Source organism: Paramisgurnus dabryanus, chromosome 9 (assembly GCF_030506205.2).
Source record: "Paramisgurnus dabryanus chromosome 9, PD_genome_1.1, whole genome shotgun sequence".
Classification (NCBI taxonomy): domain Eukaryota; kingdom Metazoa; phylum Chordata; class Actinopteri; order Cypriniformes; family Cobitidae; genus Paramisgurnus; species Paramisgurnus dabryanus.
Window position 1 is genome coordinate 18,327,742 of NC_133345.1, and position 72,089 is coordinate 18,399,830.

Sequence of the window (72,089 nt, forward strand, 5' to 3'; positions counted from 1 at the left end):
TGAATCCAATAAAAGAGGTTTTTTTCAGCATGGCGTGGAAGGTATATGACCTGTGGCCCTATTACCGTGTGCCCTTCATTCAGGCCATGGAGGAGGCTTGTGATCATATAGAAGCAGCTTCTGTGCAGGGGTGGATTCGTCACATGAGGCGATTCTTCCAAAGGTGCCTTCCCAATAAAGACATAGCCTGTGATGTGGATGAAATCTTATGGCCTGATGCAGCCAGACTGAGAGATGATGAGTAGTTACAGTATACTTGTTGCTTTTACAGTAGTTTTTCTTCATAGTCAAAGTGTATGTACTTCATGCATTATTTTTTATTTCTCTATAGATGTTATTTGTTTCAATGATTACTGTTGATTGATTACTGATTATGGTAAGAAATACTGTAAGTATTGAAATAATTACTTGAAATAATCAGTCTGCAGCATCAGTGTTGTGCAGTGCTTGGTAAGTTTATAGTAGGCATATTTGGTACTTTCTCCCCATATCTCGAACAAATCATGAAGATTGTTTTCGGTTTGTCACATTTTTTTTTTAAATCTTAATGATCCCTTGCATAACAATGTCTGGACAAAAATCTAGCACATGCTATTTCCTAAAATAATTTTTTTACAAATGTGTTGTTTATTTATCACAGCAGTGTGAAACTGGCTGCAATAGTGTCTGATCATTGAGGACTGTGTTGGTTAAATGAAAACTAATAGCATTTTCACAAATATGTGTATATGTTTTGACTGAAGTGTGTATGTTTTGACTGAAATGTGTCATTTTGCAAACAATCTAGGATTTATGCAAATTGAGTGTGGTGTTTGGATAACTGTGATTATATTTTGAAAAAAAGAACCTGGTTTTCAAAATTGTGTGTAAACAATTGAAAAAAACTGTAATATAAGTGCATGACATCTGATCACATTGTAAAGGTTTGATATAAATGCACAACAGATCACATTGTAAATGTTTAATATCACTGCATGATATCTGATCACATATGAAGGTTTAATGTAACTTTACAACAGGTAACATCAGGTCACATTGTAAAGGTTTATAAAAATAACTATGGCTAAGCTACTTTTCAGCAAGACCACCCTGCAATAAATTAAGACACAGCCTTATCAGATTCATCAGGAGCTGATCCCAAGTGTTTATCTGGAAGCTGTTGGTGTATGTACTGGTAAAGTGCTTGACGACTGTGTAATGTATGCAATATCAACCCTGTGTAAAGCTAACAAAGATGGTTGTTTCTCAGCAGAGTTATGTACACTTGTGCCAGCATAAGCCCTGTCCGAGAAACCGCACCATTGTTTTCCCATATCAGATGTAGGTTGCTTCAGGTTGTGTTGTGATTTTAAGGTGTGGTTGTGGTCAGAGACAGATGGATCCTCCCATTGTGTTTCTGCATCACAGTTTAGGAACACGTTGATTGTATATCATCCTCACAGTTGTCCACTGCATCACTAAACATCAATGATGCATCTGTGAAAATAATAACCATAAACATTCAATGTTAGTATTTAAAATAAACTTGCATCATGAGAATTAATATATAATGGTACCCATAGTTAAACAGAACAGTGTGTGAGAGAGATATGCATTAAAAAGAGACGTTATACACAACTTTTAACTTCAGTGTTAAATAATATGTTGTTTAATATGTCATTATCAATATCTGAATGAGAAATTAACTGACCTCCTAGCATCTGAAATCTCGGTAACTTGTAGGAATCACGTGAGCTACTGTAAGAATGTAATGTACTATAATATCTTGTACTATCGTAAATATAAAAATATAGGTGGGCAATTAAAATTATTCAAAACTAACGTTACTGATCTTAAGTTTATTCGTAGAACGTTTTTTCTTTATCATGGAGAGAATAATGCAATCATCCACCACTGTTATCCTATATAGACATACAGGATTTTTATGTTGCTGAGCTCACCAGTGTGTTGTTGTTTTTTTTGTCAGGATGTACCAAATTGTTGATCTGGTCACTCTTAATGTTCCTGGTATCTCTCTAAAGGATTTGTTGTGTTTTTGAAACTTAAATATGGTCTTTATCACTTGCATGAATATGTCCCTGAACCGAATGATTTGGGTTCACAGCCATAGCTTCCAAATGCAAATACCACATTTAAAATTACAACCCCAAAACAGAAAAAGTTGGGACACTGTAGAAATTGTGAGTAAAAAAGGAATGGAATAATTTACAAATCTCATAAACTTATATTTTATTCACAGTAGAATATAGATAACATATCAAATGTTGAAAGTAAGATATTTTGAAATGTCATGCCAAATATTGGCTCATTTTGGATTTCATGAGAGCTACACATTCCAAAAAAAGTTGGGACAGGTAGCAATAAGAGGCCAGAAAAGTTAAATGTGCATATAAAGGAACAGCTGGAGGAGGACCAATGTTTAGGAATGGGAATGTTGTCCTATTCTTGTCTAATACAGACTTCTAGTTGCTCAACTGTCTTAGGTCTTCTTTTTCGCATCTTTCGCTTTATGATGCACCAAATATTTTCTTTGGGTGAAAGATCTGGACTGCAGGCTGGCCATTTCAGTACTCAGATCCTTCTTCTATGCAGTCTTGATGTTGTAATTGATGCACTATGTGGTCTGGCATTGTCATGTTGGAAAATGCAAGGTCTTCCCTGAAAGAGACGACGTCTGAATGGGATCATATGTATCTAGAACTTGGATAAACCTTTCAGCATTGATGGTGCCTTTCCAGATGTGTAAGCTGACCATGCCACACGCACTCATGCAACCCCAAACCATCAGAGATGCAGGCTTCTGAAATGAGCGCTAATAACAACTTGGGTTGTCATTGTCCTCTTTAGTCCGGATGAAATGGCATCCCAGTTTTTCAAAAAGAACTTCAAATTTTGATTCGTTGGACCACAGAACAGTTTTCCACTTTGCCAAAGTCCATTTTAAATGAGCCTTGCCCAGGGAAAACGCCTGTGCTTCTGGATCATGTTTAGATATGGCTTCTTTTTTGACCTACAGAGTTTTAGCTGGCAACAGCGAATGACACGGTGGATTGTGTTCACTGACAATGTGTTCTGGAAGTATTCCAGAGCCCATGTTGTGATTTCCATTACAGTAGCATTCCTGTATGTGATGCAGTGCCATCTAAGAGCCCGAAGATCACGGGCATCCGGTATGGTTTTCCAGCCTTGACCCTTACGCACAGAGATTGTTCCAGATTCTCTGAATCTTTGAATGGTATTATGCACTAGAGATGATGATAACTTCAATCTCATTGCAATTTTTCTCTGAGAAACTCAGAAAACTATTTTTCGCCGCAGCATTGGGGGAATTGGTGATTCTCTGCCAATCTTGACCTCTGAGAGACACTGCCAATCTGAGAGGCTTTTTTATACCCAATCATGTTGCCAATTGACCTAATAAGTTGCAAATTGGTCTTTCAACTGTTCCTTATTTGTACATTTAAATTTTCTGGCCTCTTATTGCTACCTGTCCCAACTTTTTTTGGAATGTGTAGCTCTCATGAAATCCAAAATGAACCAATATTTGGCATGACATTTCAAAATATCTCACTTTCAACATTTGATACGTTATCTATATTCTACTGTGAATAAAATATAAGTTTATGAGATTTGTAAATTATTCCATTCCTTTTTTACTCACAATTTCTACAGTGTCCCAACTTTTTCTGTTTTGGGGTTGTACCTCCAGACCTTTAACATCTGTCATTTATGAGGAAATAATTTAACAAATAGACAATACCTGTCCATAAAACAGTGTTTAAGACAACTGTCCCATTACTTTTGAGCCCTTTAAAAAGGGGGAGCTACATATTAAACGTCTGTAATTTCTAAATCCTTCAGCCAATTTGGATGTGAATACCCTCAAAATAAAGCTGAGAGTGTCCACTGTAAGCCACTATTCATAATATGACTGTAACTGGAATACATTTTGGTAAACAGCTAAAATAACACAAAATGTGCCTCTGTCCCAATATTTATGGACCTGACTGTAAGTCTAAAATTGAGTGATCTGGTTAAATTCCTTGAGGCATACTCAGGGGTGTCATGCACATTTTTTTTTAAAGGCGCTCTAAGCTAATCTGTGTGATGTCCCTTCTTGTTGACGTTCAAACAAAATGGAGCGTAGCCAGGGGCGAAAATTTCATTTAAATGTTGGGAGGGACATTAAAGATAACATTTTTCAAGAACAATTTTTGAAGGGGACACCAATAATACAGGCAAAATTGTACTTGCAAGGAAATGTGTACAGATAGAAAACATTTCTCTTTCTCTATGAACGGACGCAAATTTAATTTTAATACACATGAATGCAGAGGTGGAAAGATAATAAAATATTCTACTTAAGTAAAACTAAAGTTAATTATATTTTACTTAAGTAAAAGTAAAGTTACTGGTCTAAAAATCTACTCAAGTAAAAGTCATTTTAATTTTACTCAGAGTAAAAGTTACTTTTTTAGAGAGGTTTCTAGTATAGTTCAAAAAGGACAAGGGAATATAAATCTCAAACTAGTTGTTTTTTATTGTATTTTATTTATCTTTACAATTAAAGTGCAATAACAAAAAGTTAGTAAAACAAAAAGCTTTTTTATAACTAAGAAACATTTATGGATTTGTTTAATGATTTTTACTGGTGAGTTATGCACTTGAAGCAAAAATAATATGAGGTCAGCAGCTGTAAATAAAATCACTATAGTAAGGTTGTAATTGATGTATTGCTGGTAACAAACATTATTTTATTAAACAATATACTTAGTTTAAATGAGCATATAATGAAATGAGTGCCATATACTTTTATCCTTTACACGTTTATTGTATTCTAGCTTCCCAGACCTGTGTACCTGATGTCTTTCAATCTCTCTCTATCTCTCGCTCTCTCCCTCTCTGCAATGTCTAATGACATGCGCATTCCCGAGGACGTTCTTAAATTGTTTGACTTGACGCGAAGCTGATAGACCTCGAAGGATAATGCACATGTATTAAAAACGCGTCGTGCGAATTAGCAGTAAAAACCCGGCTCAATTAAACAATCGCTTCGCGTCAATGGCCAGGGTTTTTTTCATAAGAATTTAATTGAGGGTCTGCATTAGCCCTCGCCTGTCTCATCCCTCTCCATGGCTCTTTTTGCGCGTTCCCCCGCCCATCAATCAATCATCCGTGGCGCTTCTTTATCACCTTGCTATTTTATTTTTTTACTCAGTAACGGATATGATTTAAAATGTAGCGAAGTAGCCTACAATACTTTAAACAAAACATACTTAACCTCTCGACGCGCACTAGCCTACTATGTACAAACAACAATAATAATAACACTACTATACATCATTTAAAAGGTCTAAGGGTTTAGCGTCAGTGTATGGTGTCCGTTTTGAGATTAAATTGCTCTAGCATCATAAATATAGTATTTTATTACAGAAGTCCAGATAACAACATGCATAATATAAACTGACTCCTTACCTTTGTGCTGGTATAAGGAACGCGAATCGAATCCAGTCTGTTTCAGATGTGTGAATAACCCATAAAAACTCTCCAACAAAGTACATCCAATGACCAGTTTTGTCCACAAATGCGTATAATCCGTGAAATATGGATATATTTTCCATTGTTTACATCAGATTTCAGATGCACGTCTTGTAATAGATTATAATATACAATCTGAGGACTATTTACATCGTAACACTTGTATATGAGAGCACAATCGCGTTCAAAACCAGCGCTCAAACTTGATTGTACAAGTAGGCGGGAGTATAATACATAATATCCAAACAGCGCTGTCTAATATCGTGACGTCATCTGACTCGCGCGTTCCTCCAATGACTTCATGGAAAATATTGATAGACAGAACGTGTAGCCAATTAGAACACGAATTCAACGATCTTTGTGTGAAGCTTTATTTCCTGGTGTGGATACGGCATTTTATACGCTTATATAAGGATAAACAATAAAAAGAACGAACGTGTATGCATGTAAACAAAAGACTTTTATTTTGTGGCTGACTGGCACTTAGAAAAGGCACTAGTCTTACAAAAACTCTTGCAAGAACCTCATTTTTGGGTCTATTGACTTCAAACGTGAAATATAACTTCTTTAGACTTGTGGCTTTGGCCTCATTGCATTTATAGGTTCCACACATATATTTATCATTAAGATTTTTAGTGTTAAAAAAGATGTTATGCAAAAAAAAATTTATTACAATGTACTTCAGCCTCTCTAACTTTTTTTTTTAATCTTAAAATAATTTTGAAACATGGAAAACGAAGCTCAAAGTGTCTTCTATCTAATGATACCACAGTTATGCTTATACTATAAATGGTTTAGTAAAAACAGCCCTTTTAGTGAAAGTAGGTATTTTCATGGTTTCGGGCCAGAATGGGGGTGCTTTTCAAGAGTTGATCGGCTCATGTTGGTCTTTGTTTTGTTTATTCCTTTTGTTTCGCCTCCAGGACTCGGCTGAGATCTGTGTGAAGCCCTCGGATCGTGTCTCCTCTCTCCTGCTCTTTCGTTTCTCGGTTGGTCTCCTCTCAGCGGATTATATCCTCGTGAATGTTTACCCTTACCCGCAGTCAGCGTGTCTCGTCTTCAGACTAGAGCTGACTTCTTCGTGCTCTCTCGGTACTGTGCCATCCTGTGTACTTTGTGTCTCTCTCTTCCTTGCTCACCGGTGTGTTTTGCTTTTAGCGCTTTTTGGATTACTGCAAGACCGAGTGACGATTGTGTTAAAGAACACCCCAAGTGGATTACCGCAAACCGAGTGTCGATTGTGTTAAAGAACACCCCAAGTGGATTACCGCAAACCGAGTGACGATTGTGTTAAAGAACACCCCGAGACCCATTGTGGATTACTGCAACCGAGTGACGATTGTGTTAAAGAACACCCCGAGACCCATCGTGGATTACTGATACCTGAGTGACTATTGTGTTATTCTTTACCTGAGATCTGTGTGGAGTTTGCTCTGTTTCTTGCTACCTGCTCTCTTCTAATAAATTTTATTTGCATCAGATTCCCCAGTCTCGTTCCTCACAGTTACATTCCTGTTGAACATTCCTACAAGGCTCATTATGTGGCTCATTATTCAACTCTTTTGTCTCTCAGCGGTCAATCACTGATTATTCAGGAGCTTTCCCGCCTCCACGCATACAGCCTTTCCCAAGCAAAAGTGTCTTAGAAATTGTAAATCAATATCTTGCTTTATGTGATTGAGTAGGCCATATGATTTTCACATCATTTTGAAGAAAAAACTCTAGATCCAGTTTGGAAAGTCTTGGGAAAACATGTTTAGAATGAGTTTTGTGGAGTTATATCCGTGACTTAACATTTTTGATTTTTCAAAAACCACGCATAAACATTTTTCTCTCAAAAATACAAATATGTACATACATGTTGATTATATGATATTGTAGCCCAGTTTGTGATGAACACAGTGTTATGAGACTTTTGCCATTAATATGTTTTTAAGCAACTGAAAAAAGCACAAATGTCAGTGCATGTCAAAACTTCCCCAGGGCCCTAAAAACCCCTTAGACCCCAGAGGGTTAAGATGCTTCAGAACAGTTTCCCTAACGCATTGCCTACACAGATGTCATGGTAATTATTTGGGTCAAATCAACAGCCTTTTTTAAATATGAGATTGACAAGTCCCTCAGACCAGATCTCAGGGAAGATATCGAACCATAAAACCAGATTAAATAATTTGGCCAGAGCTTTGTTCATGCTGAAATTGCAGAGTTTAAGCATTTCATTGCAAATGCCATCTTGGCAACATGCTTTCTTTAATTTAAGACTTTTTATATGCTCTGTTATTTCAGATATTGTTATAAATTTATCTAATGGATTTTGGTCATTTTTTATAGTTTTCTCCAAGTCTACCAGTGTTTTCTTTATTTTACACTGAGGCTGGTTTAGGTCACCATGTTCAATTTTCTGATAAAGATTTTCAAAGTAAAATTTCCTAATTGTACCACTCTGTAATGATATTTCTGATTTGGGTTTTTCAAGTTTTTTATATAGCTTCCAGAAAGTATTTTGATAATCTTTTGAAAACCACAATAATCTCTTGTAATTTTTCAGACAGTCAGAATAAGTATGCCGTAATGTCTGGTTGGATGGGTCTTTGTGCTTTTTGTTAGAAAGTCTCCTTAGTTCTTTTCTGAGACTTGCACATTCATCATTAAACCAAACTTCCTTTCTCATTGTCTGTTGATTTGTATTGCATTTCTGTTGTCGTTTTATGTTAGATAAAGTTGCCAATGTTTTAAACATGTAATTTAAGTGTTTTGATGCTAAATTTATCCCATTAACATATAGGGCTCTATTTTAACGATCTGAAACGCAAGTGCGAAGCGCAACGCGCAAGTGAGTTTGTGGGCGAATCTTGGGCGCTGTTGCTATTTTCCCGGCGTGAGAAATAACTCTTGCGCCGGGCGCAAATCAATAAGGGGTTGGTCTGAAGTAGGTTCATTATTCATAGGTGTGGTTTGGGCGTAACGTCAAATAAACCAATCAGAACGCTAGCCAACATTCCCTTTAAACGCAAGTGCGCAAGTTCCATGGCGGGTTGCTATTATTATGACGGATTTACCAGGCGCACGCCAGGAGCGGTTCACAGCCGAGGAGACCGACGTCCTTGTACGGGGGAATCCCACGCTTGCCAGCATAAATCGGGCACGCCGTGTAACGGGAGGTGGATCTGCCTCAGGACTTGACGCCAGCAGAGGACATCGCTGCGTCCACCCTCACCGCTGAAAGGGTTTGGGGGCTTTGAAATCGGACCCAAGAAACGCAAGCAAGGTCCAACCCCAAAGTACTCTTACAAATCAAGTTCATATACATTAAGGTTTCTTATGAAAACATTTTAACTATTATTTACATAAAATAAACGTAATACAGCCACACAACAAAGTTATGAAAATATTTTAATCGTTATTTGCATGAGAATAAATAAAAACTATCACCACAATGCTCACCACTATGATTCCCCTTATCTCGTGTATTAATATTTTTAAGTGTAACAATTTATGATTTGCAAAAATAACTGTTGCATCTGTGTAGATTAGATAAGCAAAGTGTGTGCGCGTTGTGCACGCTATACATTATGGTCAAGCATGCGCCCTTAAAATAGCATAATGAACCACGCGCAACGCGCCACTGACTTTAGACTAGTTTTTTTTGGTTAGTAGCGCAATTGTTTTTTGAAACTGCAAAATAGCATAAGAGATGGTTTGCGCCGCAACACGCCTCCTTTTTGCGCTGAACCGCCCAGGGAGCGCAAGTTCATTCCCTAGTTTGCTGACGTGCATCTGTGGAGGGAAAACCCCCGCTGTGCGCCGGCGCAAAATACGAATGATACATGCGTCACTGACAAAGTCAATTGCCCTGGGTGCAAGATAGGGCCCCTAAATTGAAATTAGTTGATATAAAGTCATCCAGCAATTTTAAGATTGTTCATGTTTTCTTTGAATTGTTCAGAGCTAGAGTGGTTCCATTTTAGTTTAGGTTTCAAAGGAAAGAGTTTTTTAGTTTCTAGTGGATACGTGTTGGCCCTTTCACATAGTGCTCTCAAGTAGAGCATTGTTTGGCCACAGTGGTGATCCGTTAGGACCAGCAGGGCCTTCTCTGTTGCCCCTATAAAAAAATATATATATTTTTTAAAAAGTGTTAAATGTTTTTCTGATTTGTTACAATCATTAGTGACAGAAACATCAAGCAATCAAATTTTGACGTTTATTGACAGCACGTCCTCCGGGTCTAGTGTCGTGCTCAGCGCTACCCCTAACGTCTGTTGTCAATTTCCAACGGAAGCGGGAAATTCAGTTATTATTAAAGAAAATGGCATCGGCTGTTGTAGATACACACAATCTTGTTGCCCGCAGCACAAGAAGTTATTTTGTTTTCCGTGTTTACTTTTTAATACGAGTAAAGGGACATAGAATGATTCTGGCTTTGACAGTCTGAACAGCTTCACGAAGGCAGCTCTTAAACACCAAGGCTCCGAGCGCCATTATAATGTCAATCATGCATTTAAAAACTTTTGGTGAAAGTCGTGTGAATTTGGAACTTAATGAGTAGAGAAAACGGGAGATCAGCGTCCACAATGAGAGGGTCAGAAAGAACCGGGACATTCTGAAGAGTCTTAGTGAGTGACTGTGTTCTCTTTTTGGGACGGCGAGAATTATCAGGGGACACGATAAATCCAGAGATTCGCTGAACAGGGGTAATTTCTTGGATTTGTTAACGCTGATGTTGACTTGCGACATCATCTTGCCATGGCCACAGTTTTTACAGGACCATCAGGAAAAAATCTAAACGATATAATAAATGCAGTGTCAGAAGTGTTAAACGATCACATTAAAGAAGTAATTAAACAAACAAATTTTGTGGCAGTTATGGTGGATGAGACGACTGACTTAAGTAACACAGCGCAGCTCTCATGTCCTCAGGTATGTGACTGAAAAGTGACGGGTGAGTGCTTTACTACTTGTCGAGTATTGTATCATGCAGATTGTGGTTTGTATCTGATAATAAGCATTATTAAGGGCTTATGCACATTGTTATTGAGTGGTTCGTGTTGCACTGATAGTAGCATGTGGATGTGACACTATGCACACAGTGTGCATAGGGAGATAACATGATACATGCAGTGAAATTTAGTCTGAGTTCAACCCACCCTTACCTAGCATACGGTTTTAGACTAATTGTTGATCAGCTGTCATATGTTGCTGAAGACGGTGATTTCTTACAACACTTTACTTAACTTTTCTGCATCACTTTTTACACGCATAGCACACGCTCATCATCACACTTCTTCTCCTTCTACAACTACACATATTGCATTCATTAGACCACGCCTAGTGCCACCTACTGGTTGGGAGCATATGCATAAATGTCAGTATGGCATTTACTCATAGAAATGCTATTACCTCATCATGAACACAACACACTAGAATTCATTCAAAACTTCACTATTCTTCTGTAATCAAACCTTTCAGGTGCATTTAATTACATACAGCTTCACATTCTAACGTTATGATAAAATATCAACCCACAGTGTTAAAAGCTAGTAACAGCTAGTAATAATGGCATGAAATATAAGGCTTTTATAATAACTCAAAATCAACCTGGTATTAAAGCAAACATTGTCAGGTACTGTAAGTGCAACAGGAAAACATTCAACTCAAAACATTCTAGAACACAGTAACCGAAAATTCACATTGTCACTTGGACTCACATTCACCTTGAATCCTTTTTTTTCACAGTACATTTTTTTTCCATATACATATATAAATATATATATATATATATATATATATATATATAGGGCAGCGATCCGCCTACACCCTTTACATGTTTTGTGTCAGACTTATGTCATCACAAAATCCTTTGTCCAGGCTGGTGGTTGACTCTCTCTATGGCGTGCAGGTTTTGATGGAGTCTTTGCTGGACTGATGTTTTCTTCTGACCCATGTTGTGGTGATTCCTTTTGATTTCCCTTGCAACGAGAAAGGCGTGCTGCGTTCCACCTTTTCCCATCGCTTAGGATAAAAGTGTTCGGCCCAGTCTGTTTCTTTACAGTCACAGGGTCCGTGTACTCTCTCTCTCCCTTTCCCACATGAAAAGGCTTGCGAATGCGGACCTTATCACCAATGATGATTTTTGAAGACATTGCGCCTCTCTTCCAATCTGTGTAGCTTTTGCTTTTGGCCTGCTGTTGAACGACTCTGGACCGAATGTGCTCATATTTCTCCCTTTCTTGTGGTGGTAGGACATTGAGCTTTGTGTGCATTGGTCTCCCTCTCAGGAGCTGGAAGGGTGTTTCACCAGTGATTGCATGAGCCATGGCACGATAGCTCTGGAGCATTTCAGTTATTGCTGTCTTCCATGGCCGATGAGCTACCTCTGCCGCTTGAACACAGTCTTTCAACACCCTATTAAAGCGTTCAACACACCCATTTGCTTGCGGGTGGTAGACGCTCGTCCTGATGTGTTTAATTCCCCTCTCTTTCAGGAAATCAGCAAAGGCAGAAAACGTGAATTGGGGTCCATTATCTGTAGTAATGGCACACGGGTTTCCTTCACGTGCAAACATAGTGGCCAGAAATGTCACAACAGTGGCAGTAGTTGCTGTTGAAGTGAAGGCTACTTCAGGCCATTTACTAAAGTAGTCCACAAGGGTGATGGCAAATCTGCAATCATAGGTACCACGTTCAAACGGACCCACAATGTCCATAGCCAAATGCTGAAAAGGGCCCTCTGGAAACTCCACAGGCTGTAAAGGGGCCGGAGAGGCTTTGGCTGTTTTGTCACAGGACTGACAGGTTGGACATGATGCCAGCACATTGTGGACCTGGTCATCCATGCGCGGCCACCAGTACAGTTCTCTCAAGCGCTGCTTTGTTCGGACTACCCCCTGATGACCTTCGTGCGCCAGATGTACCACTCTCTCCCGAAGAGACTTGGGAACCAGTAGGCGTGTTCCACGAAAAACAAGCGGCGACTGAACTGCAAGTTCATGCCGCACCAAGAAGTATGGCTGTACGTCCTTTGGTAGAGCTTTCTTTACTTTAGGCCACCCTGAACGGATCACCTGTTGCAGCTGTGTAAGTTCAGGACAGACCTCACATTGAGCTTTGAAATCTGAAAGTGGCAGTGCAGTAAGAAGAGGGGAAATCTCAGCTATCTCTGTGTATAGGTCTTCCTCAGACTCCACTTCAGTGATGGAGTCGGTAAGGGGAACACGTGAGAGGCAGTCAGCCAACACATTCTGACTGCCAGGCCGATGCTGCACGTCATACTGGAAACACATGAGTCTAACCGACCATCTTGCAATTCTCATGCCAGCTCTGTTCATGCCTTTAGTGTTGAGAAGAGTCGTGAGTGCTTGGTGATCTGTTCTAAGTGTGAATCTGTGTCCCCACAGGTAGGTACGCCATCTTTCGACTGCCCATACGCAGGCTAAGGCCTCTTTTTCCGTAGTTGAATATTTCCTCTCGGCCACTGACAGCGTGCGAGAAGCAAAGGCCACAATGCGTTCATTTTTGTTTGAGTGTAGCTGAGTCAGTACAGCCCCTAACCCATAATCTGAAGCATCCGTCGTGACGTAGGTAGGTAGCTTGGGGTCATAGACAGCTAGAGCCGGGCTTTTCAGAAGCATCGTTTTTAATTTCCCGAAGCACTGGTCTGCTGTGTCATTCCACTGTAGCTCGGCCTGTGTGTCAGTTCTGAGCAGCTGTCGCAGTGGCTCCACTAGCGTAGCATAGTTTGGCAAGAATTTACTGAACCAGGAGGTTAGTCCCAGAAAGGAGCGTAGTGCTGCCATATCTTTCGGTGCTGGGGCTTCAGCAATGGCAGTCAGATGATCTGGGCTTGGGCGTAGCCCTTCTTTGGAGATTGCATGCCCCAAAAAGAGAATACTGGTTTGACCAAACAAACTTTTGTCAAAGTTGATCTGAAGATTTCCATCTGTAAGACGCTGAAGGACTGCTCGCAGGTTGATGTCATGTTTTTCTTTTGAATCTCCGTACACAATTATATCATCCAAGTAATTCTGCACTCCTGGCAGGTCTTTCAGGACTGTCTGCATCATTTTCTGGAAGGCAGAAGGAGCGGAGGCAAGACCAAAAGGGACTCGTGTGAACCTGAAGACGCCATCATGTGTTATAAAAGCGGTTAAGTTGCGGCTTTCAACATGCAGCGGTAGCTGATGGTAAGCAGAACTCAAGTCAATCTGGCTGTAGTGTGTGGCACCGGCTAGTGCTGAGAACAAGTCCTCCATATGAGGAAGAGGGTAGCAGTCCATGATCACGCTCTTATTAGGTTCACGGAGGTCAACACACAACCGTAGACCTCCTGAACGTTTCCGTGCTACTACTAGGGGACTCACCCATTCAGATGCATCCACGTGTTCTACAATGCCTGCTTGGATTAAGCGTTTGAGCTCCGCTGACACGTCCTCACGGATGCTCAATGGTAGTCGTCTCAACTTTTGGCGTACTGGCTGCACAGCACTGTTTGTCTGAACTTTGTGAATGAAACCTTTCACACAGCCGAGCTGATGGGGTGAGACTGAATCAACATTGTACACTGTGGAGTTTTGTTTGGCGTTATCATTTTCATCAACTACTTTGCCTCCAATAATGTTGACATTTAGAGCATTCATCAAATCCAGGCCCATCAAAGGCGATCCCGCTTTAACAATGTAAATGTCTGTACAAACTTTGTTGCATGTACCTGGTATTACAGCAGTTGCCGGCAGACATCCAATTACAGCCAGTTCCCCTTTAGCATATGTGACTAGTCTGACTCTAGGTTCACAGAGTGGGCAGTTTGCAAAATATTGTTTGTACATTGACTCTGGCAAAATAGATACAGCAGCGCCAGTATCTACAATGAGCTCCACAGCGTGCGAATTTCACTCTGGTGCTTCAATGTTCACAGTACATGCAATTTTTTTGTAAGCTGCTACCACACATTTAGCGTCATCAACACAGAGCACAGCTAGTTCTGGAACAACAACTTCACGCACTTCACTAACAGTTGATTTGCATACCTTGGCAAAGTGTCCCTTTTTTCCACAGTTATTGCATGTGACTGAAGCAGCTGGACAGCTTTTCTCATTAGCCAAGTGCGTATTGGATCCGCATCTGAAGCATCTGCGTTGTTGCTGGTTAAAATTTGTATGTGCACGACGGTCTGATGCAGCCATAGGCTATCGCTCTCCTCTTTTCCCTCGAAAATGTGCATTCGTGGCTCTGACCGCTTGCACTGACGCAGTCGGAATCGTTTTGTCCGAAGACAGCAGTGTAGCACTTTTAACTGCCTCCTCTACCTGGCATGCAATTGTCTGAGCTCTCTCCAGTGTGATATTATCCTCCAGCAGTAATTTGTCTTTTACAGCACTGAGATACGCATTCGAAACTAGTTGATCTCGTATCATTTCACTCTCCATTTGTCCAAAATCACAATGCGTGGCTAAAGCTCTCAAAGCAGTCACATACTGAGAAGCGGTTTCATCCGCTCTTTGAACACGTTGTCTGAATGTATGTCTACTGGCTACTACGTTAACCTTCGGTACAAAGTGCTTTTTGAGAGCGGCCATAGCCTCAGCAAATGTCGTACCTTGCTCCGGCAGACTGTAGAAAATACGTTGTCCCTCCGGACCCAGGCTATGAAGTAAAACTGCACGTTTCCTAGCATCTGGCCACGCATTTCCAGTAGCATGTATGGCTAACATGTAGTTGTCGAAAATCTTCCTCCATGTAATAAACGGTATTGGTGGCTCACCCACTTGAGGAAGGAACTGCGGTGGACTCAGCATTGAGAGACTCATCCTCGTCGCCAAATTGTTGTATTCGTAAATCAAATGGAGACGGTGATTTCTTTCAACACTTTACTTAACTTTTCTGCATCACTTTTTACACGCATAGCATACGCTCATCATCACACTTCTTCTCCTTCTACAACTACACATATTGCATTCATTAGACCACTCCTAGTGCCACCTACTGGTGGGGAGCATATGCATAAATGTCAGTATCTGCAAACACAACAAGTATGTATGTGGTTTACATGCTTTCTGTAGGCCCTGACTGAAACCCCACAGCACACCACTGTTTGGCAGTGATCGGAGATCCGGAGTTGAGGTCTGACTGTGAAGGCATTAATAACATTTGGATCAATATCAGTTATTGAATAATCAACCAGGTTCATAATCTGGAGCAATAAGTAAATATGCCTAATGTATCTCCTCTAGTTCTGCCATTAATTATGTATATCCCTAAACCTTTACAGAGCTTTAACATTTGCTTTCCATTCATGTTGACTAAACTATCATAACTGTTTCTTGGTGTGATACTTGATGAGAAGTGAAACATGGTGTCATTGAGTATATGGTCATTATCTAACATTTACAAAATCATTTTCTCTCCCTGTTCTGGCATTTAAATCACCACATATGAGGATTTTCCCTCTGGAGTGAAAGTGTAAGATGTCAGTCTGTAGTTTTGGAAAGCTTTGCTCATCGTAATAGGGAGAGTCATGAGATGAAATATAGACTGCACAAAGGTAAAGATTAGATTGTGATATGACAGATTTTACTTCAAGCCAGATAGAATATGTTTCGATTTTAACAATGTAAATCAAATGTTTCAAATTGTCTTTGTGCCATATAAGTATTTTTGTGCCTGAGTTTCTGCCAAATTTTATTTTAGGATTTTTTGATGAAGGAACAACAATTTCCTTGTATCCTATTGGACAATGTAAGGATTCATTACTACGACACCATGTCTCATGAAATATACAGATGTCCATATCTGTTACACTGCTGAGTAAGTCTTTGTCTGCAGTCTTGTACCCAAATGTTGAAGAGTGCAGACCCTGTATATTCCAACAACTGATTTTAAATGATTTCATGGATAGATTTTCCTAAAGTGTGTTGTGTGTGTGTGTATATTTACATATGTTTAAGTGTGTGTGAGTTAATGCAAGTTATGTCCCCAGTTTGGAGCAGATGATGTTCAGTACATTTCTTATCTGGTTGAGTTCAGCAGCTGCAGGGTTTTGTGGTTGTTGAACTGCCTCTGCATAGCTCTTGTGTTGTGATGGAGGTCCTGTGGCCGATATGGACTCTGTTGTAGGACGGATGGTTTTTGGTGATTGAGACTTTCACTCCTAGCTTGCTGAGATGTACATGGTCATACAGATGATGAGGCCGTAGGTCTTTGTGATGGATGAGATGAACATTAGGAATAAGTGCACAATTTCTGGAAAGCTCCACATTATTTCCATGAATCACGTGGAATGGCACATCAGTGTGTGGTAGTCATGTAGACAGAGTTATTTTTGCTTCTGGGAAAAATTGGGTGACTCTGATCGCAACCTCTCTGATCACAGGAGCTACATGTCCCTTCATGGCCCTTAAGTCATTTGTCCCTGTGTGGATAATGATGTGTTTAAAATTTTCTTTAAGGTTTCTATCAGACAGGATCTGAAAAGCACTTGTGTTTGGGCACCAGATTTTCTTGCCTCTCATTTTAGGGAATAGAAGTTTCTCATTGATGTATTTCCCATTTGAGTCAATCAGGATAAGAGCCTGTTTTTCTCTCGGGTCCTCTGCAGCGGAGCTGTGAATCTGGGATGCTGGATCAGTTGAGCACTGAGACTCTTCCTCCACTGGAAGCTGTTCAGGTTGAGGATTTTCTGTGAGCATCTCTGTACACATCAGGGGTTTAGCAGAAGACTTTTTAGGTGCTGGAACAGAATTAAGTTTTTCTTTTAGATCATTGATGAGTTCATCTTTGGTGCGGAGTGTTGACTTCAAGGCAGATAGCTCCTCCTGCATTTCTATTCTAAATTTATTTTATTTTATTTATACGTTTATTTGTCAGGGACAATGCAGAGCACATTATTACTTACATAATTATCACAGTCAGTAGTAATATGTGTAAATGTGTTGCAAGGTTTCTAGCCAGTAGGCTAATTTGCAACCCTAGTCCCTGGTCAGACCTTTCTAAAATAATCAAAATATTTTGTTTTTAAAAACTACCCAGTCAATTACATAATCATACTATAAATACATAAAACTATATACTATCATAAAAATTTCACAAAATCATGATCATATTAAACAATACTATATACTACCATAAAAATTTCACAAAATCATGATCATATTAAACAATACTATATACTGCCATAGAAATTTCACAAAATCATGATCATATTAAACAATACTATATACTACCATAAAAATTTCACAAAATCATGATCATATTAAACAATACAGCACATCATATAGCACGCCCCCAAATACCCAGCCGTAGTCAATGGCCACATGTTTGATTTTCTTTCAGCCAGTATTTTACCTGTCTGTTAAATGTTTTTTGCTCTGTTTGTGTTTTTATTTCAGTTGGTAAATCATTCCAAAAATGGGTTCCTATCACGGAGAAACATGACTGGCCGAAAGTGGTTTTGCGCCCCTCTGTTATTAAGTTGCCACCAACTGCTCCCCTAGTGGCCACTCTCCTTGTGCTTATTTTTGTCACAAAAGAACAGAGTACGGCTGGAGCTAAATTATTTACACATTTAAAAATCAGTTTAATAAAAGAGAACTTAATAAAACTATCAAAATTTAAAAGCTTGTATTTTTGTATAATCAGACAATGATGCCACGTAATTGGTTTCTGATCCATTATTTTCAATGCCTGTTTATACAGTGATATAATGGGTTTGACTGTTGTGTGGGAGGCTTGGCCCCATACAGTAACACAATAAGATAGGTGAGAGAGAATCATAGCATGAAAGAAAAGCAATGATGCCTTGACAGGTATATGAGATCTTATCTGTCTAAAACAGTTCAAATTTATCTGAATAGTCTTGCAGAGTTTATTGATGTGTTTATTAAATTTAAGTTGTGAATCCAAAATAATACCTAAAAATTTAAATTCATCAACTTCCTCTATTATTGCTTGATCTATTTTGATAGTACATTTAGCTTTCCCTCTTATAGAAAAGCACATAGATACAGTCTTTTTGATGTTTAGTGTCAAATGATTATTTTTAAGCCACTGGGATATACCCTCCATTTCCTTAGTCAATGTCTCTGCTACTGCAAGTGGTGTTTTGGCCGATGCATAAATTACTGTGTCGTCAGCATACATTTGACAGTTTGCTGACTGACAGCATGTTGATAAATCGTTTATATATAAACTAAAGAGCAGAGGCCCCAAAATGGATCCCTGTGGAATACCCATTTTGGAGTATAGTGGTGTTGAGAGTTCTGTGTTTATTTTAACACGTTGCTCTCTATGCTCCAAGTATGATGCAAACCAGCCAGTAGCATGTTCAGAAAAATTAAAAGTGGTAAGTTTATTCAGGAGTATCATGTGGTTCACGGTGTCAAAGGCCTTTTTTAGGTCTATAAACACAGCTCCCACAACATTACCCTTGTCCAGCTTACTCTTAATGTTTTCAATAAGGTAACAGTTAGCCATTTCTGTGGAGTAACCTGCTCTAAAACCAAACTGTTTTGAACTGATAAGTTTATTACTTTCAAGATACTCTATTAGCTGTTCCGTAATAACCTTCTCTAAAATTTTTGATAGGGCAGGCAATATAGAAATTGGCCTATAATTGCTTGCTTGGTCCTTTATACCATCCTTAAAAATTGGTGTAACAATGGCTTGTTTCCAACTTTGTGGGAATTTACCCACTCTGATGGAAAGGTTTATCAGATGGGTTAAAGGTTTAACCAAGACAGAGCTATGAGCTTTAATAAACGCAGTATCCAGCCCAAACACATCCTTTGCCTTAGACATATTTAGTTTAGTAATGATTTTATGTACTTTTTCCTGACTAACCTCTTTAATTTGGAAAAGTTTTGATGACTCAGACTTTGTGGTGATATATGATAGGTTTGCTGGTTCAAAAGTCTCAGCAAGTTCCTCCACTGACTGAATAAAGAAGTTATTGAATTCATTTGCAATAGCTGAATTGTTAGTACTGGTAGCTCCATTTACTTCCAATTCTGATATTGTTTTTTGTTGATTAGGCTTAAGTTTAATAAGACTGTTGAGGTGCTTCCAAAGGGATGCGCTATTTCCTTTAGATTCCTCAATCATTTGCATAAAATAGGCGGTCTTTGCTTTACGCAGTTCTCTAACTACTGCATTTCTCAATCCTTTAAAAACAAGGAAATCGGTGTTTGTTTTGGAAAGCAGTGATTTTTTCAATGCATAATCTCTTTTTTTCATTAGCTGACGGATGTCATTATTCAGCCATGGTAAAGAGACTTTTCGTTGCGTACCTTTGAATGTCTTAGTATATTTCCCAATCAAATTTGTAAGGTTTTTCATCAGGGAGTTACAACAATTGTCTAACTCATTCGATTGTAAAACATTATTCCAGTCTAAATTGTCTAGATCGTTTTTAACGTGTATCAGCTTGTTTTTGGGAATAACCGAATGCCCTGTCTTACTTTCATTCCCAAATTTTAGTAAACGCTGTTTAGTAAGTTTTCGGACAGCCATAGTCATATTATGATCAGAGAGACCCGTAAGTAAATTATACGTTCTAGTAATTCGTTGGGGTCTATTAGTAACTATCAGGTCTATCATAGTTTTACTCATTCGCGTAATCCTTGTTGGACCCTTCATCATCTGCTGAAGACTGTGTTTTGACAACAGCCTCTTCAATTTTTTTCTACGACTTTTGTCTAACCAGTTGATATTAAAATCACCCAAAAAGATAGTTTCGGTGCAAATATTTACGTGTTTGAAAAGCTTATCTAAATGATCATAAAATGAAACATCATGAGATGGTGGGTTATGCAGCACTACTAATTCTGTTAGTTGTCTTCCTAAAGTTGACTTAACTTCAATCAGCTGATCTTTAGTTTGTTTAAGTTCTTTTGTCATTTCTTCTCTGTCTCTCTGCAGATATTCAACCTCATGTCTCAGATTCTTTATGTCGATTGTCAGCTGTTCTATGTTGTTGAGAGACTGTATGTAACAAAAATGTTTCATGGCCTAAAACACGTGAATTCGCTTAGAGCGCCTTTAATTCTTTCCCGTTTAGACCCTTACCTTGACCCAGTTAAGATACATTTCCATCTCTGAACAGCATTATAACATTCAATTCAATCAACTTTATTTATCCCCATAGGGCAATTCAGTTTTAGCCTACAAGTCATATCAACAAGACAACACTTAGTCAAGCATTCAGAAACACTGTCAATGAGATCATATTGCATTTGGTCACCAAAACAACAAATACACACGCCACAATACATAGACTAAGCAGCGACCAAAGTTCAAGTAGATAAATAAATAAATAGATAGATAATAATACTAAGTAATAATAAACAAATAATAAAAATGGCACCTCAGGGTTATCCCATGTTCTTCCCCCGGTTTCCTCCAGACATGTCTGCAATCAGCTTCCTAATTCCATCAGCCAGCTCTCTGAGGTAGGTGCAGTGCTGTCTCATCTCCCTAAGAATTAGAATCTTCTCTTCTTGCAGCCGCATCTGTGACATGTATGCATCAAAGTTTTTTTTCTTAGTAAGGATGTTTGTGGATTCTAAAGTCATACAAATGAGCCAGTCAACAGGATTGACCTGTAAGCTGCAGTATAGTTATATAGCATACATGCCTTTTAAGCTGCATCAACATCTGTTTGCTCAATGTAATCCCTCTCCCTCACAGAAGTTGTTCCATACCAGTGCTTTGAACCTCCCATGGCCATATTAGACTGTCCTCCCCACTGGCATGGTCCACCATATGGAGTCGGCTATCCACCATCTGCTCATGTATGCCCTCCTCCTCTGGCACCTGCTCATTGTATTGTTTGATTGCTTCAAAGAGTTTTCTTTTTCCCCCAATTTCCGTCGCCGCATTTGTCGAATCTTGCTGCTGTCTATAATTTCCAAACACATGACAGAAACATAAAATCTAGACAAGAGATTCACAAGTCATGTAAATACAAGTCAACAACATACCTGTCTGATTATAAAGGCTTGCTCTTTTTGATGGACACCCAGAAATAAGTGCTCTATCGAGCGTTGAAGGATATGTTGGTCATCCTGTCTGGCATTTATAGAATCTTGGTTGGAGAAAAAAACATGAATAAATAACCACTCTAGAAAGGTCAGTTTACATTTCTGATAGCTGTATTACTGAATTGTTAGTTATAAGGCATTTGGGGCAGAGCTGTTTCAGCCTGAGTAGGGTACAGGCATAGAAACCACACAGTCAATTTACCTGACAGTGCATCAATGGCACTATGTCTACTAGCACTATGATGTATGTGCAGTTTGCAACAGTGGCTAAAACACCTTAAACATGATATTCATTTAGGACCGTATTGTGTTACTGAAGAAAGTAATGTGATTACAGTAACACGTCCTCAACATTGTTGAGCACATTATGCTCCAACTGTAAATAGCCTATTATTTATAATGTCAATACTGTACCATCAGTGGCCCACCGTCTGACGTCATGTACCCACTGCTGCATCATGTTCTCAGGACAACCAAGTTCACGGCTCAAATTCTCTAGTGTCTGGGACTCTGCCTTTCGGACGTTATTCAATAAAAATGCAAACAAACAATTGATTTTTTGCCATCTTTGACCAGATTAATTCTGTGTAATATGGTCAATACTTTGACATATCTGTTGGACAATGCAAGATGAAGGTCATCATGCTTGCGTCTATTCCACTCAATTGCATGTACAGTCAGCATGTCATTGCAAGCCTTTTGAAAACATATTCAAACCCAACAAAGTTGTCCAAAAATGCTTCTTTATGGTCACAAATCCCTTAAAGCAAGATGGACGCAAACAGCTTTGTGTTTTTATAACACCGTCCATGAGGGTCAGCTGGTGGTTTAATTCTGACATGGCATCCATCAATAGCTCCAACAGCTTTACCAAATGCCTGGTAATTGGCGAGAGAAGCAAAGCTTGCACCAACCTGGAACAGATGTTTCTCTGACTTTGGCAGGGCCACAACCTTTGGCAAAATAGCCATGACTTCATCAGCCACTCGATTAATAATTCTGGGTATGGTTGGCCTTGGGATCCCAAAAAGCCTGGGACACAACCCTGTAAGATGCACCACAGGCCAACCAATACAAAAACACCAGTGTCTGGAGTATCATACCCCAGCCATGCCTCCGTTTTTGATGAAGCAGCTTTAGTAGTTTGTTGAGGCTTTCTCTCTCTCTTTTGTATCGCCTCCATCAAAACACTTCTCAAGAACAGGGACATGGAGGTTGAGCCTGCAATAACTCATGTCTGTTTGTATGAAGCAAGATATTAAAAAAATTAATAAATCAATAAATACTACACACAACATTACATTTAGTTCATTCTGAATGTTTAGTCATGATAATAAAAAACTTTATTGTACAGTGTCTATTTTTCTAGCTTAGTTTTTCTTATAATTTTTTTAAATTAAAATTAAATTAAAAATTATATTTAAATCATAAACACTGGGGTTAAATAATAAATTATGTAATTTGTAGCACCTTTACAGACGGTGGGATCACCTGTAATATTGTATATGATGTTAATATTAAAATTATGTGAGATACTGCACAATACAAAATACATGATTCAAAATAAAAGACCATAAACCAAAAAAAACAAGACAGAAGCATTACACTCCACTTGTGTGTTGCTAGTGAAAAAAAAAACTATATCTCTTGATAAGGCATGGGTAAAGATGCTAGAATTTATTTGGTAAGTAAATGTTAGAAATGTAATTACATTATTATATGTTATAATGCTAAATAGAAGCACTCATTTGTGAATGAAGACTGAAATGTACTGAAACATATCACTTTTAATCATATTTTAACATGGCATTGTAAATTATTATCTTGATCTTCCAACTTCTCTGTTTCTCAGATCATGTATTTGGTTTCCATTTCAACTGGAAAGGATCAGTCAATGAATAGCTTAAAAGACTTGTAACAATTAAAGAGTTTAGTTCACCCTCTACTGCTGTAAACTTGCAAAGGTCTGGACATCATTTGAAACTGAAGGCATGAGCAGAACAGAAGGACAGATAGAGGAGAGAGGATACTGGGGTAGTAAAGCCGAGTTTCTTCTGGCTGTGGCAGGAAATGTAGTTGGTCTTGGTAACGTCTGGAGGTTTCCATACCTCTGCTACAAATATGGAGGAGGTACAAGACCACCACAAGTTCAAATAAACAAATGTTCTTTCAGTGTTTTTCAGTGGTATTTCAATAATTAATGTTTTTGTTCTGGTGTGTTCTTAGGTGCATTCCTGATACCTTACTTGGTGTTTGTGGTTACCTGTGGGGTTCCTCTGTTCCTGCTTGAGACGGCAATGGGACAGTACACCAGGGAAGGTGGAATTACATGTTGGCATCGCCTCTGTCCACTGGCTGAGGGTGAGTCATAAATTAAACAAATCTTTTTCTAAAAGATTTAAATGATTCAATTGACTGTCATGTGTGAAAAGAATCTTAATGCCATTCTTTTATAGTACTACTGTTTATGTTTGTTGCATGTGATACAATAGGTGGTTTTACTCATTACAGTATATCAGCTAAACTGTTTAGTTTCTTTAGTTAAGTGAGAAGAATATTAACACACGACTCAGTAGAAAAAGACTTATGGAAGATTAAAGAAACCAACTGGTTTAATAAATAATCAGTAGACAAAAGGTAAAACTCAAAGTGCAGCATTGCAAGAACAACTGTAATGCATTTGTAGAGCGTCAATGAGTGTGGATCATTTATACAAGTGTTTTCTAGTCAATGTGTGTTTTCTTTTGTCAGGTATTGGTTATGCAGGACAGATGATTCTGCTGTACAGCTGTATGTGTTACATCATCATTCTGGCCTGGGCACTTTTGTACCTCTTCTTCTCTTTTAGCTCTCAACTGCCATGGGCCAGCTGTGACAACACCTGGAATACAGGTGATGACTATAAAAACCTAATATCATCAGTTAAATATCATAGTCAAGCATTCTGTTACAAAGCTAACACTGTTTTTATCTCTGTGTTAGATGACTGTGTAAATCTCGTTGCAAAGAATTTGACTCTCAACCACACAACACAAATGAATTCAACCTCTGCAGCTACTGAATTCTGGGAGTAAATAAATCAAATCAAATTGTCATTAAAATATTTGCATGAATTACCTGCATTTTACAACAATAAATAAAAATATAAAGAAAATAAGAACTTTGCATATTTCCCATTGTACAGACACAGAGTGCTGTCTCTCTCTGGTGGTATTGAACAGATGGGTAAAATCAACTGGGAGATTCTTCTGTGTCTCATTGCAATGTGGATCATATGTTATTTCTGTATCTGGAAAGGAGTCAAATCTACAGGCAAGGTGTGAACACTAATTAAGAAACATAAATTCGTTATTTTATTAATCTATAATTGAGTACGAGTATGAGTAGGTCTTCAATTGTTCAACATCATTTTACATTCCATGCACATAAAATGTAATACAAACCTTGGGTACTTTAAACTATTTTGACAATGCTTTATTTTAAATATGTAGTAGTGTTTAAACATGTTTAGAATTCTTTAGGATTACTACTTGTATGGATCTTTATGGTAGGGGTTTTATGAGCATAGTAACTAAAGGAAAATCTAAATCTAACAGTAACAGTAAAAACAGTAAAACTTTATAAGGAAAACATTTTCATGTGTAATATAGATAGAAAGATGAAATATGAGCATTTCTTGTGTTGTGTTTTTATTATAGGTGGTGTATTTTACAGCAACATTTCCTTATGTGATGTTAGTGGTGTTGTTGATTCGTGGGTTGACTCTTCCTGGAGCCCTACAGGGCATCAAGTTTTACCTGTATCCAGAACTGTCCCTTCTCTATGACCCACAGGTACCATCAACATCTGCACTGCAGATGTTAATAATACAAAACACTATATATACTGTAGTATTATCCCATTATTACAATAATATAAGGGTTAATGCTAGATCAGCAAAGTATGGAGCATACCTGTCAACCCTGCCGTTTTTCCCAGGATATTTTACCATTACATCTTGCCATCATCCTGTTTAAATAATTTCCCGTATTTTTTAATCTTTCTATAAAAATTCCCACTAGCCATATTTGATGTTTGCTTCATTTACCTCCGATAAAGTAGGTGGCAGTATAACTGTAACATATCACTGAAACGATAGAGCAAATAAACTGAGGAGAAGAAGAATAGCTTGCAGAGGGAGGATGGCTGCGTCCAAATACCCACACTTGTGGTCTTGGCCACTTGAGAGCACGTGCACGGGACAGAGAGTAAGTGCGCAAGACTGTCCCATGTCTTAAAACTGGCAAAGTGCAGTGCCCTTAACCCACACTGCTTCGAAGCAGTATTTAAGGCTACATGTATCCCATCATGGATCATGTTCTGAATGTAAATCATGAGACTTCTTTTAAAAACCTTGCAAGGTGTTGTGGAATCTTTTAATTGTAAGTAAAAAAAAATGCACATCGCCCACTCCCTATTTACACAAACTTGCACACTCTTTTTGTGTCGTTTGGCTAAATTAGAACAGGAATGAAACCTTGCATCTGGTTCAGATATCCTTCCTTCAATGTTGACAATTAAGGGATTGTATCTTTAGTTTTAGCAACTTTCAACCCCTTTTGAGACATTTGCGGTAGGCCTACACTTTGGTTTCTGTCTGGTACTCTTTGTGGTTTCATACAGTGGCAGGAAAAAGTATGTGAACCTTTTGGAGTGGCAGTAGAATAAAATTAATAACTGGTTGACCCCCCCTGGCAGTTGGTCAATGAGACTAAAATTGCTCCATGTATACTGTAATGTATTGAAATCATAATGCGGTGTGTGTAGGTTTGGATGGAGGCTGGAGCTCAGATCTTCTTCTCCTACAGTGTATCTGTTGGTTCTCTCACTGTATTAGGCAGCTACAATAAATACAACAATAACTGCTACAGGTAAGTTTTAATAAAGTACAGTTTATGAAAAAAAATAAGAGTGAATAAAACATTTTATGTCTTCTTTTTTAAAAATTATACATGTCCTATAAAACTGAGATTTTCTTGAAATGCATGTATTATGTCTGACAATGAATCACTTTATGTATGTTTGTATCATATATTGTTTTTTAATCTTAGGGACAGTTTATGGCTTTGTCTACTGAACAGTGGAACCAGTTTTGTAGCTGGTTTTGCTGTGTTCTCAGTCCTGGGCTTCATGGCCCATCAGCAAAGCGTACCCATTGATAAGGTGGCAGAATCAGGTACTGCATCATTTTTTCTAAACAAAGTGAATGGATTGAGCAAGTTTAGACATGGGACTGTACCATTCAACCATTTTTATTATAGTAAAAGTGTAGTAACTATATTTTTGGTAGATTGATTACCATTTGTGTTAACAAAGTATTACTATACATCTATACTAGGTATTAGTATTATATACTAGGTATAAGTATTACAGTATTACTATATATAACACAGTCTCACCCCATTTCGTCAATATTTGACGACACTTGACCATTCGTCAATATGTGACGCGGAGGGTATACCTTTCGCGTCATTTTTTGACGAACTGGGGACTTCAATACTATTACGTCCGTTGCATTCTCTTCTCCTATTTTCTTACCAATTTCGCGTCGGTTTAGGGTTAGATTACGCAAAATTAAACCGTGTACGCGAAATTAAACAGTGTTCACCTGGCGTTGGGGTTAGAAACAGTTGTCACCTGGCGTTGGGGTTAGAGTTAGGTTTGGGTAGGGATGTCATTATGTAAATCTAACCCTAAACCGACGCGAAATTGGTAAGAAAATAGGAGAAGAGAATGCAACGGACGTAATAGTATTGAAGTCCCCAGTTCGTCAAAAAATGACGCGAAAGGTATACCCTCCGCGTCACATATTGACGAATGGTCAAGTGTCGTCAAATATTGACGAAATGGGGTGAGACTGGGTTGCTATATACCCCAAACAAAGCCCACTCGGGTACAAATTCATCCACCGTCATGAACCCAGAGCCCACCCAGCCATAACCAGCTGTAGAAGATTAATGGAAGGACTTAGATACTTTGGCCCAAATCCTTCCAAACAAAGTGGGCAACCATCGATAAAGACCTGGTCCAACTACTAGACACTAAGAAAGCAGATGGATGAGATGGGAAAGTTCATCGAAGATTGACAGATTCATGAAAAAGGAGCCTGAGAAAACAGGGAAGGAAGGCCACAGAAGTGGAAAGAAGAGATATCAAGATGCTACAGGGTGATATTAAGCCGCCCCTTGCAACACTATAAAGAGCAAGAAGCTTAAAGAAGCAACAAAGGAAAGAATGACACAGGTCTACATTCTATAGATATCCATACAAGTTTGTTAGAAGCCTCTCTAGCATAGACAAAATTGGGACCCCTAGTCCAAGGAAAAGATAAATACAAAAATGAATGTTGGTTATTAAAATTACTGTGGTTTGGAATTGGTAAAAGGTGTTCAGAAAAAAATGTATCAAAATATTTTGCACACACTGTAATGGGACTCATGGCTCAGCCGCGAGACTGTGACTACATTGTAACATTTATCAGGTCTCAGTGTTATCATAAGGTGGTCAGAATGGTTAGTAAAAACATTGTGCACTCACTGGCTAAGACAATTAGCAGATGTTTAAAACCTGCAAAGTCTTTTACAGTGCTTGCATTTATTGTAATGTCACGTGTCAGCTCTTATACTTTTCTACTTTTCAATTCAATTTTTCAATTCAATTGTATTTATATAGCGCTTTTTACAATTGTTAATTGTTTCAAAGCAGCTTTACATGAGTAGATGAAGGGAAAAACACAGAAAATCAATAGATAATATAAGAAGTAGAACATAGCGGCTAAGGATAAACTGTACAAGCGAGCATAGTAATAATGTAACGTATACAGTAAAGTGCTAAGTTAAGCCAAAGTTGGCTGACTCGTAATCATTACTTAATCATTATATGGAGTTGGTAGTCAAAATTTCACAAAGATGGGTGGTATTTGTGATCCCATGTAGTGGACGGGTCTGGGCCAAAATGTCAGGGCCGATTTTTTTTCCCAGTCCAGCCCTGGGGTCTCATTTACAAAACTGTTTGTAGGATCCTTACTTAAAGTCTATGTACGCACAAAAGCTAAAAATGGCATATGCCAAAAAATAATTAAGTCTTCTAAAACAAAGCAATGTTCCCTTTATAAATCACAGACCACCTGCAAGTGTGTGTACAAGAATCATCCTCAGATCCCACCCTGCAAGCCCATTCTCCCATCAAGTTGTTTTTATAGATCACAACCATTGTGTGGGAACTGGCATATACACGTTTCCAGACCCGTTTTGTGCGTACGCACGCTTTATAAATAAGACCCCTGGTCTCCACTGCTGGGGATGTGGGTACTGGATAGTTTCAATATTTTAGGGGGATATCTGTGTGTGCAGGTGACTATTACTGTGCGTAATTATTAGGCAACTTAACAAAAAACAAATATATTCCCATTTCAATTATTTATTTTTAGCAGTGAAACCAATATAACATCTCAACATTCACAAATATACATTTCTGACATTCAAAAACCAAACAAAAACAAATCAGTGACCAATATAGCCACCTTTCTTTGCAAGGACAAATCCGTGGATTCTGTCAGTGTTTTGATCTGTTCACCAACAACATTGCGTGCTGCAGCAACTACAGCCTCCCAGACACTGTTCAGAGAGGTGTACTGTTTTCCCTCCTTGTAAATCTCACATTTGATGATGGACCACAGGTTCTCAATGGGGTACAGATCAGGTGAACAAGGAGGCCATATCATTAGCTTTTCTTCTTTTATACCCTTTCTTGCCAGCTACGCTGTGGAGTACTTGGACGCGTGTGATGGAGCATTGTCCTGCATGAAAATCATGTTTTTCTTGAAGGATGCAGACTTCTTCCTGTACCACTGCTTGAAGAAGGTGTCTTCCAGAAACTGGCAGTAGGACTTGGAGTTGAGCTTGACTCCATCCTCAACCCGAAAAGGCCCCACAAGCTCATCTTTGATGATACCAGCCCAAACCAGTACTCCACCTCCACCTTACCTTGCTGGCATCTGAGTCGGACTGGAGCTCTCTGCCCTTTACCAATCCAGCCACGGGCCCATCCATCTGGCCCATCAAGACTCACTCTCATTTCATCAGTCCATAAAACCTTAGAAAAATCAGTCTTGAGATATTTCTTGGCCCAGTCTTGACGTTTCAGCTTGTGTGTCTTGTTCAGTGGTGGTCAACTTTCTGCCTTTCTTACCTTGCCATGTCTCTGAGTATTGCATACCTTGTGCTTTTGGGCACTCCAGTGATGTTGCAGCTCTGAAATATGGCCAAACTGGTGGCAAGTGGCATCTGGGCAGCTGCACGCTTGACTTTTCTCAGTTCACGGGCAGTTATTTTGCGCCTTGGTATTCCCAGACGCTTCTTGCGACCCTGTTGACTATTTTGAATGAAACGCTTGATTGTTCGATGATCACGCTTCAGAAGCTTTGCAATTTTAAGACTGCTGCATCCCTCTGCAAGATATCTCACTATTTTTGACTTTTCTGAGCCTGTCAAGTCCTTCTTTTGACCCATTTTGCCAAAGGAAAGGAAGTTGCCTAATAATTATGCACACCTGATATAGGGTGTTGATGTCATTAGACCACACCCCTTCTCATTACAGACATGCACATCACCTAATATGCTTAATTGGTAGTAGGCTTTCCAGCCTATACAGCTTGGAGTAAGACAACATGCATAAAGAGGATGATGTGGTCAAAATACTCATTTGCCTAATAATTCTGCACTCCCTGTATATATATATCTGCCTCAGTCCGCAGAATGTTAAAGCGTTAACACAGCAAATTGCCATGGAGACAACCTTGATTAAGGTCCAAACAGAGTCAGCAATCATCAGGTGTCTGTGGGAGAGGGGTAAGGGAATGCAAGAGCGTCTCGCTGCATTGCTCTTTCGAGGGAGTTGTTGTTCCAACAGCGGCCTTGGCCGAGGCCAGTGCTGGATAAAGGGGGCTGAAAGCAGATTATATTGGAAATATTTGGTCTTTGGGCAAGTACCCACATTCCTTTACACGACTACTCTCTTAGTCCATTCTGGTCCATCGGCTTTTTCAAATCCGTGAGCTTCTCCATGATGTCATCCAATGCAAACCCCATGTTATCATGGTTCTGAATAGATAGATATCTTCAATGTCCTCCACGGAAAGAGCCACCAGACTCATGACCTCCCACCTCTCCCATGCGTCCATTGTGTAGCCAGCTGCGAATGTTCCGGCAGGGCAGACAGGTTCCCCCGAACCCAAGTTTCTCGTCGAGTAGATGGTGTCAATTGCGTTGAGAGACCAGTTGATCAAATCCATGATTTTTAGTTTCGAGAGCAGTGCAGAGAGAGTCTCTCAGAGTTAAGAGACAAGACTATACGACACGAGAGGAGCAAAGCATGGAAGGTTAGGGGGAGGAGAGGGAGATAAAATGCGAACGCCTTGGCTGAGAGCCAAACGAGAAAGTTTGTCTCTCAGCCAAATAAATAAATAAATATAAGAAAGAAAACTTTGTGCTTTGTAACTGGAGATTTGTATATGAACAAACAGCTGCATTACACATTAAAAAAAGGTACAAATAATGAAACCATAATTATTTGTGTTTTCTTTTTTTCTTTAGGTCCAGGTCTAGCATTTATAGCTTATCCACAGGCAATATCTATGATGCCTCTTCCCCAGTTGTGGGCTGTATGTTTCTTCATCATGATTATTTTACTAGGTCTAGATACACAGGTAACCTTAAACACATATATACACATGACAACAATTGCCACACTGAAGATTATTGCATTTGTCAAATATATTTATGAATGTTAAATACAAAACCAACTCATGATTTCCCATTTCTTATAGTTCATTTTACAAGTGACACACATACTGGATTACTGTAAACCAAATATCTATGCACCATATGTCTGAATGCTTACTTTAATGTCTTTAAATATATGTGAGTAGTTTGCATAAATTAACCCAATACAACATTTTAGGCATCAATTAAAGCTATGGTCTACGATTTCAAAGATTGTTCATTATTAATAAACTCGTTTAGATGCTGGTTATGGTTCTACAGTAAAATCCTAACAATATGAAGAGAAAAAAGAATTTTAAAAATCCATTCAGTCTATTGGGTGTACGGCGGCAGATAAATTGACCAATGTAAACCGATTTTCAACATCGTAGACTACAGCTTTAATAAAAATGACTAACATTGCATATTTCTAGAACATAAGCCTTACCTGAAGAAAGTGATGACTTTTGGAGTTTTAATGCACTTGTGAACCCTAAAAGTTTGTAGCAATGGAGGTTGTCATGACGTCGATGATGGACCTGTTCCCTATGGTGCTGCGCAAAACTGGACGCAGAGAAATTTTTCTCCTCATCTTCTGTCTCATATGCTTCTTCGGCCAACTCGTCATGGTTACAGAGGTCAGAGTGTTTTTGGGACTAAGAGAAATAATGAAATAAGCATGTGTCATTACTATGAAATAAAATGTTTCTACAACAATAACGTGTAACTAGTACTGTAATAACTAATTACTACAACAAAATCTGAATGTGTTTCTTTATGTATACATTGTCATAGTCCATCCATCCATTCTCTATCTGGTCACCCATAGTCAAATTGTAGAAAAAACAGACCAAGAAGGGCATCCCACACATCCTTCTCCCTGGTTACTTTGTCCTGCTCCTTCTGGGGGATTCCAAGATGTTCCCAGGACAGCTGTAAGAAATTTTACATCCAGTGTGTCTTGGGTCTGCTTCAAGGTCTCTTTCCAGTTGGACATGCGCTAAATACCTCCCCGGTAGGCATCTGAGAGGCAACTTTACCAGATGCCTGAAAAATCTCATTGACTACTTTCAATGCATAGAAGGGCTCTTTCTCAGGGTTAAATCAGACCCATTCTGGCTCTATGTATCCAGGCTTCCTTGTGGAATAGCTCCTCCAGAGATGGAAGTTAAGGGTCTTCTTGACATGATCTTTAACTAACTGTTCCCAGTTCAGCCTTCACAGTCCATTTGGGTTTTCCAGGTCTTTCCTTCTTGGACAGAGGCCGAAACTTGATCAACATTGGTTGGGTTGCCTGGAAGAGGCTATCTGTTGAAAGACCCCAAACACCCAATGCCAGGAAACAACACTGTTGATGTGTGCAAGTTTGAGCATCAGACGCTGTAAGAAGGGAAGAAGGACGCATTTTTAAGGCCGCATTTTAAGCATCATTCAAATTGGAATGGCCTTCAGTCGCTCTGCTGTGACGCCATTGGTCTTGCAATTTAGCCTTTGGAGGTTGCAGCCTTCGAAATTGGGACACAGCTTTTGTCATCCCTCTATATCCACACCCACCTTGAAGCATTGTCTGCATCTTCTGGGATGTTGTTGCAAACATTTAATACCAAAGAGTTCCGCCCAGAGGACCTTACATTAATTAATATGGTCCCAGTTAGTCTAAGCACCCTGCTTGCACATAGCCACTGTCCTCCTTTGATGTTTCTCTTCCACCTCTACATGGATCTCTTTGGATCAGCTAATATCTCTCTTTGTCATAACATGGTCTTGTGAAACTGCCAATCCCTGTTTATCTGACTTGTACCGTGTATGGCACATCACTTGGTCCTGGAGCAGAGTTTATGCTGCTTTGCCTGTATTTGTAACTTCAGCCAGAGCGGCATTCTTGATGTCAAACATAATAGAGGGTTTACATAATGTTTTATTTAATCTTCATTTAAGAATTAAAATTTTACTGTAAGTTAAGCCGTTCTGACTTAAAGGTGCAAACTGCTCTTTGCTTCACCTGGGCAATCAAGTTGTATTTGGCGCCACTGCGGTATGCATGGCGGTAATAGGTATTCTGGTTGACTACTTACTTTAGGTTTTCATATTTTCTTTAAAGAATGAGTTCATATTCCAGTTCTTATTCAGAATTCCTAGGCTGAATGTTATAGTTTGATTCATTTAAGAGAGGTTACATAAACTAGCCTGACGTTGTCATACTCAATTCTAGTCAGAATTTGAGTCTGATACCGCTCCATTGAGCTATAATTATGAGGCGTGTCTCAACCGAAAAATGCCTCTGCACTCAATTGGATAGACCTACGACCAATCAGAGCAACGGGGTGTGAGACGTATGTTGAAATGACGTATTTGCAGCTTGACCGAACTGCTAGTTATTTCGCTACGACACACACTACAAGTCTGAGTTTGCGAACGTACATCAACACCTACTATGTTTACAACATTTCATTTATATCACATTAAGTCATACAGTAAGACTATCTCTTACCATTTGTACATTAGTTGAACTTCATCCACGACGATACCCATTACGTTTGCTTGTTATATCCATCTCGTCGTGCACACCGAGTTGCATCTCCGTGATACCCATTTTAGTTGCTTCTTTAACTTGATCTTTCATAAGTGCGACAACTTTTGTCGAATCCCGTAGGACGGCAAAAACATCAACAAATGCCTTGCTCGCGTTTCTCTGTTCCTCTTTTAAAATCAATGCTCTGTCGATATCTTTTAGAACAGACTCAATGTCAGAGTCCACACATCTGATTTCTACCGCGGCAGCCATTTCGTTGTAAACAACAGATTCAACACACGCGCTCTTTGGTGACGTGGTTGATTTACGTTACTGATCATCTGTCCATCATCATATAAAGCCCGCCCTGACAATTTGATTGGTTCGACCAGCTTTGGGTCGAGCATAGTAGCAACTCAACGGTGAAACTCCAGACCGATCTTCCCGTTCCTCAAAATGTTGTGGGCGGGGCTAAGATCGGCTGGCACCCAGGCTATACATAAACAGCAGAATATACTGTCCTGTAAATTGGGCATGTGACACCTTGTCTTTATATTTATTGTTGTATTGTGATCTGCAGGGGGGGATGTATGTATTCCAGTTGTTTGACTACTATGCCTGCAATGGAGCCTGTGTTCTTTTCCTGTCTGTTTTTCAGTCTGTAGCCATTGGATGGATATTCGGTGAGTGACAAACAAGCAACAAAAACTGACATAAAAAAAAAAATCACCATTTTCATACAAATTTGATTTGTGTCAGTTACTTGTACATGTCATATATATACTTTCTGTAACTGCTGCTATTATATTGTTTATAAAAATTTTCAATTTATCTTACATTTTATAAAATCACTTTATTTGAATCCAGGACAGTATCTGATTACAGTGATGCTCAATTCTTTCACAGGTGCTGAGAGAATGTTTGACATTATTGAAGACATGACAAAGACACGACCCAACTACATATTCATGCTGTGCTGGAAATACCTGACTCCTCTTGTGTGCCTGGCATGTGCATCTGCATTTCATTTCCTTGTTTACATATTATTTATATTGACCAAAAAGACTCACATTTGTCTAATATAATTCTCACAGTTTCTCATTTTCATTTGTACCACCTCAGGTGTCTCTTGTCTGTTCTCTGGTGCAGTACCAGCCCCTGACATTTAACCGCTGGTATGTGTATCCGAACTGGGCATATGCACTTGGGTGGTCAATGGCCTTGTCCTCCATTCTGCTGATACCTGGATGTGCACTGGGTCGACTGTTTGCTGGGAAAGGGAGCCTGAAACAGGTAATGATAATTTATGTTATTTACCAAGTAAATGATCAAAAAAGCTTTCAGGCTTCACTACAACTAAAAGTTTGTTTTCTTGTGTCTGTGTATCTTAGCGTTGGCATTATCTGTGTAGTCCTGACAAGAACCTCCCGGTCACCTGTAAGCAACAAGCTGAAATGCAGAAAATGATGTGCAATGCAGATCCTGAAGATCTATACAGAAATTCACTTTGAAATAAAATACTTTTTTCACCTACCAGTGCTGGTTGAATTTTGCATCTATAGGTGAATCAATCACTATTATGTTTCTTACTGACTGTTTTCTATTCAGTTTATCCATCAGTATAAACAGCTAAATTCCCCTACTAAAAACAATAGAAACATCACAAAAATTTGTAACGGTCTTTGTTGGTCTCTTCAGTACTTGTATGAGTTGGGTTGTATTGATGGGACCCTTTAAATCCTACTGGAATATGTCCCAAAACTCACTCACTTTAGATGCTGTAACACCAGTGGCGGCTGGTCAATAGGGGGCACCGCCCCCCAAAGTTGTCCAGAGAAGAAAGATACTTTAACATGTTACCAAAAAGTTAAATTTATAGTGCAAATTAATACAAAATAAAATCATTTAGTTGTGCCATTTCACTGTTAGTCATGTTTTCATTTATTTAAAATCAAAACTGAGTTTGTTGTGTGTGTCTCATGTTTGTGTGTCTGGGATGCACCCCTAATGAGTGTGTATGTAGGTCAGTAAAAAGGGTAAAAACGTGACCTGAGGCTGAGCTCTAATCGGCTGGTTTCGGATCCGGCTTGGGACACAGGACTGTGCGGCCCAAACCCTCCCACTTATATTGTAACGGAATCAGAATAGTTTTTTATGTCTTTGACCTCATGTGATTGGATCGTTCTCAGAGTCTTATAACCATGTAGCAGATTGTCATATAACTGCTAGCTACAGTACTGATCAGTGAAAGCAAGTGAAATATCTTGAGATAAAGGAAATATGATTTTATGCTTACAAAATCACCCTTTACAAGGCGTTCTGTTGAAGAATAAATAAAGGATTTAGGAGCTTGGACCAGATTGAGCAGCAGGAAATTATAATTTGTTTACACAGTGTGCTTTTCCAGGACGTATGGCAAATGGAGTTGGCTAATGTTAGCAGGATGCTACAGTATGTAAATCATCATGATATTTAAAAGCTGCATCCGAATACTCTAAATTGCTGCCTTCTGAGGCAGCTTTCCAAGGCAGGAAGGCATCAAGGCATGTCCTTTTACTTCCTGTCTCCTGGGATACCTATGCGAGGGCGTACAATAAAAATGTGATTGGTCGAGCCTGGTCGAGTTCGGAAAAAAAAGGCGGCCAAGGAAGCGACTGGAGCACAAATTTAGTGTAAATAAAGGTAGATTTTCACTTTTTACACCTTTTAATTGCATTTCTAGCGAGAAATTAGTATTATAGTTTTCAAATATGTGATTAGTTAGCCGAATCCTACTTGAATCCTTATTCTATTAACACAGTAAAACACATTAATGAAGTAAACAACGTCCACAGCAGTGTATTTTTCATTTTATTTGATTTTAACTGTAAAAAAAAGGATAGACAACATTATGCCAGGATGGCAAGTGGGAAAAACTATTTTGACAATTACCATAAGCCTATGCATAATGAAAGCGATGCGGTGTGATGCGCTACTTTTTTCCAGGTGCGTCCACGAAATGTAAACCGCCCCTAAGGCTCACCGGAAAAAAATATCTCCACGTCAGCACCCGATGTGCGTAATCATGGCCACGTGACTTTGACCAGCGTAGCGCAAGCCTAGGGTTCGGTGGAAAAAAAATCTAAGATTCGGCCGAACCCGAACCCTGTCAAAAAGCCCAGTATTTGGCCGAAACCGAATCCTGGATTCGGTGCATCCCTATTTCAAACACGCTGCCTTTGAAGTGTGTCCGAAAGTCTTTCTCTGAGCTGCTTTCATGCCTCCGAAGTCATTTCCTCATGAGGCAGCGAGGCAACGAGTCACTTCCTTGAGCTTGGTCTGTGATTAGTCAACTAACACATGCGCGTTTTATCGCCTCAACTGCCTGTCAATGCGAGATCATTCATTCATCAGCTTCATGTGATGTTAAACATGTAAAGTGCATGCACGGTCTCTGTTCATCTGTTCACAAATAAATAAATAAAAATTATATTAACTCGTATGCTCGTCTTGTAAGTTCATGATTCGAAATGAACATGTGAACGAAAACAAATATAATCATTAAAACATGAAATGACGGATAATAATTGATGGAAGAATTTTTTTCAGGTGTAAAAGAATAACGCAATCTCTGTTGTGTGTGTGTGAATGATTACCGTGATTAGTTCATTACTGATAATTAGGGGTGCACCGAAAATTTTGGCCGAAAATGACATTATCGGTTTTGGGCCGAAATAAAAAATCCAGACCGTCAACCGAAAATGATGTCAACCGGGCCAATTCCATCCGTGCGCTAAGGGCTTGCGTTTCACTCACAGTCAAGCTGTTATCAGTCGTCACCCTCCCCTCCGTGCTCAAGCAGGTTTCACTCACGGTCAAGCTGCACTCGTTTCCACAGACAGACAAACTGTAAGTTTTACCACAGACGTTTGGAGCTCAGACGTTAGCCCGACTAGCATGCTTAGCTTAACAGCGCAGTAGATTGACTCTTTATTAAACTGCCAAACGTTTTGCTTCACTCACGGGAGTTTGTTGGGTCACACACCGCAGCTGCGATATCTGATGCTTTGTCTTCAATGTTTGACACTTGGCACATTGAGAAATCTTATGCACTGTAAACAATGGCTGTAAATTTACAGCCAATTTTCAACACTAAAATACTGTTTTTTTATGTTTAACAGTTTAGTACTGTAATTAGTGTAATAATTGTGGGCTGCTTAAATTGGAGCAACAAGACAGAGGCCCTAAACAGTACACTAATGTTTTAAATTACAGAGCACTACAGTATTTTTTTAAAACTGCGTGTTGACTGGGGATTTTGGAGCATGGTCAGAACGTTAGTCTTTTAAATTAAGGCAACTGCTTTTGGTAAATTTTCTTTAAAAAAAAAAAAAAAGAGAAATAATTCGCCATTAACTCCTGGAAGGACTTCGGGAAGCAGCATTCATTGGGTCTTGTATACAAATTAAACGGTAAGTTAATTCATATCTTATTCATATTGCCAAGCATGCTTGATATAAAACTGATAGGAGCTTGTCTTGCTAGGTATTTTAACATTTAACGTTTAACGGTATGGAATAGCCAAAACAATATTACTTTTGGGTGGTATTTTGTTTAAAATTGGTAATGTAGCCGAACTTCTGCATCCGAGGAACAACACATGTTAACCTAACCGGCAGCAGGAAAATAGCATTGGGGATACTGGAATAATTATCTTTCCCGGTGATTATTTCAGCCAAACCATATATTTGAACACCAAGATGGTTTTGGTGAGTTTTATTTAGTGTGTGTCGACTTTTAATGAAACGCGTTTTACAGACAGTTAACAAGAAATTTAAGCTAATTGAAGTTTGGTTAAAAGACAGTTGAATCGTTAAGGCTTTGCATTTTTTTTTGTTTAAAAGCCAAATTGGTGCGGAAATATTGTCTTTCTGGAATCTTTGTGAATGCATTTTGTTTATTTATCTGTCGCTGCGTGTCTCACACAGCCAACTAAGTTACAATCTTAACATTGCAACTTGATTAAGATTAAACATGTTTGCGTGAAAACTGATACGTTTTTTATGCATTTGTCGCTGCGTGTCTCACAGCCAACTTCTCAACTGTTTTAGAGCATACAGGCTTTGTTAAACTGTTTTTCATCATCTGTGGCTTTTCTTTCACAATGTTAACATTGCAACCCGATTAAGATTACACATTTCTGCGTGAAGACTGATAGCCTACGTTTCTTTTTTTTATGCATTTTGTTTGTTTATATGTCGCTGCGTCTTACAAAGCAAACTACACAACTGTTTTAGAGCATAAAGGCTTTGTTAAACTGTTTTTCATCATCTGTGGCTTTTCTTTCACAATTTTAGCATTGCAACTTAATTAAGATTACACATTTCTGCGTGAAGACTGATACGTTTTTATGCATTTTGTTTATTTATCTGTTGCTGCGTATCACACAGCCAACTTCTCAACTGTTTTAGAGCATACAGGCTTTGTTAAACTGTTTTTCATCATCTGTGGCTTTTCTTTCACAATGTTAACATTGCAACCCGATTAAGATTACACATTTCTGCGTGAAGACTGATACGGTGTCACTAAATCAGCCAGCAGTCGTAATCAAGACTAATGTATGTTTGATGATGAAAAATCCTCAAAAAATGTACCATTGGGCAATAACAAAATGTTCCCCTGTCAGATCTGTTGTCATAACTGTGCCACAATAGTGACATACATAAGGCACATGAGAATTCATAAAAATACACCTAATTTAACCTTTAAGTGTTTTGCCAGATTGCAGTCAGACTTTTTAAAAAAATTTAAAGTGTCACAGTTACAGACATAACAAATGCGTAGTTAGGCCTACTTTGTCTGGTGTTGAACTAACATGTCATGTTGATATCTGCAGTGCAAGATGTGAGACTTTGACGGTATTTTACTCTCATTTGAAAACACACATTAGAGAGGGAAAAAAAGTTGCGTGTCCTTACAGACACTGTAGACAGAGCTTTACAGTTTTATCCACATTCACATCACACATGAGTCGGAAACATAAAAATGGTGCTGAGGAAAATTTGGCAGCGTCCATTGTGAATCCTGGTGTTTTCCACGAGAGTGAACAAGATCAGTCTGATATGCAGATTGATCCTCCCAGTAATGCAGGTGATGAACAAGAGATTTACCCAGAAATTGCAGATGAATCACAATTCTTAATTTAGCCCTTTTTTATTTGAAATTGCAAGCAAAGTGTTTGCTTCCATCATCTGTCATCCAAACAATTATAGAAGATTTTCAGGAAATACATGATATAAGCCAGTCACATTTGCTTTTCAAACTTAAAGAGAAATTGATTAGACTTGGGATTTCTGAAGCAGACACAAATAATGTGACTGAAGTCATGAAAACTGAGGATCTCTTTAGGACCTGCAACACTCAGCCACTGAAAACTAATCAGAAAAGAAAAACAGTTTTCAAGAACAGCTTCAACTATGTTGAGCCAGTTCAGATCTGTCTAGGTCAGAATGAGGCAGGCAAAGAGTGTTTTGCCCAGTATGTTCCTATTAAACAGACAATTGATTCTCTATTTCATTGCCAATCAGTGCAGGAACAATATAAGCAAGTACACGCCAGTATTGGTTCTAAGGATATTCTTAAGGATGTTTGGGATGGCAAAAATATGGCTGAGAATGTGCTCTTCCAGACGGAGAGGTCATCACTGAGCTTGATCCTGTATCAGGATGCATTTGAAGTGGTAAACCCACTGGGATCTGGAAAGAAAAAACATAAGATACTTGCAGTGTATCTAACTCTTGGAGATTTAATGCCACACAACAGATCCAGCACTGATCAAATGCAACTTGTTCTTCTCTGTAAAGAAAACGATTTTAAGTATTTTGGTCAAGACTTAGTTATGGGCTCTCTTGTCAATGACCTTAAAGATCTTGAGCTTAATGGTGTTACCCTGTCTGATGGAAAGGTTTACAAGGGAACTTTGTGTGCCATTGCAGGCAACAACCTAGGCTCACATAACATAGGAGGCTTTGTGGAGAACTTCAGCAGGAGCTCACACTTCTGCAGATATTGTGATATCAGTAGAGAAGCATTTCATGCAGATCCTCTTATCCAGAGCACAAAACGCACAGTGCAGTCATACAGTGGTCATGTTCAGAGCAGTGAAGGACAGTCTACATCTAGTGGAGGTGTTAAATTTGACTCTGCGTTTAATACGCTCAAATACTTCCATGTATGTCAGCCAGGGTTGCCTCCATGTCTTGGCCACGATCTTTTTGAAGGTATTGTATCCTCTGATCTGGCACTGTACATTAACCATCTTGTTAAGGTGGATAAAATGTTTAGCTATCTTGAGTTGAATCGACAAATAAATCAGTTCAAGTATCTCGGTAGGGATGCTAATGACAAACCGTGTGAGGTTAATGCAGAGGGTGGAAAACTTGGTGGACATGCTGTGCAGAATTGGTGTTTGCTGAGAATGTTGCCCATTTTGATCGGAGACAAAGTAAAAAATCCAGGTGACAACCAAGTTTGGCAGTTGGTTTTGCAACTTAGAGAAGTTGTGGACCTCAGTTGTGCACCTGCGATTTCAAATGGCCAGATAGCCTACCTAAGAGTGCTGATTGATGAATATTTGCTTTGCCGAATTCAAACCTTTCCTGACAACCCACTGAAGCCCAAACATCATTATGTCAATCATTATCCTGAGCTCATTACCCACTTTGGGCCACTTATTCGCCTATGGACTTTAAGATTTGAGAGCAAACACACATATTTTAAACAGTGTTTGAGAAAATTGCGCAACTTTAAGAATCCATGTTCTACTCTTGCAGAGAGACATCAGCTTCTGCAGGCCTTTCTGAGTGCGGGTACTTTCTTCCCTCCAGATGTTTCAGTGGAGAGGGGCACACAGTTTTTCTCAAATGACTACAATGATTTAATCATAGAAGCAGTTGCACATCACAATTTTGAGTCCACAAACACTTTGATAGCCAATGAAGTGACTGTGAAGGGGACAAAATACAGAAAGAACATGATCATTTTGATTGGTGAGGATGATGAGGGTCTTGTTACTGGAAAAATCAAAGTGGTTCTCGTTCATAAGGATTCAGCAGTATATTTTATTGCTGAAAAGTATCATGCCCTGCGTATTCCTGACATGGGTGTTTACAGCCTCACACTGATGCAGAGAAGCTACTGTTGTATTAATCAGGAGAATCTGCTTGATTACTATCCCTTGCCTGAGTACACTGTCCATGACACATCACTGATAATTCTTCATCACTCTTTCCCTTTAGTCCAGAATGATGGCGAATCTGAGTGAAGAAATCAAAGAGATCATCTGCAAAACCTTGCCAAATCTGTCTGAAGAGACCCAGTTGCAAATAATATCGAAACTTCAGAGCTCCGGCTGTGAGTCAAAAGAAGACTTAAAATATGTACAACAGGAAGACATTGCTGATCTGTTACCTGTTATCCAGCGCAGAAAACTCCTGGATGCATTCAAATTAGGTAATGTATGGATAATTTGGTGTGGCATTCTCTTGTTATATTCTCTTGTTTATTCAGTTGTGGAGTCTTCTTTTTCTGAAACTACATAATGCACCTTTAAACTTTTCAAGTATGCCTAATATAAGAAGAGTTTAGTAGACTTTTGTCAAATGTCTGCAGTGACTGATATAGCTTATTAGTTATGTGGCCTAATTATTATTTTTGTTTGTTTGTTTTTTAGAAACCGAGACAGTTACCTTGGATTTACAAGTTATTCCAACTTCGTCAACACTGAGTAGTGATTGGTCGGTGTCTGGTTCTTCATCACCAACATTATGCACTCCGCCTAATTCTAGTTCATCGCACATATGGTCGATTTTGCCATGTTCAAGCCAGGCTAGCTCATCGCACATATCGGCCATTTCGTCATGTTCAAGCCAGGCAAGAAACAGCGAGCCAAGCAATAGACCTTCCACATCTCAGGTACTGAAAACATGGCCAGAAACATTCCAGGTCCCTTGGGAACAAATGCCACAGGAAATTCGTTCTGCAATTGCAAATGAAAAGAGACCTAAACCCGTGGAGCGACGCCAGATGGTACGAGTACTCGCGGATGAAATGAGAAGGTATGAAGCTAACCCCACTCGCGCACAATGCCTAACTGTGGTTCGAAATATCATCAGGCAGTACCCAAAGAGTTTTGCTGATATTGCACCAGATGGGTCACTTCTGTGTGGAGGTTATACATCACTTTTGATTCAATTAAAAAACCGCATTGAGAATGTGAACCGTGATGGAAGCTTCTCATACCATCGATCCTCTACACGCAAAAGGGGTCCAACTGACACTTATAGATGTACACGATTTCAGCCAGAGCTACCTCCAGAAGAAACTGATGACACTGTGGAGCAGCACCGCCAGAGACTGGAGGAGATTTACAGACAGGAGGGTGCAGGTGGAGCAGAAAGAGCAGAAGTTAAAAATCTAACGGAGCTCACATTCTCTCTACAACGTCGCCATATAAATTCACTTCCACCACCTGACATTGAAGATTTGAAAAGCAAATGGCATTTTCTTTTCATGCCAAGGTATATATACGCGCATTTTGAGTTGCTCACAGACATTAATGTGCTTCGTAGCTTAGAACTCAGTATGGAGGAATGTGGAAGACCCATCACAGAATACCTCAGGGGAAAACCTACCAACAAGGATGTCAAGGATATCCTTTCTAATGGTGTAGATAATGAGATGGCACTTTGTGTTGTTCAGCTGCTCATGGCACACTTTGGAGAGGACATAACCGGGTTGATACTTTTTACAGATGTAAGTTTTACTTTTTCTTATAACCCTGTGTTTTAAAGAACTCCATCTGTCTTCAGTCTCCAGACACCTAATGTACTAATTTGGGGGAGTACTATTGCATATGTGAAAACCGAAGTGTAAATTATTTTGTGAAGAAGCTGCATGTAAGCTGATAAATTACCTCCATGTTGTCACATAGTTGCTGAATTACTTTAAAAAGTGTTTTACTTAAACAATTTATCCGATTTTGTGCAGTTTCCTCTAGAGCCACAAAAGGGTTCATACTACTTTTTAGACATTTGCAGTAGAACTCCCCAAGACATAAATTTGTTACCCTTTAAATTTTGAATGCCAAATCTATTTAGCAGTTTGATTGTAGGTACTTCAGAAGCCTACCTTATTTGCCTCTAGGTTACTCTCACCTAGTGTTTACTAATTGTCCTTTTTATAAATTTTCTTCCTAAAAATCTTATTATGGTAAGGATAATGTATTTGTTCCCTTTAGGTGTCTGCCACTGCAGCTGACATTGAAGCAACTCTGCGTCTTCCTGCAAGTCCTCGCCTGATACTGCCTGGTAATATACATTTAATTTAGATTCATTGATAGACACATTGTATATCATATCGGCCATTCATCTTGAGTTTACAAATGTTTACACAAGGTAACAAGTATTCCCATGTTGCTATGACTTGAAGTTTCAGGTGCAACAGGACAAGTAACAATAAAGGGATGGATGATCAGCTTAGAGGGCCGTGTTATCTCTGAGGGCATCACACCAACATTTTTAACAGGACTTGCTGCTATATTTGCAATCTATTACATATTGAACCTTCAGTATCAGGATGAGGAAGCATGCACTTTGGAATTCATTCAGAGGTAAACCCCCTTCATTCCCTGTCATCATTATATGGCTATATATATTAGTACTGTAGATTTCAAGCCTTACACACACACATCTACATGCACGCATGCATGCATACACACACACACACACACATACACACGCACGCACAAACCTACACACACACATATTCACACACACCTACACATGCACACACACCTACCCCCCCCCACACACACAAACACCTACCCACACACAAACACACATCTACGCACGCACGCACGCACACACACACACACACAAACACACCTACACACACGCATGCACGCACACCTGCACACACCCACACCTACACACACGCACACACACACACACACACACACACATGTATATACACACACACCTACACACGCGCACACATATGCACATACATACCCACACACACCTTCACACACATCTACAGCACCTACACACACACACACACAAGCACATCTACATCTACACACACCTGTCCACACACACACACATACCTACACACACCTATACACACACACACACCTGCACACACACACATTTGATTTCATTCAATCCTCTCTAAAAAAAAACAATTCATTGCATTTAATTGCATGTATAAAAAAACGCATGTTGTTGCAACCCCACTCTGATCTTTGACCTCTGATCTTTTGATTTCAGGCGCTTCATTGGTATTAATCCAGAAAGAGGGACAAAGGCGAAAAGGGGCAAGGTGGTCTCCAAGAAGAAAGGTGTGATTGTCCAGAAGAAGTCTTCTGCGGTCAATACTCATGTCGCCATGCTGCTTAAGAATCTACTTGATTTTGAATGGAACTTCATATAGATCGGTGAGCTCTCTTTATAAGCATTAGCTTGGAGTGTATACTGTGGATTCCTGATTGTATAGTTTATTTATTATTATGATTATGATTGTTTGTTTTTGTTTGACAGTGGCAGCACTGGAATAATGGAACAGCAGCTATACCAAAGTGATGGTCTTTAGACCTAACAGTTTCATCCCTAAATGTTTTAATTGATACATCCTGCCAAAACGTTCTACAATCGTTTCAAAATGTTCATTAGTATGTTTTCAAAATGTTGCCAATTCTGCATATGTTCAAAGGTTATTATGAAAGTATATTTTACAGACAGCAGAGAATATATTGCAGATTACATATATAAATATTTTAAGTTGACTTAAGTTGAGGAAATTTTAATAACTCACAGGAATATGTTGAGAGGAAAAACACGAGCCTGTGGGCTTTTTTTCCCCAATATGTGCCAAAGATGCTTGCATTCTGAATTTTCTTACTCATGTTATCAAAAAGGTCTTAATGTTCCTTAAATAGCCTTAATAGGGTAGTTTTCCAAATATTGCTGATGATGTGTATTTGTTGCCTTGGTCCTTTTCTTAGACCTATTGTGTTATTCAAGGTAAAGCTTAAATTACTGTACTTATGACAAGAATTTGGTAAGTGTTCAAACTATAGGTCATGCCCTTTACATTTGGCCCTTTACATTTGGTCTTTATTTATTTATTTATTTATTTATTTAAAGATTAGGGTCAGTATCTGACAAGCAATTTAACATGCATGTTCATTGCAATAGTATAAAGCGGACACTCTGTTTGCTGTTTGCTCATCATCATCCAACAGGGTCTTTTTTTCATTTGTTGTATTCATGTGTACATTGATATTGTTGTTTAAAATAAAGGTATTTTAAAGTGTTTATTGCTTATTTTGCATAATATTCACAATAATGCATATCTTAAGCAATTGTCTTTAGCCCTGGGAATAATGAAGTTTATTGGGAGACCGATATTTTAAATATCAATGAAGACTGATATTTTAGGAAAGTGCTAAATTTATGTTATTTCTAATACAGTAAAAAAAAAATGCAGCATATTTCTGTGATTATTTGGAAATTACAATAATATTGCTTAGGTTGTTACTTTAACTTCTCACAGTTTACTGTTGACAGGCACAGTAGATGTGCCTGTAAACTGTAATAAGTTAAAGTAACAACCTAAACAATATTATTTTAGTTTTCAAATAAATCACAGAAATATGCTGCATTTATTTTTTTACTGTATTCGACCCTGAAATAATTACACAGTGTGACAACAGAAATATACTGTATTTCTGTTTACAGACTACTACCGTAAAGTAATTTTACACATGAATACCGTAAAAATAACGGTATACTGCTGGCGTCTCTGCTGCCAGCTCTTTACTGTAAATTATAGAAATACAGAAAAGTACAGTTTTTCTGGTTTACAGACTACTACCGTAAAGTCATTTTACATATGAATACCGTAAAAATAACGGTATACTGCTGGCGTCTCTGCTGCCAGCTCTTTACTGTTATTTTACAGAAAATTTTTTTACAGTGTGTGCTTGTGATTGTCCGAGATAATGCACAGAACATGTTAAAGGCTATGGAGGACAGTGGACTGAACAGCATACCATGCATGGCACACACGCTTTACATGGATTAAAGTTCTCCGTCGCTATGACAGATTTCCATCAATTGCAGCGAGTCTACGACTCCACCCCCTGCATCTCTCCTGGAGAAGAACTGAAATGGGTCTCAGGTGTAGCCAAGCTTCAGGAATATGGTTTCACAGCCAAAAGGCAGAAAAAGTGAAAAGCACAAAGAGACTTTTGCACATGTTCTTGTTTGGCACTTTTTTTGTATTTAATAGTGGTGCTGCTAGCTTTTTTCCTTTTTTTGTTAATTATTAAGAGTTGACAAAAAAGATTGTTTGGTCTCGTAAGAGAAATAAAAACATGCATTGTTTAGTTATGTAGTTGAAGGCAAAACTGTTGCTACAGCCTCCACCTCCTCCATCTCTCCTGGAGCCACTCCTTCTCATGCAGCTAGTCAAGCACTGAAATGGGTCTCAGGTGTAGCCAAGCTTCAGAATTATGGTTTCACAGCCAAAAATCACAAAAGAGACTTTTTTACAATGTGCTTATTTGGCACTTTTTGATATTTAATAGCGGTGCTGCTAGTTTTTGCTCTTTTTTCCTGTTAATTAACTCTTTCCCCGCCATTGACGAGATTTCTCGTCAATTAAGAGAAAACGCTTCCCCGCCAATGACGAGATATTCCGTCTTTCCGCAATACCGCTATTATCCACCAGGTGGCGCCCTTCCGCAACTTTTTAAAACCGGAAGTATTTCCCTATGCCAAGCTGCTGCATGTCCGTGTCTGTTTTAAAGATCGCTCTGAATGGATGTCTATGAAAAGTCCGTCATAAAAATGGAATTATTTCTGCTTTTTGCTCAAAATATGGTGTTTTTGCAAAAACCTACCCATATTCAAAAGCTGATTGCAAAAGAACCACTAAAGGTAGGATGAAACGGTTTTTTTTGTTTGAAAGCAGAGGGTCTGCGCTTTCATTTGGTATATTGTATGTTTATATATTTAAAGAAGAACATTTTCTGGAAGGCATTAAACTTTGGTGAAAATCATGAAAAACGCTGGCGCTGGCTGGCAACTTTTTTTAAAAACGCTGGCGGTGAAAGAGTTAAGAGTCTCACAAAAATACTGTTTGGTCTTAAAAGAGAAATAAAACATGCACTAAAAAGTTATGTAGATGGTTCATTATTTGTCAAGGTAAATATAAGTTTTTCATAGGTTAAAAATAGCTTTTAAAATATACAAACTGCCTATATTAAAGCTGTTTAAAACATCTCCCCTTAAAACTCTATTGGTCTAACCTATCTAATTAAAGAGTCGGTTGAAGGAATATGGCCTGAAAAAATTTCAGTCAGAAGATTTTTTTCACTTTAATCCATGCGCTTCAGTTGGCTTTGAATGAAGGATTGCTGAGTCAGCGCAGCATTTCTGAAATAACAGCAATCGGGAGAAAGATTGTGGGACACTTTAAACATTCTCCGCTTGCTTATTCCCGACTGCAAGACTGCAAGATTTGCAAATACAGTTTGGGATGCCACCCAAACATCTCCAGCAAGATGTAGTTACTCACTGGAATAGTACGCACTACATGTTGCAAAGTCTACTTGAGCAGAAGCGGGTCATAGCTGCCTATATGACAGATTACGATCTTCCCGCTACTTTGAGTGCACACCAGTAGATGCTAATGGAAAACATAGGGTCTATTCTCGCCCCATTCAAACAGATGACCAAGGAAATAAGCCCGGCTAAAGCCTCAGCAGTTGTGGGGATTACCTCAATGGTTAGCAGCACTGAAACGTCTGCTAGGAAAAGAGGTCGAAACAGATCACGGTGTAAAAACAGCTAAAAAGACTCTTTTGGAGGCTGTTAACAAGCGCTTTCGAGACACCGAGTCCAACCCTCTATACTGTATTGCAACTATACTAGACCTCCGCTTTAAAGAACATTATTTCGACAAAGAGAAAAAGCAGCGAGTGCGTGAAATGACACAAAAAGAGCTGACGGAGATTGAAACATTTGGTGATGGAAGAGACTCGACGGGGAGCCCGAGAAACGGTCACGTACAAGTGAGGAGGCGTACACTCTCTCACTTTATGAGATGTTTGACGAAATTTTACAGGAAAGCACCCCAATTCGTAGCGTTGTTGAAACAAGCCTAGCCGCACAACAAATAGAGATGTATCTAGCTGAACAACCCATTGCCAGAAGCAACAATCCTCTGGACTACTGGCGTGCAAACAAAGACCTCTTTCCATTGCTTGCACAGATTGCACGCAGGTATTTATCTTCCTCAAGCACCAGCACAGACAGTGAGAGACTATTCAGTGCAGCATCTCATGTTCTAATGAGAAGAGGAACCGTCTTTCTTGTCAAAAAGCTGAGCAACTTTTGTTCTAAAAGAGAAACCCGACACGTTTCCTTAAATAAAAAGCAGTCAAATTTTCTGTTAATATAGTTACATTAAAATTTGTGTAGCACTGCACAACTGTGTTTCCTAAGGCTACATAGGCTTAAATGTTGTTTACAGTTTGAATTGGAATATGTTTTATTGCTGTTTTTGCACTGTCGTTTTGCATTGTTTTGCACAGAAATTTAAAATGCAAGTAAATAATTGTTTACATACAGCAACAGAATAGAGGCCCACTGCCATTCTGTGATTTTTGTGTGCAGTTATTCAGATAATTGTGGATTGTTTTTCCCCCACAAATGTTAAGCTATTTTATTTAATGGAAGAAAACTTGAAGAATAATATTATTTATTTATTGTTAAAAACATATTTTAGGTTTTGTTATGTAACTATAAGTGTTAATAAAAGTTTGATGATTATTCTACTGGTTTATGATTTTTCATTCCAGATCCATTAAAAATTAAGCAATAAGTTTTTAAAATAAGACATTTTCGGCTTCAAGTGCATCCTAAATTTTCGGTTTCGGCAGAAAAAAAGTTGCCCAGCCTCCCTGTTTGAGCCAAATCCATCCCTTGTCCAAAGTTACACAATGCATAAAGGAAACAAGCCAGACTACGTGGCCGCAATCAAGACGGCCCTTGGCAGCTCATGGGGGGAAGTGGACAAGCTACCGCAATCTGACAAGCCTGTTGTAATGGTAGTAGATGCCATGGCATTCATTCAACGTTACCAACATCTTGGGAGCAGCACCTTCTATGAACTGCAAGGAAACTACCTGAGAAAGCTCATTGGAATCCTCCCAGACAAGTGTGACTGCATACACTTTGTTGGTGATCTATATGATGTCTCCCCTGCTGAAAGTCTGAAAGATGAGGAACGAGAGAATAGGATGAAGACCTGTCCCAGCAAAATAAAGGAGAACAAGCCACATGATACTCACCCTATACATGAATGGAAAGGCTTCATTCACAGAATAAAGCTAATCTGTTCAACTACATGGGGGAGCTTGGGCAGCTCAGAACAAGTCACTTCCTGCAGGATGCACACTTATTCTTGGTGGAATCTTTTGTGATCCTGGTCGCACTGTCCTCTTGTCACACTTGACATTGTCAGGTTGAGCTTCCAGAACTTTTCTGTGAGAAACATGAGGAGGCAGTTCCCAGCATGTTTGTTCACATTGCATACTCAGTCAATTCTGCAGCACAAACGGGCTGTAGTGGTTGGAACTGACACAGATGTGTTCATGATGTGCATGTACTACATCACACACATGGATGGGCTGCAGGAGATGTGGGTGAAGAAGATGCATATCTTCCACCTCTGTTCATGCCATCACAGAAGCTCAGACAGGGAAGTATGATGTTGCTGCCTAAGATCTTACATCCCTTCTCCTCAGCACCCACATACTTACCAGATGTGACACACTGAGCTTTCTGTACAGAAGAGGAAAAAGTCGGACCTACTACTGCTATTAAACACTTGACAGACCTTTTGCCGCTGTGTAGGTACAGTGATCCTGAGGAAAGCCTGGATGTTCTGGAAGAGGTTATAACAGCAGCACTGTGATATATGGTGTCACTCTATGACAGGAGTGACTTTGGTGGTACTCTAGATGCACTGCGAGCCCATCTCTTTGTGAGCATCAAAAGAGACATGCATTGTCTTCCACCAACTGAAGATGCCTTCCTATTACACGTTCGCCGAGCCCCTGCATCAGTTGGCTGTGTGTAAGTGGGCACACATGGTTCAGCCAACCTACCCATCTGCCACTGATTTAGGGATACAACTTGTCAATGGCAAATTGGTGGCAACCATAATGCTGAAAGAGGCAAAACCTTCTGAACTCAAACACAGCAAATACTGCCGCTGCAAGAAAAGCATGTGTGCCCGAGGATGCTCCCGTGCAAGAGGCAATGTGAAGTGTGGTATTGCATGTCTCTGCTTCGGGGACCCCAACAGATGTTCAAGGATTGAACTTGCGTTTGAAGACAGGGACACGGAAGTAGGCTGCGCTCGTGTGTGTGTTAGAAAGAGAGAGGGGGGTGCATCTTTTATCACGCTGCTGTATAACCTCCTTTGTTTGCCGTCTCCTCGGGTGGTGAAGGTGAAGGTCTGACCCCAGATCTGCAGTGTGCCACCCTTCTGATTATTCACAGGGACCTGCACCTAGTTAATAAAGATATGTTAAATTATTTTGTTCCGTTCAAGTTGTAATAGTTGTCATCTGAGGCAATAAATTAATAAAAGTCATTTTGCTGTATTATATTTACTGTGTGACACATTTCCAATTGGAGAACAGGATTATGTTGAAATTAAAAAGATCCCTAGGCCATGACGTTTAATAATGTGGACATTAACAACCATCTTATCCAGTATGTATTTTAGAATTTTGAGAGTAGCCAAAAATTCTATTAAGGTTCTGAGTTGTTGATCGCCAACAAGTAGTGAAATCATCACAGATCCATTGATTTTGGTTGGATTTTATTTTATTTTTCTGTGGAATGAGTATACTGTTTGGTGAAAAGAATGGCATATTGACTGATGTCATAACTTGGGGAAATAGTTGATTGCCATTGAAGTAAAGATGAAAATATTGGAAAAAAGTGAGAAAACGCCTACTTTTTTGCATTAAATTGATGCAAAATCATGTAGAAATGTGTTTTAAGAGTTATTTTTTCAGTGGATGTTTTCAGCACATGTGTTCTGTGTATCTGAAATGCATTTATTGACAACTTACCCAACCGACTAACGATTGGAGGAAAAAATACATTTCCACAATTTTCGGTAAAAAATAAAGGGTGCATACACTAAAATGGCCACAATTTTTTTGTGATGTTACCGGCAGAGCAGAACCTCCATTTATTGGTTCTTGGGGTCAAAGTTAACAGAAAAACACAAATAAAAAGTATGGCAGACCATGTCAGGTTCAACCCATTTTTGAGATTTGGCTCCCCGACTAACTAGATCTTGAAGAAGAGGATGATGATGGTGTGGATGATAACGCAAGTAAGCGGTTAGCTTAATAGTAGAAGTCACAGAACAATAGCCTTCCCAAATATTCTAACATCAAGCTTTAACATTTTGCTTGTTTTTGGTGTCTTTTTTTTGGCCACACAACCATCGGATGCCACTGCGCCTCCTCAGTAACAGCCATCAAATAGTATTACTAAGGCATAACTGCTTAGAGCATAGTATTGATAGTAAGTCAATCCTCTTCCTTGTGTAATGTCTGAAAATAATCAGTTTCTTTAATGGTCACTTTGATTAACATGATTAATTAATTTATTTAATTTGTCAGGGACATTGTAAAAAATACATTAATATCTTACGAAAAGATGTTTTGGTCCAGTGTTAGCAAAATCTATTTTCCATCTGCAGTCCCCGGGTGCACACAATATTAAAACATTACATTACAAATAACGTTCAGTAGCACTAACAAATACATGTAATAGTAGTTAAACAATGATCCTTTAAAATTAATCAGATGTTTAAATGAAACACTAAACAAAAAACCATCACAGCCTAAAATATATACAACATAGTCAATAACATTTACTTCAATATTTCATTAAGAAGATATATTATGTAGTATAGCTGATGGTGCCAGCTAAGGGCTGTCTTGTCTGCTATAAGTGGGTCAAGTCGCAGGTCCAAGCCTGGAACTGCTTCACTTACTCAACAACAACAGTTCATGGAGCGAATGCAGCACACACAGATCCAATGGAGTGAGCAGCACAGGCAGTTGAGCCATGACAGGGATGAAGCACTCTTGTCTCAACTGATCGCAGAAACAACCCATTCAACAGGGGTCTTAGTAACCCAACTCCTCACAGGGTTAGGTGCCTTATTCCAGCGGCCAACTCCTCAACCTGTCTTTACCATTTCTCAGCCCCAGCCAATGTATCAGCCATACAACCACTATTTTGGCAATTACGGGCAACCACCTGCTCCTCCAAATCATGTACCCTAGTCACAAACACCTCAGCCTGAACATGATAACAACAACGATAGTGACCAAGGTTTAACAAGGATCTTCAAGCTGTAGTGTCCCACCTTTTAATCCATACCACTTTATGATTGAGACAGTTGTGTCAGTTTTGTTTTGTTATTACAAAGTATGTTCTTGAAAGTATTTTTGTAAAACGTTTACACCTTTTTTTTTTAAACAATTTTTATTTATTACAAAACATTTTCAGAGGCACTTTGTTCCACACTTGCTTCATATGTTTAAAGCTACTACAAGTTGACCCTTATTTGAACTTCCGTTTTTACCTAATTTGTAAAGACAAAACAAACAATGCTGTTACTTTTTTATGATTTATTTTGAATTACAAATGTTATATAAAGTTATTTGAAAACATTTACTGAACTTCTACAGGTATATCAAATTGTAAACACAACTTTTAGATAACTTGTCTTTCATAAGTAGGGAGCAACAAACTCAAGCTGGTTTCACACTTTAGAGAGCAGATAAACATTTAAAGACCTTAAAAAAAAACAATGCGATGCAAGTAACAAATCATTTGAAAACAAGGCAAATACTGTACCATATGTGAAAGCTGAGAAAATTGGGGGTTGCACTAGCAATCCTGAAAACGTTCTATTCAGGGGCCATAGAAAGTGTATTAACTCAGTGTATCTCAGTGTGGTAAGCCCTGCAGGACACCTACCTCAAATGCTGCAAAAGCAGAGCTGTCAAAATCATTAAGGACATAAATCACCCTGGTAACTCTTTCCATTTTGATGCCATTAATTAAGCGCTTCCGTAGCCTGATGGGAAAAACAGAGAGACTTAGAAGGAGCTTCTTCCTCTAGGCCAGTGTTTCTCAACCCTGGTCCTCAAGGACCCCCTTCCAGAATGTTTTAGATGTCTCCTTAATTAACACACCTGATTTAAATTATTAGCTTTATAGGGAGACATTCTGGAAGGAGGCTGATGAGTTGGTTCAGGTGTTTTAAATAAGGAGACATCTAAAACTTTCTGGAAGGGGGTCCTTGAGGACCAGGGTTGAGAAACACTGCTCTAGGCCATCAGACTCCTAAACTCAAACTCAGTCTCTTAACCTCTACATGACTTCATTTAATTATCAGTAAGATACTGAATATACTGACATTGACACTTGCACACAGCAATTTCTATATTTCTATACTTTACTTTTTTCTAACTCTATTGCTGCTATGTAGGTATATACTATGTATATACCCTGTACAACCTGTTTTCACATTCTCCTCGTATATACATTCCTGCTCATCCTAATATTTATTAAGTGTACAGTATTCTGTCTTGCCCATTTTATATTATAAGCTTTATATTTTAATCTGACTTTTTCCATATCCTTTTTTGTATAATTTTCTTGTGTTTGTATTCTTTAATAATCGCAATGTACATGGCTCTCCATATAACCATGTATATGACAAATTAAAATCTTAGATCCCACTATCTTGGGGGATTTACTAAAAACTTTAGTTGAGCAGAACATTTTTGAAGGTTTTTCACCTAATGATGATGTTTGACAACTCATACTGGTACTTAGGCAGGTGGTTAAGGTTGTGTGTGCTCCCAAAGTGTCAGATTCACAGGTTGCCTATATGAAGATCCTCATTGAGGAGTACACAGAAACAAGGCATGTTCTCTTTCCAATGACTAAGCTTAGACCAAAACATCATTACATTTTGCATTATTCAGTTCTCACATTGCAGTTTGGGCCATTATTTCCCACATGGACAATGCATTTTGAAATCAAGAACAGCTACTATAAGATGTGTTTTCAAGCAAGAACTTCAAAAACATTGCAAAATCACATTCAGAGAGGCATCCATTGCTGCAGGCACACCAAAGTAGGGGCAATATGTTCTCCCCTAAAGTTATTATGTCTGACTCTACAAGGTTTTACCCAGAGTTGTATAATAGTCAGTTGAAGAGTATGTTGAAATCACTTGATGTCTCCGCAATATGTGGTTGTGACAGACAAAATTACTGTACAAGGCACATGTTATAAAAATGGCATGCTTGTCATCTTGAGCCGTGAAGTTGGAGAGCTAATTCTTGGACTGATTGCATACATTGTAGTCAAAGAACCAAACATAATGCTTCTTGTTCTGAGACAGAAAAGAGCATGTCTTGATCCAGATCTTGGTGTTTATGAAGTAGATTGTGATGGTGGTACTTTCTGGGCAAAAGATTTGATGAGTTTCTTGACTATATCCCACTTAGACACTACTATAAAGGCGGCAGATTGCTGGTTGCTCTAAAGCAGAGTCCACTATGGAGCATGTAAGAGAGAAGATCAGAAGCACACTGCCTTAAATAAAAGAAGAGCAACTGAAAACTGTTATCACAAAGTTGATGGACCTGGGAGTTACAAATGTTGATGACTGCACATATCTAACAGCAGCAGACTTGGATGGTATTTTGCAACCAATACAGTCCAGAAGGTTGATCAGTGCATTCTGCTCTGGTACACACTTTTTTGTCAGTCTAACACACACTCATACACATTGGCCCTCATTTATCATTCTTGCGTAGAAATGGGCGTATATGTTGGCGTAAGATTATGCGTACACTCCTCTCATCGCCTGATTCATGAAACTGTGCCTACCTCTCTAATTCAGGTGTAAGCAATACCTGCCCTTGATAAATGCCGCGGCTGAAAACGATCGTCATTAGAATAACATGCCCCTATATATTCAAGTCTCCGCTTCCCCCACGCCCTCATTTTACGACATGGATACACGAAAGACGGCAAAAAAGAGGAACTTCTCCGATGTGGAGATCGAAACCATCACCAGGGAAGTGGAAAAAAACTAATTTGTTTTATTTGGAAGCTTAAAGAGTGGGATAAAAGGCGCCCATAAAAACAAAATATGGTCCCAAATTACCACTTCAGTAAATAGTGTGGGGGTTGAGAAGCGCACTCCAGCAGAGGTAAGAAATGTTTTATTGCTTAATATACACTGAAAAAAATGTATTTTCAATTTATTTAGACTACATTTAAACAAAAGAAAGGCAAAACAAAAAACTTTTGTTTAAATGTAGATTAAATTGATTGCAACCACTTACCTAAAAAAAATTGATTCAATTGAATGAATCATTTTTTCCTAGATCAAAAGTGATCAAGTTAAACATGCTCTTGTTTATTGTAGGTGAAAAAAAGTGGTCCGATCTAAAGATGGCCACAAAGAGGCGCGTCTCCTCATTGAAGAGAAGCTAGAGTCAGACTGGGGGAGGACCACCGGATCCAAGCCTCCAGCTGACACCGCACGAGGAGCGTGTGGCAGCACTCATCGGAACGGCGTCTTTAGAAGGCATCAGTGGTGGGGGAGATACCGACGACATTCATGGTAAAAATTTAATTTTATAGACCCATATAAAAAACACACAAGTCCATAGTTAACTCGTTTTATTTAAATTTTGCTGTATTGTTTTGCAGATGAGGACACTGCAGGTCCCAGCGCGCTCGAAGCATCTCCCACTCAGCCCATCCAGGAGCCTGAACCGATCCTTGCGCCGCACCCAGAGCCTGAGCAGGTCCAAGCGAGGGAAGCCGAGGCTCGTCCACCAGCCTCCCGTGCGCCACGGCCAAGGGTCCTGACGGATGAGGTCCTGGAAAGACAGACAGAACTTTGTAGATTACTGGTCGAAATTAACAATTCTTTACTGTCAATTAATACGACATTAAAACAAATCAATGAAAACTTAAAAAAAAAAAACCAATGAAAACTAAGTCTGTTATTTTAACTTGCCCTTAAAACCGCCGAACAAGGTCTTGTCTGAGCTGAACAGCTCCTAAAGCCGGTGGTGCTGCCCACTGCTCCACTGGCACTTCTGGGTCTGGGGCCAGCACGTCAAATGGCACACGATTCATCTCGGCCATGTTGTGCAAGACGGCACATGCCAAAATTATGTTACACACCTTTTGTGGTGAATAGAGCAACGTGCCCCCCGCGTGTGCCAGGCAGAGCCATCTACCTTTTAAAAGCCCCACGCAGCGCTCCACAGTGGCTCGTGTTCGTGCATGCGCGTGATTGAAGTTGCGCTCCTGATGTGTCTCGGGGTTTGGCACAGGGGTGATCAAAAAGTTCAAAAGGGGATAACCCCTGTCACCTAAAGGGGAAAAGAGAGGTTAGGAAAGGAATATATTTTGCAGACTAAATTAGCTCTTATTACTCACCTAAAAGATAACCAAGACCCCTTAATGCGTACTCCTGCAGTCGTCTGCGCACGCTGCTGTGCTAAAAAATGTAGGCATCGTGGGTGCCTCCAGGCCATCGTGCCACAACATTTAAAGTGCCCGTATTATGAAAAACTCACTTTTTCTGGGTTTTGGGGTGTTATTTTGTGTCTCTGATGCTCCCACACGCATACAAACTTGGAAAAAAATCCATCCATGCTGTTTTGAGTGAGATACAGGTTTCTGAATGTCCTCTGCCTTGAGTCTCAGATTGCGCGAGTTAAAACTCAGCTCCGTTGTGACGTAACAAAAAGTTTCGTCACATTCAGTTTGAATTTTCCCGCCCACCACCCCACTCGCAGGTCTCCACCCACCAGGTAGCTAGAGAGCATAGAGCAGTCACTTGAATGAGACCCTCTGTGCTGTTATCATGTCTCACAGAAATAACAGCGCTATTTGGATATTATGGATTATACTCCCGCCTACTTTTAAAAACAAAGTTTTAACGCGTGATTATTGGAACCCGGAGTAATCTTATATACAGTGTGTTACGACGCAAACAGTCCTCAGATTGTAGGCGATAAGACCTTCATGCGAAATCTGATGTAAACAACAGACTATGTATCTATATTTCACGGATTATAAGCATTTGTGGACAAAAATGGTAATTGGATGTATTTTATTGGACTTTCATGGATCATTCACACATCTGAAACAGACTGGATTCGATTCGCGATCGCGTTATTTCATCATTTAAGGTAAGAAGTCACGTTATATTTTGTATGTTGTCATCTTCTGTCACAAAATACTACATTTATGATGCTAGAGCTAAAAGCTTTTTGCCAAACTAACCGAGACCGTACGCCCCGGCTTTTTTGACGAGGCGAGCCTCTAATAACTTTACGGTCCGCATAGATATATACACGGTCCGGACCTCCCGCTAGCTTCTAGCAATTAGCACGCGGTCCACAAGCAGTATACATCCCCCGCCGGGTCTTAATTTCTGTAATTTGCGAAAATAATGCGTTTGAAAATGTTTATAACGGGAATATGTTAGTATTGTCCAGGGAAAACGAGTGTATTGTTCAGACTACTACATCACAATTCACGCTGGAATCTTTGTGTGTCATGATGAGTTTGACACACCGAGACCGGGCCTTACCGCCCCGGCTTTTCTGACGAGGCTAACCCCCGAACGGTCCAGACCTCCCGCTAGCTTCTAGCAATTAGCACGCGGTCCACAAGCAGTATACATCCCCCGCCGGGTCTTAATTTCTGTAATTTGCGAAAATAATGCGTTTGAAAATGTTTTATAATGGGAATATGTTAGCATTGTCCAGGGAAAACAAGTTTATTGTTGTGACTGCTAACGTAACATCACAATTTACTCAGGAATCATTGTGTGTCATGAGTTTCTTCTCCTGTAGTGTACTTATTAGTGATACTTTTCTGCATGATTTGTCTGTTGGCAACATAAACCGTTAATAATAATAATAATTATTAATAATGCATAATATATAAAATAATAACACAGTATGGTCTGTACTGCTCACGATACCACTGAGCATGCGCACGGGCACATGACGTTAGTAGTGGGGCGTGATCAAAGGAGCAGCAGCTCATAAATATGTAAGACTAGCTCAAAACGGCACAATCTGAACTGCCCTGAAACAGAGGCTACTAGAGATGGGTAACAATCTTTTCCTACAAGCTATTTCGAGCAAACAACTTTTGAAACATGCTTTATGGAACTCATACACCTATATAACTTGTGGAAAAGCAGTCATAAGATGGGCACTTTAATAGGCAGAGTCTGGCATCACAAATTATTTGCACATTGACTGAATGATAATTTTTGCGGTTGATGTATGCGTAATCATTAACCGATGGTGGTTTCAGACGCACGTGGGTACAGTCAATTGCACCTATGACATTTGGAATCTCAGCAATCTCATAAAACCCGCTTTTAATCATTGTTTGCTGGGCATTGTCATAAGGGAATTGTATGTAATGTGGGAAGAGAGTCCTGATGGCAGCCAGCACGGATGACAGCGTGCGGCTCATGGTGGGTTGGGATATGCCAGACCTGTCTGCAATCTCCCGTTGAAATGTTCCAGTGGCCAAGAAACCCAGTGTGGAGAGAACCTGGACTGGAACAGGTAAGGCCCTTGACCGCCAGGAGACGGAATCTGTTCATCAATCATTCATCTGATTCATTCAGAAGATCGCGCCTATCCCTGAAAAGCATATGCGTCTTCTAAAAGCGCCAGGTCAGCCATCATTGCGAACTGGTGTACGGTGGAAATCCAGTTTAAATAGCTGTTTTAATGAGCAAATGCCCTATCACAATGCATTACTTTACAGAACGTGTTTTGAAACAATTAGCACTTAATTTCGTATCAAGTCACATCTATTAGGGTGTAGTGATGATGATGTGATGTGGAGGACCATTAATTCAAATTAATAATTGCATGACAATTTGTAATGTTATCATTATTATTCTTATGTTTTTTAATATTAATGACGCTTATTGTTATTTAGAAGAATGTCGTTATTATTATTTGTATTATTATTATTTAAAAGAAGAAGAATGTAGTTTTTATTATTTCTTCAGTCGTGATTATTTTTTGGTCATTGAAAGCCTTTTATTACTGAAGCCTGTTCTTGCGCACCTATCTTTCAAACGTCAGGTAAAGCGCACAGGCTCGCAGCTGAAGGAATACATATGCATACAAATCAAATGCTTTGGTAAAGTCTTACAAATTAAAAATTGAAGTCCATGTTGCATAAAAATAAGTTTATAATTACTATGTTTGTTTTTTTACAATGGGTCATAATATATCATATATTTTAGTTTGTAAGTGCGTTTTGTGGTGTTAGGAAGTGTTTGCGCATTTCTGCACTAACTCAAAATGTGCGTACACCACCTCCTGAGCTGGCGTAGGATTTGAGCGTGCCGTACGCCAACGTCGATATTGATAAATCTCAAAGTCACCGTGGTTTTGGGTGTACACCAGGTGTACGCTGGAAATTTGGTGTACGTACTTTTGATAAATGAGGGCCATTCTGTTTTCCTCACACACACTATTTTTCTCTCCCTTAAAGGGCCACTAACCTAGGTGTTTTCAACAATATAAAAATAGTTTCTTCAATCCCCAGAACTTCAGCTTAGAATACACCACATATCAACTGTTACTCCCTAAAAATTTCAAGTCCCATCGCAAACGTTCCTTGTTAAATTAATGAATGCACTAAAGTAGAAGAGGAGGCCACTGCAAAAAGACAAAAGACATATTTCTTATTTTCTGACCTTGGTGGGATGACCCATCTAAATCTCGTAAGTCCGAAGAGACTTTTTTTAGATGAGGGTGTTAATCATTCGCGTGTATGCGGGTGTTGTATGCCCGTGTTGTTGAAAGTGCTGTTTGTAGACGCCCTCTTCGCCGTCATCCAACATGGATCCCAGACATTTTCTGCATCTACGGCACTACCGGAAGGTATTTATTTTCGTTAATAAAGTTTTAAATATGGATAGTTCTACAACAACACCACGCGGATTACCTTCAGAAGACCTTTGTTTATCATCCTGGAGCCGTTTGGATTTAATTTGTGAAGGATGGACGCACTTTTTTTGGACTTGAAGGTCGTGGACTATGGGTGGACCCCGTAACATTACATTTAATCAACTGAAAGATCTAAAATAATTTCTAAAATATCCGAAAATGTGTTTGGCTGAAAACGATGGACATATGCAACTCGGACAGCTTGGGGGTGAGTAAATCATGGATTTAATATTGTTTTTGGCCGAACTATCCCTTTAAGAATGCGCAGAGCGAATATTTGGAACGTAATTCGGGATTCAGGTAAGTCATCAGTCCAGAGTTTAAAACATAAAAGTTTGAAAAAAATTACTGTAGAATTCTGAGTCGTCAATGATATTAATTAAAGCAACAGGACATTCTATACATGGACTGACATTGTGAAATGGCCTAAAACAATTTTAAGTCCATTCCACGATTTTAATGATTGAAACAATACAACGATGGACATACTCCTCGCTTGTAATGCACATGATCTACAGCTGCAAATACATAAATGTTAAAGTTAAAACAGCAAATTATGACATTGGATATTGTTAATAAATGTGGGTTAATGCCGGCAAGGCTATATGAATTAGCGGACGGTGCAATCTAGCAGCTCTTTGAGCAACTCTCTTGAGGCCACAGTACTTTTCAATTTTACGTTTACAGATTACTGCAAAATAAAATTATTGCAGTTGTAAAATAGTAAAAGGGGGATGGCACTTGTTACAGCTTTGCACAATTATCAACTCATTTAATTAAACATTGTTTATGCAAATTCTTAAATGTAATTTATATCAGAATTTAATAATTATAAGAGTTTGTTTTTTATGTATACTTATGTGGCCAGATAAATGATTGTGAAATGTTTATTTTAGGTAGCCTTTTGATGTTGATGTATAATGTCAATGTCATTTATTTTTTATTATTGTTTGTTTTTAGCAAGACATAAGATGTCCAGGATAGAGGTAAACAGCCATGAAGTAAAGACAGTTGATAAGGAGGTAAAAAATCGTTTTAAATGAAGTTGGTTGCAGGAGAGTGTCCAGGGGCCTCATTTATCAAGCGTGCGTACGAACAGAAGTGTGGGTAGGAACAGTTTTATGCAAAGTGTGGAATTTATCAAATTGCACTTATACGTAGAAATGTGTGTAAATATATGCACAGAATCTAGTGGTAGAATAGCGATACTACACAGGGTAATTCCCAGTGGGTAAAGAAGTGTGTATTTATTACCCACAAGCAGGTATTAAAAATGATTTGTTAATATAGTAACAGCAAACCAGTGTTGAAGTTAATGATTTAAATAAATAAAAACTCCGTCAAATGCTTGATACAGTGCAGTGGTTTTCTTGGATTATTAGAAGACTTGGCAAATCATCCACCCCACGGGAGCGCGTTTTCAAAAATCACGGTGATGATGCTGGTTATATGCGGCTGTCCAAGGTGGAAAATTCTGTCATTGTCTGTCCTCCTCCAGTTGCACTGATTTCACGTCGGTGTGCTGTGACGCGTTTTTTTTTTTTTTGGCTGATAATTTAATGTCAAACCACTTTTTATTTCTAGAAGTGTTCTCATACTGTACCCAACGGAATTAAACTCACTGGTAACATGTTCCCATGTAGATTGTTTTCTTTTGTTAGTCATTCCTCCCGCACTAAGTGAACCAAACAGGATGTGTTATTAGGATTTAACCTCATCCACCAGTAACTCAATTTCTGTGTCTGTAAAGTTCCTCTTTTTCACTCTCTTTGCCATTATTGCGTTGAGGGAAAAAGCACAACCAAGTGACTTATACTGGGAGGTGTTGTCACCATATATGGTTCATTGGAGGCGAACCACGTGCGCACGTTTGATAAATCCCGATTTCTTTGTACTTACGCAAATACAGAAAATATAGAACATTTTCTACGCAATGTTGATAAGTGAGGCCCCAGGTTTAAGGGTGCACTCTTTCATTGAATTGTTTCAGTACAATCAGTGAACCAGACAAGGCAATCTGCAACATATGTAACCAACCTATTCATTTTGGAGCAAATGGTAAGACTGCATTGTGGAAACACGTGGAGCATCCAAAGCACATTAATAAAAGGAAAATCCAACAGAAAAACATGCGCATCGAGAGAACACCTACAGACAACCTATAGTTGGAGCTCCTCACAGCGAAAATCTAAGGTCGATTCCTCCTCTGTGTGACTGTTTTGCCCAGAATCAAGTGAGTTTGTTGAGACAGTGTAAATGCATAATAACCAAAATAGACTTGTGGACAATTTAAACATAATTAAACATCATTTAAATAAAAAACAAGTTTTTATAGGTTTTATAATGATGTAAAATGTTCAAAAATTTGGTTATTATGTTACACTTTTAGGAGAGTCCTGCTTGTGAAGGATTCATTTAAACTATTATTTATTTATAATCTTTCAGGCACTTGTATTTGGATTTGTTGCAGTAAATTCTCTTCCTCTGTCAATTGTACCAGGAAGTATTAATTTGGCACAAAAGTTGGCTAAAGATCCTTAAGCTCTTAGTGAGCCTTCAACGGACAGGACAGATGCATCATACAAGCTTACACATGGTTTGAAGAAGACTATACAAGATGAAATACTTGAAGAAATAAGAAATATCCCTTTCTCACTCAACATTGATGAGGCCACTAGCAAGACACATAAAAGGGTATTAGGGGTGCTTGTTACAGTAGTTACTGGCCCGAGAAAAATGAGAGGATGGTTGTGCAACACCTTGCAGCACTGGAACTCATATCCGTAACATCAGAGTCTCTGTTCACTGCACTGGAAGGACTTTTACCTGAATGGCTCTCCCATGGGAAAATCTAGTGTCCATTCTTATGGACTCCTGTGTTGTTATGCAAGGCTCTAGAAGTGGCTTGGAAAACAAAATCAGAGATCGCCGTGCCCCTCACCTCCTTAAAATTGATGGTGATTCATCACCTTCATAATGCCAGTAAGAAACTATGTAGCACATTTGAGGTTCAAGATCTACTTACAGACTTACACACAGACCACAAATGGTCAGCTGATATGAAGGAAGGCCTCAGAGAAATTTGCAGCATACTTTGAATCAGATTTCCACGTCCTGAGTGCTATATTCCACATAGATGTCTCTCAGTTTTGGATGTAAGTCTGGAAACATTGCGTATGTTGAACGATTTAGTTTTGTTTAACTATGCCTTCTTGGACAAGGAGGTTAAAGTGTGGATGAAGATGTTGTCAATGGCATACTGCAAAAGCTGCATGTACAAGAAGCAGGAAGGAATCGAATAAAAGAGTTGTGGAAGGAGTTGGAAAAACGATATAAGCACTTTACAACTGAGGCGAAGTTCAGAAAGTCCAGACTTTGCAAGGCGGCAAGAATAATGTGGTTTAAAATACATATAACTTGCTTTTTTGTTTTAAACCAAATTTTAACAAGTATAGGTTGCTGTGATAAAATATTTTTTCCATGTTTTGTCAGGTGTTGCTAGAGGACAAGCAAACCCTCATTGAGCTTCATTTCTACTCAGCAGTCCATCCCTTGCTCAAACAATATGTTTTGCTGTTTCAGTCTAAAGATCCTAGGGTTCATAAGCTCCATGATGAACAAGAGAAACTCATGAGGGAATTTTTATCCTGCTCTATCAACCCAGAATTCTTGATTGACAGCAGGGGGTGTAATCTGTCTGGGCCAAAGATGAAAATGCTGAACCTAAACTTATGGGTCTTTGGCTTTAAGGCCTCAGACCTTTTGGATCAACCATTACCAATACTTTAAGAATGAAGGTAATCCAGGCCTATGTTAGCTGTGCAGGTTTTCTCCAATCAAAACTGCCACTTGGCAATTCAACCCTTAGAGCATTATCATGCTTGGATCCAGATGCCAGTGGACATCATTAAAGTCTTCCTTTCCTCCAAAAGTTGCCAGACATGTTTCCACTAATTTTCAACAAGAAACACACAGGTTGTTGTCATGGTTGCCTATTTACATATCACCTGTTTGATATACATGTAATTGGAATTTTCATGCATACAATATTTTTCTCATTGTAGATATATGCAAGTGACATGACTCTTCCTCAGATGGCAGAGAGGGCAAGAGTGGATTCTTGGTGGAACATTGTAAGGAAGACTGAAAGATACCCAGTACTTTGCAAGCTTGCACTCTCAGCACTCTGCCCTTTTCATGGGCCACATGTGGAATCAGCATTTAGCATAATGTCCAATATCATGCAAGCTAAATCAGCGAACCTTAGTGTGGAAACATAAGAGTCGTATCAAGCTGTAAAATATAACCTAAAGGGCATCCAGGTGTCAGCAATTGAACACTACACCAGGAACACGAAGGAGAGTCCTGTTAATGTGCCACTTTGTAGAAACGTGACAATCTCAAGCCAGAGCTACAGAGCTCTTCTCAGAGAAAAACAAAAGAAAACATGGAGCCATATCACTCACTCAAAAAACCTGATAGCAAGAAAAGGGTAAAAGATGCCTTCCTTCCTTCTTTTTTGTCCTTAGCCAATCACATGCCTGCATATGATAGGGACTTGATGGCTACTGATACCAGACTAGGAAATACAAGTTGAAGGGAATTGCACAACAACTAGTTGAGAAACATCTTGATTCCTTTATGGATAAATGTGATAGAAATGTTGTGGGTCAAGGTTTTGCCTCCCTTGGTATGCAAATGGAGAATCAAGTGACGACAATATGCTTTGTGCACATCCACTGTTAATATGCCAAAGAAGAAATCCAGATAACCTGACAACAGGATGCTTTATCAGATCTGCCAAGCACCCCATGCATTCTATTAGTGGGTACAGATAGGCACATATCGTAGTTGTATGTAAAGATATGCATGTCTACTCCTAAACAAGTTTAGCATATTTGTTTCATTGCAGATAATGAAAGAAACAAAATATCAGTTGATGAAATCACAGTAAACCACAACATCAGCTGTCCTCTCATTGTTGTCAGCTACATGTTTAGCGTCTTGTATGTGCTGTATATTATGGGGTGGTTTCCTGGACAGGGATTAGACTAGTCCTAGACTGAATAAATGTAAGAGCTGTCCAAACTGAAAAAAAACATGCAATGTCATCTTAAAGTACATCAGTGCCCTTTGTTTTGCCTCAAAATGCACACAAGAAATGTTTTTAGTTAGACATGTTTGTTAAAGCTAGTTATATTTACTAATTAAACTAAGGCCTAGTCCTGTTTTAAGATAATCCCTGTCCGGGAAACCACGCCTATGTACCCCAAGGGAGCAGCACTTACTCTGGAGTTTATCCAAAGGTATGTTTTGAAGGTATTAAAGTTTACTTAATTTTTCCAGGCCAAGTTATGCAAGACATTTTGTTATGTTTACAACAGGAGCCTGCTGGGTATAAATTTAGAACGTAGGTACAAAGAAAAAAGGGCTTAAAACAGTACAGCATACCACCTAAACTCCTTCGATTTCTATCAGACCTGAATTACTTTCAGAATCCTTGGAAGATTTAAAGGTCTTTAGGCAAACCTTGTCATCATTTTGTTTTTCTCACCCCTACATTTTTCAATACCACCAAGTATTGTTGTCAAAACTACCTACGCTTTATTTGGTAAAATCTGGTATTATTAACTTTTTACTAACTTTAGTATTGTAGTGCCAGGTCTATCTAGTAATGATGGCATTGTTACTGGTAGTGCTGCAATCAGCCACATACTTGGAATTTGAGAATGATCACAAAGGAAACAAATGTTTTTAGGGCTATTGATGTGCAAGTAATCACCACAGTTGTAAGTTAAGTGCTATTTTGTATTAGTAGTGATGTTTTTGTTTTACAACCATAGAAATATAAGTATTTAAGAGAAAGATAAAAGATGTGGATGACATCAACATTATTTAACTCAAATTAAACTAACTCGCATAAGATCCTCCCACAGATAAACAAGAGCAGCGCATACTCTTAGAATCTTGTCAAATTTATGCCGAGTTCAGACTGCACGATTTTAGCCCTGATTTTGACTCGCCGACAGGTTTTGAGAAATCGCCGACAAATGCCCGAAATCACAGGCAAATCGATGCTCGTGCATGCGAGTGACAGTCACACAGTGTGAATTATCAAAAACGCGATCTGAGAGAATCGCCGACGAGTCGCCGACACCCGTGAGATATTTGGCATGCTAAATATCTGGACCAATCGACGATTCAAAATCATGCCGTGTGAAATGTGTTTTGACTGAAAATAACATCGGCAATGACCTACAGCCAATGAGAGAGCAACATACAGGACAGTTGGAAGTTCAGGGAGGAGTTATGAAGTTGCAGCCCATAATATCAAGCATGGATTTGGTTAACAAAGGGGCTTCTTTTCTTTTATCTTTGCTACAAATGAGCGCACATGCAGTTGGTATTGCAAGCTTCTTGCGGGCTACCATTTTTAATAATAATAATGATAATCCGCAGTGTTACGTGAGAACTCCGGTCTCGCACGCGCAACCTCGCGTTGTTTCCTTGTCACTTCTTGCGTGCGTTTGGCTGTGAGAGGTAGTTTGCGGACCTGGACAAAGTTGTCTGCGATTCTTCCTATGGTAAAGTCAATCCGTGTGAAACCCCTGTCGCCGATCCGTTGTGCAGTGTGAAAACAGCAGTTTCTGAATGCTACCCCAGATAATAATGCAGTATGAAAAGATCTGTGACCCGACTACTTTAAAAATCATACAGTCTGAACTCGGCATTAGGTGCCATACTAATCAGAACAACCTGGGACAGTATTTTGTAAACTTTCAAACGCCGAATTGCTCTTTCAACATGAATTCTTACATGTGCAATTCGTCCAGTACTTGTCACCTGTTCCTCTAGCATTTAGCCTAACCCCATTCATTCCTATGGTACCAAACAGGGAAGCCACCAAACACTTCCATGTTTTCCCTATTTAAAGACTGTTACATGAGGAGTTATACCAGTAAGTATGGTGCCACAAAATAAAACTTTTTTTGTACCATAGGAATGAATGGAGCTAGGCTAAATGCTAACACACTCACAACTCGCTGTACAGTGACCGCATTGAAAAAAGATAGGTATGTATTAATTCGTCTAGGTTGAGGTAATAACATAGTTTAATATGGCAAAAGGGTAGACTATTCCTTTAAATTAAAATTAAGGCTGGGCTTTCGTTATGTAATTTCAGTTTCCAGCCCAATGTTACTTAACTTATATATATATAACACACACACACACAAACACACACACATCTTGCTGCATAAAACATGGAAAAACTGTAAAGTTACAGTTTAACTTACGAGGTCTGTTTTCTTTGTCTTCATTGCTGCTGCTAGCCGGTTCCGACACAGTTAGGCTTGTCTTCGGCGGTGGTCGGGCGTAGCACAGATAAAGCTCCGGATCAGGATGCAGTTCGGTTGGCTTTTTTTAAGAAATGGAAAGAGCAAACATACACTTTCTTTGGAGGGTGTTTTAGTTTCAAGGCTGCAAGCCACGCTGTTCTGCATTCCTCATTCCTTGGCATGGAGTGCAAAGCATAGGGCGATGGACACGGACAATTTTTACGAAGTTGTTAATGTTGTTGAAGCAAGACGTTTCTGACAAAATCTTCAATTTTTTTGAATTGTTATGGCAACCAACAATGGCACAAGTTGAACATGAGCCCATGCTAACAACATTTAATCACAACTTATTCGAATCACTGTAATGTTGCCTTCTCTGTCAATATCAAAATAGAGGTTAGCCGCTGAACAGGAAACACAGTACCGGAAACACAGTGCCGGAAAGCGGAAGTAGGTCAGCACCCATTGGTTGCTGGACAAAACAGGTGGATAGATGATAGATGGATGTTTTCTGTAACAAAAAGCAAGTGATATAAACTTTAAATCTACATGTCACTATTTACTATTATGGAGTTGTCGATTGATTGACAGAGATTGAGATTAATGATTTTACAAAACCTGCATCAATGCTACCAACTGCATATTGGAAAACAAGACAACCTGCAAGTTCAGCAAAGCCTTGGCCAATATTGGGAAGTTCATCTGGCTGTGGAAAAACAATTACTCTGCTAAGCAGTCTTAATATGCCCTAGTTCATTTACAGATCAACAGAACATAAATAGTTTGGATTATACACTTTCTGTGGATGCAATAGGAGATTATAATGTTTTCTTGTTATGTATTTAAAATATTTGTGCACAATCCTGTGAACTGTAGCCCATGGTATGTGAAATGTTTTGACTACTACTCTGTTTGTTTACTAGCTAGCCATCACACCTGGATTTCACATCTCCATCCTTGATCAGATAGATGCCACAGAAGGTTGACTGGACTAGCGAATGTCTGGACATTCTGAAATCTGCCTTTAGGTCACCATGGTGCCATCAAAAAGCCTTTCTAGGACAGGGACTCGCACATTCAACTACATATATCTCCTGCCTCCTAGCCTGAATAAAGCACAATTGTAAAATGTTTTTTTTTTGACAATCTAAGTAGTTACATTTAACTAGTACTACACAGGGTTCCCACGAGTCCTTGAAATCCTTGAAAGTTCTGGAAGAAAATCCATATTATTCCCTGTGTAGTGTAGGATAGTATCATAACATTTCTAGCCTTTTATGCACATGTGCTAAACTGTTCGCTTTAAATGCTTATATCGTCTATATGCAAATGTTGATTCAAACCAAAATGCTTTTTTGGATAGTTGTGTTTGACACATGAAAACGTCTGTAACTGTTGTTCCCTGATAAGCAGGGACGTGCACAGACATTTTGAGGGGCAGGGGCTCAAGTGAAATAAAGGGCACTTCTCATAATTATGTATATTTTTTTCTTTTTTTTAAACAAAAGTATATATATTAACGCAATTCTGACTTCCTTTTTTTAAAAAAAATATTAAAAACGTTAATTAATTTTATCTTCCTCAAACTCCCACAATTGTTTAATTTTCAAAAGATGTCTACAAAATAATCAGTTCACACAGACACCATGGTCTCCTTAGTAGTCTAGGTTTATTGAGCAGCAAAGGAAGCCATTACACAATGTGCATGTTTTGAAAACATTAAATTACAAATTAATTACAAATTTGTTAAAATGCTAAAAACAAAGTTGTGACTGCTGAGTTAGTGCTACATGCCAATAAATGCTATAACATATGCTAGCGTTTAGCTGATTAGTTGTTAGTTGTTACTCAAAATGTATTTTTGTCTGATAAGGGCTCAAAATATAAGGTCTGTTTACTAATGTGAGCTTCTGGCATGAGCCTCAGAGCAGAGCTCAACATTATTATTCATGACCCTTTCAAATAGGGCAAAAAAAGACCATTTCATTCAAATGACAAATTCTAGGGTTGTAAATAGACATGTAAAAACGTTTCTGGATAATTTTTGCACTTAATAAAGCAACATACCTTCTATGTAATTGTCAAAGAACAATTTAACATATTATGACAACACATCCTATGGCACCTTTAATCTAGGTTTCATATTTATTAGGGTTACACATGTCAGAAACAACAAATATAGATTAGGCCTATTTTATTCGTATTTTATATTTTACTTTTTTGTGATGTCAGTGAAAATTCAGACTGGGCAAGTAAAACACTGAACCATCAGATTTCTTCCCAATCTACTCCAGCACTCCAGTATAACACATTATACTTATTTAACAGCCATTACAAAAAACGCAAACAAAAAAGCTTACTACTGCAGTTAGCAATTATTTTATTGTTTGTGCTTTATTATTTTCTGAGCAGTCTGTTTAAACTACATACACTACACTGTTACAAGTTTGCAACTCTTCAGCTTAATATGGGATTGCCATGGAAAACAATGTCCCTGAATCAATATGTGTAACAACGTGTCCCATATTTTGTGCATAAAACTGTTAATATAAGAATGCTTTCATCCTCAAACACTTACCGGTAGCTAGTGTTGTTTTTGGCAGCCTGTTTTCATTTTAGTTTTAGTCTAGTCTTTGTGTCAAGCTGTCATTTTAGTTTTTATTAGTTTTAGTCACGTCATACTCTTTTTAGTCTAGTCAAGTTTTAGTCGACTAAAATTCTTGCCATTTTAGTCTTATTTTAGTCAGACTTATCCATTACTATTTTAGTCTAGTTTTAGTCGACGAAAACTGATTACATTTTAGTCTAGTTTTAGTCAGTGAAATTGTACTTAGTCTCTTTTTAGTAATGCATTCTATTTAACCCATATAGTATAATGACCTAATAGTATTATAGACAAAACAATATTTTCTTTTAGCCAAACCCATTTCAAACAAAAGTTATATTATTGTTACCTTATAGACCCAAGAATACATCCATTACAGACATGGAAGATGCCCTGATTTGAATTTATTTTACTATCCTCTGAGCGAGTGACTTGATTGTTCGTAAGAGTCTACATAAAAGTCTACATAATCAAAACAAAAGTAGTCTAAGCAAACACACACACACACACACACACACACACACACACACACACACACACACACACACACACACACACACACACACACACGGTCAAATGGGTCACACACAACTATAGGATGTGTGAGAATAGAAATATGCTATTGTTAACATTTATAATTGTATTTTGACAGCAGCACAAACTACAATCATACATATGTAATTATATATTATTATAGTTTATATTTCTGCATCTGTACGTTACCACCAGTGTACCTAATGGACTTTGGCTTAATCTAATGTGACAAAGCTGATCTTAAATGTCAGTATAAATCCAAGCAATTTTGGAGAATTACTAAATGTTTTTCTTGTAAGTAAATTAAAAGTCAGCTTTAAGAAAACATCGGATGTCTATTAAGAAAAGCAAAGTTGGTATATGGTTATGTTCTCAACAGTACAGGTGTTTGATTGATTTAATACTCAAGTATTCAGCGAAGTATGTTTTGTTTTGTTTAAATAATAAATAAGTGTAGTTATTAAGCATATACAAAACAACGAATGTCTGTAGCATAGTTGTATTTACAATGTTTCAAAACGCAACGCAGCACAATGTCATTTAAA

General features: G+C 38.8%; 2 protein-coding genes across 2 annotated transcripts; both read left to right on the forward strand.

Annotated features, from left to right (window-relative positions):
• The first annotated feature begins 23,550 nt into the window (after positions 1 to 23,550).
• LOC135746454 (sodium- and chloride-dependent GABA transporter 2-like) lies at positions 23,551 to 35,400 on the forward strand. The gene is made up of 14 exons (XM_065265108.2): positions 23,551 to 23,696; positions 23,793 to 23,927; positions 24,318 to 24,458; positions 24,549 to 24,636; positions 24,751 to 24,883; positions 25,265 to 25,399; positions 26,373 to 26,476; positions 26,657 to 26,781; positions 31,199 to 31,311; positions 31,867 to 32,004; positions 34,459 to 34,561; positions 34,785 to 34,885; positions 35,001 to 35,171; positions 35,270 to 35,400. The coding sequence occupies exons 1-14, from the start codon at positions 23,558 to 23,560 to the stop codon at positions 35,387 to 35,389; spliced, it is 1,746 nt and encodes a 581-aa protein (XP_065121180.1). The 5' UTR covers positions 23,551 to 23,557; the 3' UTR covers positions 35,390 to 35,400.
• A 6,747-nt stretch (positions 35,401 to 42,147) lies between these two features.
• Positions 42,148 to 45,552, forward strand: LOC135746469 (uncharacterized). The gene is made up of 6 exons (XM_065265125.2): positions 42,148 to 42,368; positions 42,589 to 43,670; positions 44,155 to 44,224; positions 44,346 to 44,526; positions 45,185 to 45,351; positions 45,455 to 45,552. The coding sequence occupies exons 1-5, from the start codon at positions 42,161 to 42,163 to the stop codon at positions 45,345 to 45,347; spliced, it is 1,704 nt and encodes a 567-aa protein (XP_065121197.1). The 5' UTR covers positions 42,148 to 42,160; the 3' UTR covers positions 45,348 to 45,351; positions 45,455 to 45,552.
• The last annotated feature ends 26,537 nt before the right edge of the window (positions 45,553 to 72,089 follow it).

Bases quoted from the DNA above. Each gene is read 5' to 3' on its own strand.
- LOC135746454 (XM_065265108.2), top strand. From the start codon at position 23,558: ATGAGCAGAACAGAAGGACAGATAGAGGAGAGAGGATACTGGGGTAGT. The intron at 23,928-24,317 runs GTGAGTCATAAA...TTCTTTTGTCAG, and splicing joins CCTCTGTCCACTGGCTGAGG to GTATTGGTTATGCAGGACAG. The intron at 34,886-35,000 runs GCATGTGCATCT...GTACCACCTCAG, and splicing joins TGACTCCTCTTGTGTGCCTG to GTGTCTCTTGTCTGTTCTCT.
- LOC135746469 (XM_065265125.2), top strand. From the start codon at position 42,161: ATGATGGCGAATCTGAGTGAAGAAATCAAAGAGATCATCTGCAAAACC. The intron at 42,369-42,588 runs GTAATGTATGGA...TTTGTTTTTTAG, and splicing joins CCTGGATGCATTCAAATTAG to AAACCGAGACAGTTACCTTG. The intron at 44,527-45,184 runs GTAAACCCCCTT...TTTTGATTTCAG, and splicing joins ACTTTGGAATTCATTCAGAG to GCGCTTCATTGGTATTAATC.